Raw genomic sequence first — 72089 nt, forward strand, 5'->3', positions numbered from 1 at the left:
GAGGGAGAAATTCTATCTGTATATTTAAAGTCAAGAATCTGGGTTGTTTCCAGGTTTAATATTATTCCACTTGTTCCATATTGGATAAGTCACTCTAGCCTCAATATTCTCATTCTCATTAACAAAAAGGTCTTAATGTTTTAGTTATTTACCTCACAGGCAGGATGGGAAAAAAAAAACAAAAACATCTTTTCAAAGTAGTTAAGGGATAAATAAATGTGTCCTTAATAATTTTAAAATCAGAAAGTACTACAACCTTGCTATTGCTTCTGCTGTTTTCCTTTAAAAGGAAATAAGATACAAAATGAAGATATCAGAAATCTCCTTAGGTCAATGGCATAATGAAAGAAACCAAGAAAAAACACAGAATTGCTCAATTATCATTTTTCTTTTTCTTTCTCTGACAAAAAGAATATACAGTAGAAAGGAAAGGACAAACCAAATATAACCTATAGGAATCTATAACCTAAAACAAGGAGAGAGATAATAAGAAAGAAAACTACTATCTACTTTTGTGAGTTGAAATCACTATATCCTCAAAAAAGTACATCACAGAAAACTAGAAGAAGTGATAGATATGATTGCTGAGTTCCAGTTAATGATCTGTGAATGCCAATAAATTAGTTGCTTCAAGATTTGAAAGAATTTAAAAGGCTTTAGGTGAAAGAAAAATTTAGATTATTTCAGAATCAATTAAGTTAGCCCATTACCCATAACACATATTCATGTGTTAAAGGTATTAGTATAATTTTATTGAGCAAAGATTATTACGCCTCTTTTTTGGATCCTTTGAAAATCTATAAATTCTGATTAGGCTTTTCAAGTTAGAAATTGACAAAGTAGTAAAAAGTTCACAGCAATGAGTAGGTGAAAAATTAGGGATGTCATACTTTTTAGAAATAAATTCATCCATATAAGTCACTTATTGATAAATAGAATAAAGTGAAAAGATAGCATAAAATTACGAATAACTTACCTAATGAAGACAAGATTTTGGTTCCAAATTGAAATACAAAAGTTATATCACTATTGATGAATATAAAGAAATTAAAGTCAGTATGAAATACTTATTTGAGTTTATATATTATTTATTAAAGTGCTCTAGATTTGCTCTTACTTTTATTTATGTTACTTAGTTATGTGGGGAAATTAATCACTTAAAAGGATTATCCTCATCACCATACATATACCCATTTTATACCTTATATATGCTGCATTATATGGTGATACTATTCATCAGATCTCTGGTCAATTGTTCATATTGTTTGTTCTAATAGACTAATCTCCTTTAAGACAGGGGTTATTTTTGTTTTATTTTGTTAATCTTTCTTTTAATTTCAACAATATAGCCTTTTCTTAATTTATAAATAACAAGGGAAATACATTTGGAAAAGCTGGTGTCCATTCATCTTTTGGAAAATTGTTGAAAATTCATACTGCTCAAAATGGTTTCTCACAATGATATTTTGCAAATAGCTACCATTCCTTTCTCCTAAAATAAGGGCTCCTCTGCCAGATGGAGTATTATAACTTTAATATTACAATTCAAATCAAATATGTTTAATAATGACATTACAGAATTCAATTTAAGAATTAGCTGACTTACAGGTCAAAATGGGTTCATGACCTAGGAATAAAGAATAAGATTATAAATAAATTAAAGGAACATAGGATAGTTTACTTCTCATACCTGTGGAAGAGGAATGAATTTATGATTAAAGAAGAATTAGAGATCATTATTGAACATAAAGTAGAAAACTTTGATTATATCAAATTGAAAAGTTTTTGTACAAACAAAACTAATGCAGATAAGATTAGAAGGGAAACAATAAACTGGGAAACATTTTCACAGTAAAAGGTTCTGATAAAGGCCTCATTTCCAAAATTTATAGAGAATTGATTCTAATTTATAAGAAATCAAGCCAATCTCTAATTGATAAATGGTCAAAGGATATGAACAGACAATTTTCACATGAAGAAATTGAAACTATTTCTCATCATATGAAAAGATGCTCCAAGTCATTATTAATCAGCGAAATGCAAATCAAGACAACTTTGAGATACCACTACACACCTGTCAGATTAGCTAGAATGACAGGGAAAGATAATGCAGAATGTTGGAGAGGATGTGGGAAAATAGGGACACTGATACATTGTTGGTGGAATTGTGAATACATCCCGCCATTCTGGAGAGCAATTTGGAACTATGTTCAAAAAGTAATCAAACTGTGCATACCCTTTGACCCAGTAGTGTTACTACTGGGCTTATATCCCAAAGAGATCTTAAAGAAGGGAAAGAGACTAGTATATGCAAGAATGCATGTGGCAGCCCTCTTTGTGGTAGCCAGAAACTGGAAACTATGTGGATGCCCATCAATTGGAGATTGGCTGAATAAATTGTGGTATATGAATATTATGGAATATTATTTTTCTGTAAAAAATGACCAACAGGATGATTTCAGAAAGACCTGGAGAGACTTACATGAACTGATGCTGAGTGAGATGAGCAGGACCAAGAGATCGTTGTATACTTAACAACAATACTATATGATGATCAATTCTGATGGATGTGGCCATTTTCAACAATGAGATAAACCAAATCAGTTCCAATAGAGCAGTAATGAACTGAACTAGCTATACCCAGCAAAAAGAACTCTAGGAGATGATTATGAACCACTACATAGAGTTCCCAATCCCTCTAATTTTGTCTGCCTGCATTTTGGATTTCCTTCACAGGCTAATTGTACACTATTTCAAAATCCGATTCTTTTTGTACAGCAAAACAACTGTTTGGACATGTATACATATATTGTATTTAATTTATACTTTAACATATTTAACATGTATTGGTCAACCTGCCATCTGGGAGGGGGGGAAGGAGAGGAAAAATTAGAACAAAAGGTTTGGCAATTGTCAATGTTGTAAAATTACCCATGCATATATCTGATAAATAAAAACTATTAAAATATAAATTTAAAAAGAGAGAGAGAAAAAAAAAGAAAAGCTGTATAAACAAGTTGTAGCAAATGGGATGGATACAATTTTTATATTTGCATAAAGGAGAGAAATACATATTTCAGATCAAAAGAAACAGCAAAAACATAGAAAATTATATTAAAATGTACACATATATGCATGTACATATGTATGTAAACACAATCATTAGTATTGTATAAAAAGAACAATAAGAAATATTTACCAATTACCATAAAAAAATAATTAGCTGACTTAAATAAAATTAAAAGATCCTCAAATGTTGCCTGCTAAAGCTTATGATATCATTACTTCTCATGACATGGCAAGAATACCCCATTCAGTGTGGGCAGCTCAGATGTGTGAATGTGAAGCATTAAAGAAGAAGCATGAAATGAAGTATGTAAAAGCTGAGAAAACATACCAGGCTATCACATCGGGTAAGTTTCTAAGTGAATGAAAGATCAGTCTTGGCAGCTATTTTTTTTTTTTTTTTTTGAGGATTGATGTATATTTGCTTTAGGAAGAAAAATAACTTTGAGCATAAACTTGCAAAACAAAGACATCCCTGGAGTAAAAGGTGACTAAAGCCCTAATCCAAAAAGCTCTTTGCAAAAGCACTTATCTTTTATTCAGTGTTTGGATGTACATTTCTGTTTTAGGAACATTCATTTTGCTATTTATGAATAAGATTTTTCATTGGAACACTCACAGTAATGAATACTAGACACAGTATTAGAATGCATCTATTCTTTCAAGGGAAATTCTCTTAGAGAATAGGAACAGATGTTATGGAGAGAGTGTTTATGATAGTAGAAATGTAATGTAAAGGGGCTGAGGACAACTATTGTTTCTGTGAGCAAGGGAATTGGGGTGGGAAGAAAAAACTCCTGAGCTCTGCTCCTAGCCTTGACTCCAAGTTCCTCTCTAGCTTTAGGCAAGTCACTTAACCCCCCAGCTAATCTATCAGAAGGGAAAACAGTGTTTAACTTACAGAGATTTGCCTGGCTTAATTAGTTAATATGTTTACAAAGCATTTTATAGATGAAAATAGCTGTATAATTTAGAAATAGGAGAATTAATAATATTAACTGTAACAGTAACTTAAAAGATAGTTAACTTTGGCAAAACTTGAATTATAGCAATGATATCAATGATAATATACAAAGTAGGTATATGAATAATTTACTGAAAGTATTTGCCTACAAGAATTACATCCTCAGAATGTATATAATGCTTAGGTACTCAGCCTAAGAAAGTTACAGTATAAGTTCATTCATATCTAATACAAATCTAGCCATAAGAACGAATATTTGGAAAAAAATCTAATTTAAATCTACATAAAAGTCAGGAAAAAGAGGGACAGAAAAAGGCATCATCTTTTAAATCAGAGTAATTTCCTTTGATTTGTAATATTATATTGGGATTCATTCCAATTCAGCAAGCATTTATTAAATATATGTTATTTATTGGGTTGTTAGAAATAAACAAAGGAAAACAAAATAAACAAAAAAATAAGCCCCTGCCTTTAAGCAGATTATATCCAATAGAATAAAAAATATGAGCAATTGACAAGAGATGTGATGAATAGTATCAACATATAATAAACAATATAGAAGACATAGAATATGTACATGTGTAGTGATGATGATAATGATTCTTCTAAGTGATTAAAAGTTACTTAATGTATAACTGAAAAACAAATGAGACTCTTTTCACAGGATCTATGCACTTAGTAAACCAACCTAAAATTAGGGTCTCTATTGCACTTTTTCTGAGCAACTTATTTTATTTTACCTTATATTATTGGATAAGTTATGTGCACTCAATTGAAATCAATTCAACAAGCTTTTATTAAGTACCTACTATATTCAAGTTATTCTCCATGTGCTTAAAAATAAAGACAAAAGAAAAAAAATAAGCCTTACTCCTGACTTCCTAAAGAGCTTATATTTACTGGAGGAACAGTGAGAAACAATATAATTGAAGAGGTAAGAAATGAACCATTAGGGCAGGAGGAAAGGTTTTCTATTAAAAGTGTTATTTGAGCTAAATTTTGAAAGAAATTTAAAGATTCAATCTCTGGTAAGAAAGTTTAATCTAAGATAAAATTACAATTATAATAATTTATGTAGGGTTCCAAGCACATAAAAAGCTAGATTAGTGGATACAACAATAGTGCCAATAGAAATAGTGAAACTAAGAAGAAACAATTTATAGAGAGTGGATGTAAGAGGTAAAAGTAAAAAATGTAAGAGAAAGAGGGATGTTTGACATTCATGGAGTACTTTCCTCTTTGACGTGCTTTATATAAATTATCTTATTTGATCAGGCTGAAAATATGCTTTGGGTACAGATCTGCTCAAATCATTTTACTAGCAAGTAAACCTCTATGACTCCCTATTAAATGCAAAGATGAAAGTTTTTGGGACAAGAACTCAGTATTTGATTAAAAACCACTTTGAAAACTTAAGACGACAACTAAATGGTGCAGTGAATAGAGCACTGGCACTAAAGTCAGGAGGACATGAGTTTAAATCCAGCCTCAAGAGACCTAACATTTACTAACTATGTGACACTAGGCAAGTCACTTAACCACAATTGCCTCTCCAAAAACACAACACAACAAAACAAAAACAAACTGGATAACAGACTAGTAGAATATAGATACAAATCAAAATCTTACATTATATAGAAATATAAAGTAATTGGAAAAAATTATAACATTTTGTTTCTCCCTACAGCACAAAATTATCCAATTTACTTCCATATTCAAAATTGTTTATGGCTCCTTTCCCCTCAAAAGAAAAATGTACAACATTTTATTCCACATAGCATTTAAAACTCACCATAATTTGATTTCTAGCTACCTTTCCAGACCTATATACTAATGATTTCTTTAAGTACTTTATTTCTAATTCAGTTAAGGTGGACAATTTATATGTATGCAAACACCCATTCATTTTATTTATATTGTTATCTTTATTGGCATAAAGTTGAGTGAAATAGCTCCTAATAATTGCTTTTACTTCTTCATTAGTTATCAAATTCACTTTTTTCCCTTTTCAATGCTTGGCCTTTATTTTTCTTCTTTTTAAAAAAGCCAAATATTTCCTTCATTAGTTGTTCTTTTGAGCATTTTCATACAGGTGTTTTTGTTTTCCATTTTGCTAATCTCTTTAATGATTTTTTAGAATTCACAATTTGATGTTTAATTGAGGGAGATAATTTAGTTGCATGCTCAATTCAGATATGCTCTTTTTCTTTTGTATTAAAAAGAAAATTTAAAGATATAAAGTGCCACTTTGGCTAAATGCTAAAAATGTTAATATATTGTCTCATTATTGCTATTATCTTTAATGATATTATTTATTTGTATATTTGATCTACCCTTTTATGATTAATGCTGTACTTTTCAGCTAATTTAAAATTTCGCTTCAAAAGCCATAACCAAGCAAACTGCAAAGATGACAAAATATGACAATAGTCAATATTGCAGCAGATGTGGAAAAGACAGGTAAGTACATTGTTGATAGAGTAACTCATTTAACAATTCTAGAAAACAATTCATAATTAAGTAAATGAAATGATGAAATGGCCATATTCTTTGATTCAAACACCTCAAAGGAAGTTATATACTCCAAGGAAGTCTATGACAAAAGAAGAATCACAATACACCAAAATGTTACAGTACCCCTGTATGTACAGTAGAGACAAGAGGAAGTGTAGTCCATCAACTAGTAGATAAATGTCTTAACCAATTGTCCATGAGTATAATTGAATATTATTGTTCAATTACAAATGGTAAACAAAATAAATGCAGAAAAGCATAGAATGATAAACATGAGAAATATAATATGAAGTAAGCAGTGATAGTACAACAATATACACGGTGACTACAACAATTGAAATGGAAATAATGATAACAAAACAATCAAAGCTGAATTTTGTAAAATTATAAACAAAAATCTTAACCCCAAAGAAATATAAGAATATATTTCCCCCATTATTTTGCAGAGATCAAAATCCATAAATGTCAAATATTATATAATAATTCCATATCTTTTTAATATGTTCATCAATTTTGTTGGGAGTTTTTCCTCTTTCTTTTGTTTTTTTTTTATTATTATCATTTTAGTCATTATTCTACAAGATGGCTCTTTGATTGGAAGAAGGGAGAGAGACAGGGATAATCTTAGTAATAAAAGAACCCAAAAAATCTTAAAATTAAGGTGAAGGAAACATTATATGATAGTAGTTTGAAAAAGTCCTGAGGGTTTTAATATACTCTAAATTCAATATACGGTAGCATTGTGATGAGATGAGAGTCAAAAAAATCCAAGCAAACAAAACTCAAAGCTCTCTTGGGTACATAAATAGAAATCTTAAATTAGATTGGAGTAATAGGTTCTACTTCCTTGCAGGTCTTTTTGAAAGGAGATGACCATCTGCCAGGTATATGTCATATTTAAGATTCCTTTTGTAAACAGTGTTGACTGGATGAATACTGAATCTCTTTATCTTCTAAGGTATATGAGTAGGAGGAGAGAGAACCAGTATACAAAGTTATTTGCTTTGTCTAAAAAGTGTTTGAATACTTCTATTCAGGATAATGCATTATCTATTGTCAGCAAGACCTCAAAAACCTGGGAAATAATAAGTGACTGTTTATAAAAGTTATTATTTATCTAATATGGACTAGTGTTTTGTTTTGTTTTGTTTTATTTTGTTTTCCTGGATGGGAAAGGATCCAGAAATCTGTTGCTTATAACAACAATTAATATTTACAAATTATTTATCTGACAAAAGCCATGCTAAGTGATTTATAAATATGATCTCATTTGATCTTCAAAACAATCTTAAGAGGGTAGATGCTATTATCATTCCCATTTTACAATTGAAGAAACTGAAGCAGACAAATATGTCTTGCCTAGAGTTACATAGCTAGTAAGTGTCTGTGATTATGTTTGAATTTGGGCTTTCCTGACTGTAAAGCCAAGGCTCAATTCACTGCACCACTTAAACATTAAAAGAATTACTTTTCAAGTGGAGATTATAGAATTATAAAACTAAAGCTGAAATAAACTTAGAGGCTATCTAGTTTATATATAGTTCCTCATGTATGTACAATACTTTGGTATGTATTGGTGATGAATCAAAGATAAGGAAAGGCATGTCCCCAACTTTCATGGAACTTCTGTAAAACTGTCTTTGAATAGTATATAAGTGAGGTTTCAAATAAAATGATAGATAAGATCCTAAATAAGGAAAAAATAGCAGGTATTATATATGTGTTGTGAAGACAAGGTCAAGAAAGAATCACACTGGGTTTTAAAGAATAAAAATAATGAATTCTTAAAAGATGGAGAATGGGAGAACATACTAGCATGAGGAGATGCAATTGTGAAATTTAAATAGTGGCAAAGTGTGGTGGCATCCCAAGGCTTGGCATATCCTAGATCCTTTACAAATGCATAACCAATTAAACTGAATGAAACAGATAAATAAAAGCAAAAATCAGGAGGCAGTTTTATTTTCCATTATTCATTACATGATCCTTTAAAATTCTACTTGATTCACAAAAATATAAAGAAATGAAGAAGAAAAAGAAGAATGTGATATTTCTATGATGGAATTTTTTAAAGAAATTCAATCCCATCCTTTAAATGAATGTATAATGAGGAATTTTCCATAATGTCATCATGGTTGCCATTTTTTTTTACATTGCCCATATGCCACAAATATCATGAAGAGCTAGGGACAAGTAAAGATAGTTAATTATAAAGCCTAGAGCAGGAGTTCTCAAACTATGACCAGCAGGCCAGATGTGGCCTGCTGAGGACTTTTATGTGCCCCACCAGGCTATGGCAAATGGGCTGAGGGGCGAAGACAGAGTGTGAGGTTTTGTTTTTACTACAGTCTGGCCCTTCAACAGTCTGAAGGACAGTGAACTGGCCCCCTATTTAAAAAGTTTGAGGACCACTGCTAGAGTATGCTAACAGATTAAACAGACATCTACACTATTGTTAGGACCCTGGATCTCTTAGAATCAGCTTGAGTCAGGATAATTAAAAGTCTTTATTCTTGATCTTTTGTGGTCCAGGTCAGGGCATTAGATCTATCAATCTCCACACCTCCTTCCTCTCTCTCCACCTCCAGGAGAATGCCTCAATTTCCTCCTCCTACTCCATCCACTCATGTCACTTCCCCTTCTTTGTCCACACCCACCGATCTAGCCAGCACAGAATAGTTGGGGAGGATCATCCTTCAAACATGTTAATAGAGAATTATCCAATTAGCAATTAGTCTCACATGTTCCATTATCCAAGTGCATTTGCTCAGTTCTAGCCCTTTACATCTCTCGTTTCTTTTGTTTTAGAACACAGGTAGTCATGCCATCCCTGACTTCTCAGGGAGGTGAGAACCCGAAAAAAGAGATGATCATGTCCCCCCTGACTTCTCAGGAAGGGAGATGAAAGCACTAAAAAGGAGATAATCATGTCCTCCCTGACATCTCAGGAAGGGCGATGAAAAGCACCAAAGGGAAATGAGGATTGCTAGTGGGTTTCTGGGCTGAAGGGTCTTATTAGAGACAAGTATGCACAAACCCATCAGCATGGGAGGTATTACACAAGCACATAGCAATAATGCAGAGGCTATTAGTGATGACTCTCCCCATAGTCAGTGTAGGCTCGATGTGCTGTAACAAACATGAATTGTACATGCAAGTTGTGATATAACAAATAATATAAATCAACACGGTCTTATAAAAGATTTCCAGAAGTCCTAGAAGGAGGGTACGTAAACATCAGTCACACATACGCCTTCTTCAGCAACCAAGAGATAGTCCAAAAACAATCTATTGTCCATTGCTTCTCATGTCAGGGAATGCAATGATCCCCAAAGTTTTTGCCTGCAACAGTCATTTTATATGTTAGGGAATCCAATGATTCCTACAGGTTTTTAAGTCCAGCAACAGACTTATGATGCCTCAGAGAATCCAATGATTCCTGAGGACTTTCAAGTCCTACAATAGTCTTATGATGTCTCAAAGAATCCAATGATTCATGAGGGTTTTCAAGTCCAACAATTTTTTTGATGTCTATGAGTCAAACGCCATAACTGCCAGGCTCTTTCAGTGGTGGGCACAGTCAGCAATGGAATCACCCAATGTTTCTTGGGTTTTCTCCTTTGTTTCAAGGGTCTCCTCTGATGGACAAGGTGACTACAGCTCGTTGGCACCCATCTGATTCCTTCTCCATCTGTATAGATACAAGCAAACCCTCTCCCCAAATCAGTTAACCTATCTGGTCCTTTCCATTCACCACTTTCTGGGTCTCTCCACATGACCTGGTGATTATCTAAAGACAGTGAAGCTGCTTGCACTGGACACTGTCCTTCCAGTGGGATATAAAACCTGTCTGCCAGAGCCAGTGCATCTTTGTCAAAAATTTAAAAATTAATGGTATAGAGAACTAAATTTAGAAGTTCTCTAGGCTTACCCATGGCTCCCCTTTCTTTTGTTTTTGGAGGAGTATATTAATATCTCAGTTTCTTCTCTCTACTATTGCCTTCCCTTGAGGATTAAAAGGTATACCAGTGGTATGTAGGATCTTATACTGTGCACAAAAGTGTGCAAAATGTTTAGAAGTAGATGCAGGTCCATTGTCTGTTTTTATTGCTTGTGGCACACCCATAATTGCAAATGCTTGTATAAGGAATTCAGTGACCACTTGGGCTGTCTGTTTTGCTGCTGGCATTGCAAAAGTGAATCCTGAAAATATGTCTACCATATCATGGATAAAAGATAGATGAACAAAAGATTTATAATGGGTCACATCTATTTGCCAAATTTCATTAGGTCTCAAACCACAAGGATTCTTCCCTGGAGGGAGTGTGGGAACATGGAAAAGAAGGCAAGCTGTACAGGCTTTTACTATGCTCCTAGCTTCTTCTCTTGTTATTCCAAATTGTAAATGTAAAGTTCAGGAAGCCTGATGATATTTAGAATGAGATTCTTGTGCTTTTTGAAATAAAGGAGTATTGGCCAACATGGTTAGAAGCCTATCTGCCTTTGAATTATCATCAAAAATAGGACCTGGAAGTCCACTATGGTAGTGGACATGCAAAATATAAATCTTACCTGGATGCTTTCTGACTCACTCTTGAAGTTCCTTAAAGAGCTGATATATATTGGAGGCCACAAATTTTATTTGGCCTGTGGCAATTCTTTGTTCCACACCTACTGAATAGTCTGAATCAGATAATATATGTCTCCTGGATAATAAGCAAGAGCTAGAATGATTGCATAAAATTCATTCTGCTGAGTGGACAGAAAAGGAGTTCTGATTACTCTCTTTATGGTTAAGTCACGAGAGTATACAGCACAAATATTATGTTTGGATGCATCTGTAAAGATAGTTGGTCCTTTAAGAGGAACTTTAGAAACCTTTTCTTAAAGAACCCATCACCAATTATGTAACAGTCTGGTTATCTTTAATGGAGACGCGTGTGTAAAATTTGCAGCCATGGCTAATAAAATTTGCCACTTTGGGATGGTTTCACAGCACACATTAACTTGTGCATTAGTATAAAATGTGTATATCTTGTCAGGTCTTATCCCAGATAATTGTACTGCTCACTTAATGGCCTTTAATAAAATTCTAGCCACAAGTACTGGGTAAGGAGTAAGGCTTTGTTCTGGTTGTGCTGGGAGGTTCACCCACTCTATCACACTGTCTCCTTGATGAAGGACTTCTGTGGGTGGCTCTTCTGTAGCAAAAACTGATATTTCCAAGAGTTTTTGAGAGACTCTTTCAACCACATTGGATAAAGCCCCTTGAGCTTCTTTTGTAAGTTGGGGTGGTGAATTTAAAGCACTGTCTCCCCTTTAAGTGCCATATAATGGTTGCAACTGACAGGTAGTCAAGCCTAACACGGGACACATCCTTTGAATATCTCCTATCAATTTCTGGAAGTCATTTAAGTTGTTTAGCTTCTCTGTTCTTAAAGAGAGTTTTTGTACTCTAAGCACCTCAGGATATACTTCATATCCTAAAAATTGAAAAGGAGCATGTCTTTGAATCTTTTCTGAAGCTATGTGCAATTTATAATTCCTTAGTGTTTCCATGTTTTTTTTTTGTTTGTTTGTTTGTTTTGTTTTGTTTTTTAAGACATGCTGCTAACATTTGTTCCTCAGGTGCACATCCCAATATATCATCCATGTAATGTAATAACATTACTTTTGGAAATGCTTTTCTTACTGGAGTAAAAGCAGCAGCAACATACATTTGACACATAGTAGGGCCGTTTTTCATTCCCTGTGGCAAAACTGTCCATTCATATCTTTTATAAGGCTCAGCTAAGTTAATGCTGGGCACTGAAAAGGCAAATCTTTTCATATCCTTCTTATCCAGAGGGATAGAATAGAAACAATCCTTAATGTCTATAACCCACAGAGGCCATTCTCTAGGTAATTGAGTAGGAGATGGAAGTCCAGGTTGAAGAGTTCCCATAGTTTCCATCTGTTCATTTACCTTTCTTAAATCAGTCAACATCCTCCATTTTCCAGATTTCTTTTTTACAACAAATACTGGGGAATTCCAAGGACTTAGAGAAGGCTGCAAGTGTCCTTGGTCAAGTTGCTCCTGTACTATGTCTAGTAAGGCCTGAATTTTATTGCTACCTAAGGGCCACTGTTCTATCCACACTGGTGTATCAGTTTTCCATCGGATAGGAACAGGTAAAAGTGGTGGCAGGCCTTCAACAGCAGCCCTGCCTAAAAAACTGAAATACTCATTTTTAATCCTAATTGTTGTAAAATGTCTCTTCCCCACAGATTGATGGGGATTTTTTTCAACTATAAAAGGAGTAAAAACTCCTGTTTCACCTTCAAATATCCATCTTAAAGGGGTAGCACTAACTTTAGCTGCTATTGATCCTCCTACCCCAGACATGTAGGTGTCTGCCTTAGTCTTTGGCCAGTGACTAGGCCAATTGGCATCTCTAATGACTGTGAGATCTGTACCTATGTCCACCAGTCCTTCTAATGGTATGCCATTTATATACATGGTGAGCATAGGTCGGTCAGCTGTCATAGGTGCTGTCCAGTATATTCCTGAGTTTTGCTGCTTGGAGTCAGACTGTGGTGACTATCACCAGGATGCTTATTAGGGATCTATATCAATAAACCCGATGCTACTACTTCCCCTGGTTGATAAGTCACACATTGTCTACCTGTGTTAGTGACTGGGATATTATCTACACATTCCCCAGTTTCCCACATCAGTGTATGAATGAACACTGTCTTGTAAGTACTCTCAGAAAGTGAAATGGTCAAGCCTACTGTGGCTGGAGTCAAGGGATCCATAGGCTGGAGAGGAACAGATTTCACCTCTCCAAGGGGTATCTCAGTTGTCCCAACTGCATATAACTCTATCCTCCCTAATTATAGTCCCTTTCTCCCATCAGATGGCTTCCTGGCTGATTGGTCATGTCTGGGTATTGGACTTCTAGACACTCTCTGGGTTTGGCATAGGCTGCCATCATGCCCCAAGTGTTTTTTTTTTGCTTGGGGCCTGGAGCTGGGCCCATCCCATTTCCCTGAATTAGTCTATACTCTGTTGCCCAATGGAGTCCTCTGTTGCATTTTGGACATAGGGTATTGGGTCTTGTTCTCCCACCTTGTTTTCTCATTCTGTCTCTATGCCAACATTGAGCTTTCAGATGGCCTACTTTACCTCATTGAAAGCATTGACAAGTCTCTCTGGAAGTCCCTTGCCAAAAGGGACCCTGTCTTCCCATGTTGGGATCTTGGGAAGTCTGCAGCATAGCCTGGCTATAAAAGGTATTTGTGCCCACTGTGGCACAGCGTCTTATGATCTCCTCTAAAGGAGCATCCTTGTGTAGTCCTAGTATAATCCTTCTACAAACGTCATTGGCATTTTTTTTTTTAGCAAGTTGCCTTACCAAAGTGTCTATTACTGTATTTTCATCATTAGTCTGTATGACAGATGTCTGAAAACGTCCCACAAAATCAGCAAAGGGCTTATTTGATCCTTGTACAATTTTTGTGAAGGTCTCCCCTTGTCATTTTTATTGGGGAGAGAAGCCCATGCTTTGATAGCAGCAGCAGCAATTTGCTCAAATGCTGTATGGAGTAATTAATCTGTACTGAAGCTTCTGCATAAGAAGCAACACCTGTTGTTAGTAGGTCTCAGGTGATTAAAGTACTATCTCCACTTTGACTATTTTGTTGGGCTTGTATCCTACAGATCACATTATATTCAGAAAGCCACAACAAGTTTTGTCCATTTTGCAATGGATTTCCAATCACTAGAGGTTAAAACTTCATAAGCCAAATTCTGTAATAACATCTTAACATAAGCTGATGTAGGCCCATAGAGAGTGCAAGCTTTTTTCAGATCTATGTCTACATCAAAAGGAACTGAAGAGTTAAATTGTTGAATCACGGGACAAATTTGAAGTCTCAGATCACTACCTATCTCCTTTCCTTCTTCTGCTGCTTTAAAAATTGTTTTCTGTAATCTAGTTATAGGAGTTGGTGATTTCTGGGGGGGATGCTGATGATATCACCGCCCCTCCCACTACTCCTCCTCCCTTCATCCCTGAAGGTGGAGTTCATGTGGGCCTGTCAATAATCAGCAGTCTAGGGGAGGTTGAAGCTGCTTCAAGAGAACCAGAATCACCATGCCCTGGATCCTCATGTTGCCCTCGTGCAAGATTTTGAGATTGCTTATCTTCTATCCTTTTTTCCTCACACTTCCTCCTCTGGCCATTTAATAAACTTTTCCTTCTTCTACAATTTGCACGATAGTTTAAGGCTAATTGAATCACACTGTATATAGAAACTACCTCTGTGGAAATTGAGCGATGCCTGTTTTTGTGTGGAATTCTTTCAGTTGGTCTCCTACAAGTTTCCAATTGTCTACACTTATTTTTTCTTCCTCTAAGAACCAAGAGGACATGAGTTTTAAGGTGCCCAAGAATGAACATAGTAACAACAAGATTATGTGGTGATCAATTGTGATGACTCTTCAACATTGTGGTGATTTAAGGCAATTCTAATCGACTTGTGATGGAAAATGACATCTGCATCCAGAGAGAGAACTATAGAGATTAAATATGGATCAAAGCACAGTATTTTCACCTTTTTTTTCTTTGCTGTTGTCCTTTTTTTGCTTGCATTTTTTTCTTTCTTATGTTTTTTTTTTTCCTGTTTTGATCTTTCTTGACCAACATAATACATAAATATTTTTAAAGGGATTGCACATATTTAACCTATATTAGAAATCTAGCAAGCATTTTATTTTCAGGATTTTTTGAGAGGTTATCAGGTTCCTGGGAATTCTTTATAACAATGACATGATAAAGCCAATCCTTAACTCTCTTCTTTGAGAAATAATTTACTATAACCAAGACTGAAACTTTCTAATGTGAAGAATAGGAACAAGAATAAGAAAGAAGCTTGGAATTTTCGAACAAAGCTATTACATAAAATGTGAAATTCCTTTGTTTTTCCTTAGAGTTATTCCATTAATAACTTTATATCAAAAGATCAAAAACAAATACAAGCTAATGATTAACTTGTCATAAAATAAGTAGAAAATGTTACATGAAAGAAGAAATGAAATGAGAATGAGTGAAGTAATTGCTTTCTGAAATGTAAGTAGTTCCCTGTCAGATTTTTAAAACTTCTTTTTCTATCTACAAATTCTTTCCTCTTCAGTTTTCACACAGCTTATGGTCTGTAAAGTCGTCCATTTGGTATTATATTACTGTAACTTTGGAAATTCTCATGGCTTTCCCTATACCTAAAATGTTCTTTCCTCTCAACTGTAGCTTTTGTCTTTCTGACTTCCTTCACAACTCAGATTAAATAATCACTTTCTTTTCCACACTCACTTTAACTCCCATTGCTAGTCACATGTATCTAATATGTACCATAGTTATTTGCATGTCTTTTTTTCTTAAATGGGAGCTCCTTAAGAGCGATGTTTTTACTTGTCAAACATCTTAAGTCTAATTCTTCTTGTTTTTTTTGTTTTGTTTTGTTTTGTTTTGTTTTGTTTTTGTTTTTGGTGAGTCCTAGATGCTTTGCCTTTTCCTTCTCTAGTTTATTTTTCAAAGGAGGAACCTGAAGTAAATAGGATTAAGTGACTTGGCTAGGGTTATAAGCTAATAAGTGTTTAAGGCTGGCTTTGAACTCAAGTCTTCTTGTCTCCAGATATAGCACCCTATTCCCTGGGCAAAGGTTATTTTTTTATTATTATTATTTTATTTTATATTATTTTATTTATTTATTTCTAACTCCAGCACTCAGCATAGTAGTTGACATGGAGTAAACTGATAATAAATGCATTTTCCTGAATAAAAAGAAAAAATGCTTGGAACCAGCAGAATAGTAATAATGATAAATCAATAAAATGAGGTTAAAGGAGACATGTCCTATCAAAGTGATACAAATGACTGGATTTAGATGATTTGCAACTTAAAAGGGAATCAAAGGACCTTGAAATCATAGAATCATAGATGTAGAACTGAAGAGGAGGCCAGAAATGATCTAATCTAATACTGCCATTTATTACACGGGAAAACTGAGATCCAAAGAAACTAAGCGTTTTATGCAAGGTGCTGTGGTTCATGTTACATATATGATTTGAATCCAGGTCATTCAACTGTTCTACTAGCTATTGTAAAGGAAGAATACAAAAATTAGTTGTTATATTCAGATAGAAATTTACAGTAATAGGTATTGAATAATCTCTTTATGCCTTGTTTCATTATGTTGTTTACACCATGACTTGTTTTGCAGGAGGAAAGAGATGAAAGACTAAATTCTTTCATATTGTTAATTGAATTGAGACATTTTGCTTTGTTATATTTTATCTGAAAAATTTTACTTCATATGGCCTGGATTAGAAGCCACATTATTGTTCAAAATGTTGACTAAAGTTCCAAAAGGATGAAGTAGTATTTTAGCTATTGTTCATGATTATTATTTATAATTTTCAATGTGATATATAGCAAATGAGTTAAATTCATAACTAAATTCATAAACTCATAACTAGTAAAAAATTCAGAGTTGTAACAAGATCCTTATTAAGGAAGATGAATGATAAGGAAGAAATCATGATTATAACTTTAAATAAAACAAACAAAAAGAGATTAAAAAGGAACAAAAGATTAAAATTAATTATAAATGATGAGAAGCTAATGAATAACTACAAACAGTGGAAGTTCATAAATGAGAATGTCTGTTCAAAATGCTTTGAATTTCAATATTTATTTGTCTTTGAATAGATTATTTTAAATACATGAGACATTCTTTAAAGTTTAATTTTCTAAGAATTGTATCAAATATAATTCTCTTGTAAATTAGAACAAAAGATCCAAGAAAACAGTGACCATATCATTTGCTGTTGGGATAGCTAGATAGAACAGTGGACAAAACACTGGCCCAGAATAGTCATGTCTTGTACTGAATTACTACAATTACAGTTGTCTGCAAAAAAAAAAAAAAAAAAAAAAAAAAAAAAAAAGCATATTATTTATTATTCTGTCCTTAGATCCATAATGTGGTTAGGAAATTCATATATCTTGTGTGTACTCAAGAGAATGGTATGGGATGAGATGATAGTTTCTGGTTAGGATTTAGAAATAAATAAAATAATAAGTCAAGGTTTCAAGCCCCATTGGTCTGAATGATTATATTTTATTTCCCTCTTGTCAATTTACCTCACCTCTAAAATTCTGGCCTCTACTACGATCATGCTTCCACAGACAAGGCTCTTGAAAGAGGAATTTTCCTTCTACACTGAAGAAATAAAAATATAGTATGAAGATCTTTTGCTACCAAAAAGATAATCTTTTTGCAGCCTTAAAAAACAAATATTACCTGTATTGCAATTGTAGTAATTCTGTATAGGGCAAGACTACTATTATTTAATGGGGACTAGAGAAGGATATCAGGCCTTTAAGTGAAAAAAAATCTCCTTATTTCTAATCCATACCTTTTTGAAGATACTAAATACTCTTCATGGCACCTAGATAATGCCTATGTATGCCAGTGATTGAAACTTAATTTTCCTCCTTAGCTTCAGGAACCTTCCATTTCCTTCCATATTCAAAGAAGTTGAAAGGTAGAGATGACTGTTCTTTAAAACATTTTATTCAAAGCACAAAAGTGAGAAAGAAGAAGCAAAGAAACTAGGAAAGAATAGAGAAGAATGCTTCAAAAATAAATCATTAAGGAAGCAGCAGCAATAAAACACATGTTATACATTAGAGATCATTTATTGTATGAACTTTATGGAATTTTATTGTCCTATAAGAAACAATTAGAAGTATTTTGGAGAGGCCTGGAGAGATTTACATGAACTGATGCTAAGTGAAGAGAGCAGAACCAGGAGAACAGTGTACATAGCAATAGCAAGATTATATGATGATCAATTCTGTTGGATGTGGCTCTTTTCAATTGTGAGGTGATTCAGGCCAATTCCAGTGGTCAGTGAAGACAGTCATCTGCACCCAGAGAGAAGACTGTGGGGACTAAGTGTGAATCACCACATACTATTTTTACTTTTATTATTATTGTTTACTTTCATTTTGTTTTCTTTCTAATATTTTTTCCTTTTTGATATAATTTTTCTTGTGAAGCATAATAATTATTGAAGTATGTATAGAAGAACTGCACATGTTTAACATATATTGGATTACTTGCTTTCTAGGGAAGGAAGTGAGGGGAAGGAAGGGAAATTTTTTTCAAACACAAGATTTTTCAAAGCTGTATGTTGAAAGTTATCTATGTATATATCATTTGAAAATAAAAAGTGTTAACAAAAAAGAATCACGTATTGGTATATCTATGGTAAAAATGGAAAGTACTTCTAGTCAGAAAATATCTGATCCAATGACATCATTTGGGAGCAGAGACATTATTATAGAAGATTTGTGGTTTCATGACTGCTTTGACACTAGCTTTTTGTTTAAATTTTCTGAATTTCTATTTCTTCATCTGTAAAATGGGAGTGATGCTTACCTCTCAGAGTTATTTTAATGAAATTATTCTATAAATAATAAAATACTGAGAAATTTGTACTTTTTATTTTTGTTATTGTTGGGGTATGACCCCTGATCTTTTGGATTCTTTGGCTAAAGGGCTGTTAGAAAAAGAAAGCTGCTCTTGTTTCCCCTCCAACATTGTTGCTGTAGTATTTTCATTTAGGCACAGACAGGAAGAGAGGAAATGAAGGCAAGTTGCCAAAGTCTGATTCTCGGCAAGTCCTTGAAGTCAAGCTACAAAACTAAAATAAATACAAAACAAGCATGCCTACAAATTAAAAGATAGTAACACTGCATTATAATTAATTGTCTCAGGAAGTAAAGATAGTTTCAGTTAACTGAATGGATAACAATTACATGGATTATTGTCATACTTAAAATGTCAGTGTTCAACAATTGCCTTAAGCACATAATAATAAATTCTACACTCTTAAGTGGCAAATATAATAAAGCCAGATATAGAGAATGTTTTTACTGGAAGTGAAATTAAATAGCAACAGAAATTATAATATGTTTTCTTAAAATCACATAATACTAAACAAGAATAGCTAAGCAACCACAACTCTGGCACTTGGATTTTTCTTTGAAAGTCAAGAATAATTTAGCTTCTTAAAAAGAAAACTTGTTTTTGGATGTGGGAGTATAGTCAACTTTCAAAAGAAAAAAATAAGAAAGACCCAAAACCAAAAATTATGAAATACTAAGAATAATTCACCAGGATAATGATAGCATGTATGCAAAAGAGACATACTAGTTTCATATGTAGCATGAAAACTTACATGATTTTCTGTGATGTACTGTGCTTTTTTTTGGTTGTGATGAATACTCAATCATTTCAAAGGATAAGTGTCAGTAGATTTGAACACCATGAAAATGCCATTCACTCATCACTAAATGTAACATGTCTCCAAATGTCTATATATGTCAAATGGACTATAGCATGGTTCATTATGGCCATAATCTGAAAGATCTTGAAAACTCTTATATGTACAAGAAAGGGTTAGAGAAGGAGTAAAGTCAAGTATGAAGCATTCTCACATCCTATTTCTCTCTGAAGCAGTGAACCTTGTAGCTGTCTGATAATAAGGCTAGAAGGAGAAAAAATGTCAAATACATGATAAAGGCTAGCCAAGAAGAAGCCTTTCATTACATACTAAAAGTAATCTCAGCATCCTATATTTATACTCTCAGAGGAAAGACTGGAAAGGGAACCAGTTTTCCCTTTGCTAATTTCCCTCCTGGTAAAACCAGGAGGATAAATAGGTATATTAACTGCACTACTGCTGCCTCAGGAAAGAAACTGTGGGATGACATCTCCTTAACACATATTGCTCAACTTCATGGTGTGTATTCCCTATTTCTCTTTGAAATCTATAGATTTTCTATGAGTTCCTTTTTCATTTTCTTCACTTAGCGTCTTAGGTTTGATTATTCAGTGTCTATCTCTAGCTCCTTGAGTATCCTCCTTTCCTAGGAGCATTCTTTCTTTCAAAGACTAATCACAAATACAGATTAAACCTATCTCCTCCCTCCACTAAACAAGAAATGGCATTTGAAAGTCTTATCTTTTACAAGAGACCGCCACAAAAACCTCAGGTCTTCCACTCCATGGTTGTTACCTACTAGATCTAGCACTTTTAACTAAATGTCCAAAGACTATGATCTAACGTTCCACAAATCTAGCTGTGCTGCAGAGAACTTTATGAAGCCACATCAAAAATGAACAAGTGACTCCAGGATTAGGTAGAGTTAACTATCTTACCAAACAACAAGAGTACAGATTTTGTCAAAAGAGCAGGGCAGAAGGTTCTTCCCAGGTTCCAGATAATTTGTAGACTTTTGTATTCCTTTAACATCAGGGGTAAGAACATATAGCATCTGTCATTATTTCCTACAATCTAGGACCAAGTGGCATTTATTTATGTAATATCCTCTGCCTTGGTGGGACAGGTTGTCCACTGAAATAGCTTTCACCTCACACTATATAATGAGAAAAGGTCTATCCATGGGAATCAAAAAGAAACTTTTACTTCCAGACTTTGAGAAAGTCAGAGGTCAGAGTTCAGGAAAACTGAGTGAACCTCAGCTGATTAGGAATGTCTAGGTCAGCTGCAAAGACTAGGCCCTGTGGAAAAAAGGAAGCTGTAATCTGCTGAATGGATGCTGCTGACTTCAGGCACTTGCAGAAGGGCAAAGTTTTTGGTTTGGAATTCCAGTCAGAGGGGAGAGCTGATGTAAAGCTAGAGGCGCCATCTCCCCATCCCACAATTAGAGGTACTTATACTTGTACTTCTCATTTTAAAATAAATGAATTTGCAAAGAAGAAAGAGCTCAACTATAAAAACTTACTATGGGAATAGGCAAGACTGTGTTTCATTTTCAGAAGAGAATACTGAAATAAAAAAATATATATATTCTTCTACTTCAAAGAATAACGTTAAATGGCTCCCAGCCCAGAGAGAATTTATGGAACTTAAAAAGAGATTTTAAGAATCAAATGAGAGACATTGAAGAAAACAAACAAACAAACAAAAAAAGAAGAAGAAACATCCAAGTAAAAGTAATAGACTATGAGAAAAATATATGCAACTAGATAAGAAAATACAGAGAATTAAAGATGAAAGTACATCTTTGAAAATTAGAATTGGGCAAGGGGAATCCAGTAAAGTTATATAGGATCAAGAATTAACAAAACAAAGTATAAAGAATGAAAAAATAGAACAAAATATGAAACATCTTATAAGGGAAAAATGGATTTGGAAAACAGATCAAAAAAAAAAAGAAAATATAAGGATAATGGGAGAAGAAAGGAAAAGTAATGACAAGGCAAATTAAGGAGCAGTATTAAAGTAGAAGAGTTATCAGGGATAGGAAAGAAGTGATATACATAAATACCACATAACAAAGATCAGGAATCAAATTTAGAAAAGTATGACTAGTAATCATACATTGTAGACAAAGTTAAACTTAATATTCAATCAAGAGAGAAATCTACATTGTATGTCAGCCATACTAATATTGTTTTAGATGCATGTTTGCATATGGTTAAATGCTGGTGTGTCTGTGTGTGTATGTGTGTGTGGGCGTGTGTGTATATGTATATAGATATAGATATATATGTATACAAATATATTTATACAGACATACACATATGTGTCTAAATATATGAAGACAAGTATGCATGCAGTTATGTGTGTATATAGATATATGTAGATATGTGTTTGTGAACGGGAGTAAATATGAATATATATGTATCTATATGTGTGTGGTTAGGAGTTGTAGTTCTGTGTGTGTATATATGTACATATCTAATTAATATATCTATTCTTATCTATAGCCCGCTTGTGGGAGGTGGGGGGGGCATGAAAGGGAAGAAAAAGAATAAAATATAAAAAGCATGAAGTAGAGAAGAAAAGAACAACCTACAAGGAAATAAATAAAAGATGGACACTCCTGAATATAATTTCTTCTACTTTATATATATATTTTATTGAGCTGGAAATTTATTGTTATATATTTTGAATCCTCCTTGATGTTCTGCTGGGCACATGACAATGTTCTATTTTGTTTTGTTTTCCCTTCCTTCCTCCCTTCTTTCCTTCCTTCCTTTCTTTCTTCCTTCCTTCCTTCCTTCCTTCCTTCCTTCCTTCCTTCCTTCCTTCCTTCCTTCCTTCCTTTCTTTCTTTTTTCTTCCTTCCTTTCTTCCTTCCTTCCTTCCTTCCTTTCTTTCTTTCTTTCTTTCTTTCTTTCTTTCTTTCTTTCTTTCTTTCTTTCTTTCTTTCTTTCTTTCTTTCTTTCTTTCTTTCTTTCTTTCTTTCTTTCTTTCTTTCTATTATCTTTGAAATAAACATAAAATTTAAAAAAGATTATAAAGAAAGCAGAAAGCTGTGGAAAACATTTACAACCAGAGTTTCTGATAAAAGCCTCATTTCTAAAATATAGAGAGAATTGACTCAAATGTATAAGAATAAAAATCATTTCCCAAATGATAAGTGGTCAAAGAATATGAGTAAACAATTTTTAGATGAAGAACTTAAAGCCATTTCTAGTCATATGGAAAATACTCTAAATCACTATTGATTAGAGAAATGTAAATTAAGACAAATCTGAAGTATGACTTCATATCTCTCAGATTGGCTAAGATAACAGGCAAATATATTGCTATATACTGGAGGGGATATGGGAAAACTGGGATCCTAATGTATTATGGGTTGAGTTGTGAAATGAACCAACTATTCTGGAGAGCAAAATCATAAAAGAGGGGAAAAGACCTACAAGTGTCAGCTTTTTTGCAGAGGCAAAGAATTGGAAAATGATTAGATTTTCATCAATTGGATATTGGCTGAATAAGTTGTGGTATATGAAATTAATTGAATATTATTGTTCCATAAAAATGATAAACAGGCTTATTTTAGAAAAGCCTAGTAAGTTTTGCATTATACATGGTAACAGTCGTATTGTGTGAAAACCAACTATGATTTATTTAACTTTTCTCAGCAATACAATGATCCAAGACAATTGCAAAAGACTCATGATAGGAAATGCTATTCACATCAAGAGAAATAACTATGACTTCTGAATACTAATTGTCATATACTATTTTCAATTTTTTGTTTGTTTTTATTCTTTCTATTGTTTTTTTTTTCATTTTTCTGACTTTTTCTTTCATAATGTTACTAATGTGAATATTATGTTTAACATGACTGTACATGTACAACCTATATGAGATTGCTTACTCTCTTGGATAGAGGGATAAGGATAGAGAGAGAGAGAAAAAAAGTTGGAACTAAAAATCTTATAAAAATAAGTGTTAGAAATTATCTTTCTAGGTAATTGAGGGCAAAAATTAAAAAATCAAAGCCAAAAGAAAAAAGAGCAAGAAATACATAATAGCTTTCCTGTGAGTCTTTACAAATATCAGGAGAAAGAAGGAAAGCAAAAGATAAAAAAGAAAGACAGAGTTGTGTCCAACTAAATGAAGCATGCCCAAAAATAGCAAGGAGAGATATGATTTTTTTCTTAAATGACCAATACAAAGAATTGGAAGAAAATATTGAAATGGGGAAAATGGGATTACAAGAAGTTTATAGATATTAAGGGGATATTTCATACAAAAAAAAAAAAACAGGTATGAAAGAAGACAAAAATACTGGAGGCTTAACAGCAAGAGAAAAGAGCAAAACTAAAAATTATATAAGAAACATTCACCAATATTGTGGTTACTAATCTAAATTCAAATATCTTGGAGAATGACATCAAAGTGGCCTTAGAAAGGATGGTTAACAATAAGATTAGTAGAGGTGATGAAATGCTAACTAACCTAATTTAAATTCTAAAAAGTGTTGCTTTCAATATGCCAACAAATTTGAGAGACTTAATAGTTGGCCACTGGACTGGAAAAGCTCAGTGTATGTCCCAATCCTAAAAAAGGACAACATCAAGGAGTTTTCAAATTACTCAATAATTTCACTTATTTTACATGCCAGCAAGGTTTTTAAGATTCTCCAAGAAAGGTTCAGCTGTATGTGAACTGAGAATTACCAGAAAAACATTGGGTTTTGAAGAGGCAGAGGAGCTAGAGATCAAATTGTCAACATTTGTTGTAATATGGAGAAAGCAAAAAAAAAAAAAAACAGAATTAAAAATAAATTTACTTTTTCACTGACTGCACTAAAGTTTTTGATTTTGTGGATCACAACAAAATGTGGCAAGGATTTAAATAGATGGGAGTGCCAAATCATCTCTCCTATGGAGTCTATATCAAGAAGCAGTAATTAGAATCCAACCTAGAATAAATGTCAGTTTAAGATTAGAAAAAAGAACAACAAAGTTGTATATTGTCACCTTATTCATTTAATATATATGCAAAGAATAACATGTAATGACAGACTGGAAAAAAAAAGAAGCTGGAATTAAGATCACCAAGAGAAATATCAAGATTCTCAAATACCACTAAGAAGTATCAAATATAACACTCTAATAACTGAAAATGAAAAGAAATTAAAAATAAACCTCTTGATGAGAATAAAGAAGAAAGTATAAAAACTGTCGAAGTGTAACATTAAAAAAAAAAAAAAAAACTAAAACTAAAACCTTGGCAACTAGTTCTCTCACTTTCTAGGAAATAGAGAAGAAATGGAAGTAGTATCAGCATTCTGGGATATTTCTTGAGATAACACATGTCTGTAGATGGTGACTATAGTCATATAATTAAAAGATATTTTCTCCTTAGAAGGAAAACTATGACTAATATGGACATTATACTAAAAAACTGAGATCTTGCTAACAAAGATCCAAACAGTAAAACCTATGATTTTTCCAAGTAGCAATATATGGTTGTGAGAATTGGACTATAAAGAAAGCGGGTCACTGTAGAACTAACACTTTCAAGTTGTGTTATTTAAAAAAGACTTTCATGAGTCCCTTAGAGAGCAAGTACATCAAATCAGTCAATATTTAAAGAAATTAATTCACCGTATTCATTGGAATTTCAAATACTGAAACTGAAATTTAACTATTTTTTGACACATAAGGAGAAAATAGGACTAATTAGAAAAGATACTGACATTTGGAAAAACTGAAATAAAAAGTAAAAAGGGATGAGAGAGGGTAAGATGAATAGATAATATCATGGAAACAGTCAACATGAACTTGAGTACACTTTGAGAGACAGGTATGCTATGGTCTATAAGATCATGAGAATTCAGAACATACTGAATGACTAAACATCATCAACAACAACAACAAAACCAATAGTGATGAATGCAAAAAACCAAAACCTTGTGGCTACATAAAAATATGTGAGAATGTGTGTATATGCAAACACACATAAACATACATATGGAATATATATATATATACATACATAGAATATGTATATAAACATATACATATACATACATATCATGAAGTATACACACATACACACACACACACACACACACACACACACACACATATATATATATATATATATATATATATATATATATATATATATATATATATATATATATATATATATATAAAATAAACTTGCTCTTAGAAAATGTTGGATCGAACAGGTAACATGTAGCATTACAAAGAGCAATTAATTGTACATTAATAGACTAGAAGTGATAGGAAATTGATATGGGAAATATTTCTAAATCAAATGTGTATAGTCAGATAATCCATTAAAGTAAAAATACATGCCATGAGAAGATATGATATTCAATTGAAGCTATTACAACTTTACATGTTGCAATAAGTTACAAAGGAAAATAAATATGAAATCTAATTAAATACTTAATTAAAAATAGCATATTAGATCCTATTGTGTTTATTTCTTAAATTTCACAATAACTTGATTAGGCAGATAAAATGTTAATTAAAAACTTTCAGCAAGATATCTTTCAAACACTAACATTTTACATCATACCTACAAAAATGGGACAACAGGAAAAACACTACAGTATAGCAATTTAATGCAACAATATTTATTAATCACCAAATATTTTGGAGGCACTTGTAAAAACACTCTTCCAGAGCTAATTTTCTGCTGGGCATTACATTCTTAAGGTTTATTGCTATATTTGTTTATGCATTAGGAGACTTTACAGTGAAAAACTTAGTTTACTCAATAAACTCTCTCAATAGAAATCCCTTATTTTGCTATTATACAATACTTTACAAATGAGAGATTAGAAAGGCTACTTAAATAAAGGATATAAACACAGAAATGTGTTATAGTATCTCCACAATGATATGTACAAATAGATCTGAACCCTAAGGAGTATTACTTCTTTGTGTGTGTGTGTGTGTGTGTGTGTGTGTGTGTGTGTGTGTGTGTGTGAGAGAGAGAGAGAGAGAGAGAGAGAGAGAGAGAGAGAGAGAACTATGTGTGGGATGTGTACAGAATATATTTAGAGTACCCTATACATCTGTAAGATCCCACTAGGGAAATATTCTTATGTGCTCTTTACCATTTCTTTTGAGACTACCACAGGACACCAGGGACCGGAGATTTATTTCTCCCAAACTGTAATTTTTCTTGTTTTCATTTTTATAAATCACAGTTCCAGAATACTACAGCAGAAGAGACACTGAACAACACCAATTTGTCTTGTAGTGAAACTGAAAGTTGGATGAGTACCCAAAAGGATGTACAACACTCATCAGGTAGAATGGCAAGTGAGCAAAAAGAAAGGCATGATAGTTAAGATTTAAGCATTGGAGAAAGCTAGGTTAAAGGAACATAGCTAAGAGATCCACCCAGGACATGCCTTGCACCCAGGGACCGCCACGAGAGAAAACCACAAGAGGGCATTATGCCCCTGAAGTGCAAGATTTGTTAACTGCTTTTGTCACATGGATGTCTAAAATCTGTGACTGTTTAAAAACAGTATAAATATATGTTGAATTTCCCCACTAATATTGCTTGTAGTATTTGATTATAAAGATGAGTTCTGATATAGCTTAATGGAGAGTTGGAGAAAGATTCTGTATTCTTATTGTTCTCATGATATCATCTAGATAAAAGATTTTGTTTTGACTAAAATGTCTCATGACTGACTACTAAAAGTACATATATATATATATATATATATATATATATATATATATATATATATATATATATATATACATGTATATTAAGGAAAAATACTTCAAGCTTCCAGAAAAAAGCAATCCAATTATTAAGAAGCAACATTCATGATTACCCAGGATCTGGCAACTTCTACAATAAAGGGTCACAGGGCCTGGAATACCATATTCCAGAAAATAAAGGACTTGCGTTTACTACCAAGAATATAGAAGACTATCATCTTTCAGGGGAGACTATGATCTTCAATCATTTCTATTGAAAAAAATAGAACTAAACAGAAAATTTAATCTGCAAACACAGGACTCAAGAGAAGCATAGAAAGGTAAACAGGGAAAAATATATATTATTTAAAGGTTAAACAGTTTATATCTCAAGATAGGAAAATACTATCAGTAACTCTTGGGATCTGTTTCTAGTATTGGGGCAGGCAGAGGGAGGGCATCACATGGAAAAAGGGTGTAATTGTGATTGAATTCTGCTGTGATGATATCAAAGAAAAAGACATTAAGTGATAGAAAAATGTATGTAATAGAAGAAAAGGGGAATAATGAATATATAAGAAGAAGAAGAAGAATAATGGGACAAATTGAATCACATGAAGCAACACGAAAGACCTATTAGAATGGAGGGAAGAAAGGAGGGATGTGATTGTCTGAAGCTTGACCTCATTAGTTTTGGATCAAAGCAGGAATAAATATACAGTTGGGTATAGAAATTTAACCCAATAAAGAAGTAGGTGGAGAAAGAAAAAAAAATAGATATGCTGGATAGAACAGAGGACAGAAACACTAGGAGAAAAGGTAAAAGAAGGGAGAGGATGATAGAAGATTAGGTAGTAGGCAGGATGGTTTTAAAAATATAATCAAGACAAAGGGGAGGGGTGGTATGAGATAAGATAGTGAGTAATGGATCAAAAAAAAAACACTAGTAAGAACAGGATGGAGAGAACAAAAGTATATAATGGGAGGAAAATAGGATGGAGGGAAATACAGAGCTGATAATCATAATTGTGAACATGAATGGGATGAACTCTCCCATAAAACTAAAGTGAATAGAAGAGTAGATTTAAAAAGAATCCTACACTATGTTGTTTATAAGAAACACATTTGACACAAGAGAGACACATCCTGAGTAAAAGTCTGGAACAGAATATATTATGCTTCAGTTGAAGAAAAAAAAAAAAAAAAAAGCAGGGATTGCAATTTTGATCTCTGATAAAACAAAAGTAAAAACAGATGTAGTGAAAAGAGATAAGGAAGGAAAGTATATTTTGATAAAGGGTGTTATAAACAATGAAGTAATAAAGATATTAAATGTATATGCACTAAATGGTAGAGCATACAAATTTCTACAGAATACATTATGCCAGTTACAGGAAGAAATTGACAGCAAAACTATATTAGTGGAGCATCTAAAAGTTCCCTTCTAAGAATCAGACAAATCTAACTATAAAATAAACAAGAAAGAAAGGAGGTAAATAGGATCCTAGAAAACTTTCTAGAGAAAACCGAAAAGAAACAGAAAGTAATACACCTTTTTTTCCTCAGGAGTTTATGGAATCTACACAAAAATTGACCATCTATTAGAGCATAAAAATCTCACAAAGGCAGAAATAGAAAATCCTTCTTTTTTGGGCCACAACACAAAAAAAAAATTAGATTCAATAAAGGGACAAGAAAAGATGAACTAAAACAAATTGGAAGTTAAATAATCTAATTTATTTAAAAAAATAAGGAGGTTAAACAACAAATTACAGAAGCAATCCATAATTTCATCCAAGAGAATGATAATTAGACAACATACCAAAACCTATGTAAGTAGCCAAAGAAGTTCTTAGGGGAAATATTATCTCTAAATAGTTGCGTGAATAAAATAAAGAGGAGATCAATGAATTAGGTATGCAATTAAAAAGCTAGAAAAAGCATAAATTAAAAATCTTCAATTAAATACCTAATTAGAAATTCTGAAGTTCAAGGGAGAGAATAATATAATTGAAACTAAGGAAAATATTGAACTAATTAATAAAACTAAGAATTATACCAGTGCTGGAGTCAAGAAGACCTGAGTTCAAATCTGGCCTCAGACACTTAATACTTGCTATGGTTTTATGAAAAAAACCAACAAAATAAGTAAACCTGTGGTTAATTTATAAAAAAAAAAAAAAATGAAAAAAGCAAATCACCAGCATCAAGAAAGAAAAGGATAAATTTATCATTAATGGAAAAAAATTAAAGCAACAAGTAGGAGCTATTTTAACCAAATGTATGGCAGAAATCTAACTGAAATACATGAATATTTATGAAAATAAATTGCCCAGAATAATAAAAAGGAAAATAAATTATTTAAATTGTCCCAATTTAGAAAAGGAAATTGAACAAATCATTAATGAAGTCCATAAATGAATCCAGAGCCAGATGATTCACAAATAAATTCTACCAAACATTTAAAGAACAATTAATTGCAATACTTTGTAAACTATTTGGGAAAATAGCCAAAGAAGGAATACTGCCAAATTCCTTCTATGACACAAAAATGTTATTTTTATTTAAACCAGGAAGAGCCAAAACAGAGAAAGAAAATTACAGACCATTTCACTAATGAATATTGTTGCAAAAATTTTACATAAAATATTAACAAAGATATTACAGCAACTTATAAGAGGATAATACACTATGACCAACTGGGGTTTATACCAGGAATGCAAAGCTAGTACCATATCAGGAATACTATTACCATTACCGACCATATCAATAATAAAACCAATAGAAATCACACAATAACATCAATAGATGCAGAAAAAGCTTTGGAAAAAATACAGCAATTAAGAACACTAGAGAGAATAGGGGTAAATTAAGTTTTCATTAAAGTAATAAGCAGTATCTATTTAAAACCAACAGCAAGCATTATCTGTAATGGAGAAAAACTGGGTGCATTCCCAATAAAACTGGGATGAAACATGGATGTCCATTATCACCACTATTATTCAACTTTGTAATAGGAATGTTGTCTTTAGCAATAGAAAAAGAAAAAGAAATTAAAGGAATTAGAATAGGCAATGAGGAAACAAAACTACACTTTTAAAAGATAATATACCTAAAGAATCATAAAAATATTATCCAAAAACTGACTGGAAAAAATTAGCAGCTTTAGCAAAGTTGTAGGGTGTAAAATAAACCAATAAAATCATCAGCATTTCTATACATTACTGACGAATCTCATCAGCAAGATATAGACAGAAATTCCATCCAAATTAACTACAGACAAAACAAAATATTTGGGTGAATATCTGCAAAGATAAATCTAATAACTATCTGAACACAATTACAAAACACTTTCCACACATATAAAGTCAGATCAAAACAATTGGAAAAATATCACTTGCTCATGTCTTACACTGAGCTAATATAATAAAAATTGAAAATTCTGCCTAAATTGATTTACTTGTTCAGTGCAATACAAAATTTCCAAAAATTATTTTGTAGAACTAGAAAAAAATAATAACAAATTCATCTGGAAGTAAAAAAGGTCAACAATATCAAGAGAATTATTGAAAAATAAATACAAATGATGGCAGCTTAGCAGTAGCAAACCTAAAACTATATTATAAAGCTCCAGTCATCAAAACAATTTGTTACTGGCTAAGAAATAGAGTGATGGATCAGTGGAATAGATTAGATATACATGACACAATAATCAAGAGTTATACTAATCTAGTACTTAATAAACCTCCCAGACTACAGCTTCTGGAATAAGAACTCACTATTTCATAACAACTGCTGAGAAACTGGAAAATAATACGTCAGAAACTCATTACAAACTTACATCTCACACTTCATACCATAATAAGGTCAAAGTGGGTACTTGTTTTGGTTATGAAGGGTGATACCACAACTAAATTAAGGAAACAAGGGATAATTGATCTATCAGATCTCTGGAGAAAGGAAGAATTTATGACCAAACAAGAACTAGAGAACATAATGAAAGGCAAAATAAACAACTTTGATTACATTAAATTAAAAAGGTTTACATAAACAAAGTCAACAGAAACAAGATTAAAATGGAAGTATAAGGCTGGGGGAAAATCTTTAAAAATCAGTATTTCTGATAAAGGTTTCATTTCTAAAACATGAAGAACTGAGTCAAATTTATAAGAATATAAGTCATTCCATAATTGATAAATGCCCAAAGGATACAAATAGAGATTTTCATATGACAAAATTCAAACCCTCTATAGTCATATGAAAAGATGCTCTAAATCACTCTTGATTAGAGAAATGCAAATAAAAATAACTCTGAGGTTCCACCTCACACCTCTCAGATTGACTAAGTGGCAGGAAAATATAATGATAAATGTTGGAGGGTATGTGGGAAACTTGGGACACTAAAGCATTATTGGTAGATTTGTGAAATGATCCAACCATTCTGGAGAGCAAGTGGAACTACGCCCAAAGACCTATAAAGCTGTGCATACCCTTTCACCCAGCAGTGACACTATTTGGTTTGTTTTCCAAGGAAGTCATAAGGATAGCAAAAGAACCACATGTGTAAAAATGTATGTAGCAGCTTATTTTGTGGTAAAAACAAAACAAAACAAACAAACAAAAAAAAACAACAAATTGGAAAATAAGTAGATTCCTTTAAATTGTGGAATGGCTGAATAAGCTGTGGTATATGAATGTAGTGGAATATTATTGTTCTATAAAAATGATGAACAAGCTGGTTTTAGAAAGGACTGAAATATTTACAGAAACTGATGCTGACTGAAACAAGCAGTACACAATAATAGCAAGAATGTGCCATGATCAACTATGAAAGACTTGGTTCTGCTCAATAATTCAGTGATTCTACCAATGCCAGTATACTTTGGACAGAAAATGCCATCTGCATCCTGAAAAAGAACATGGAATTTGAATGTAAAACAATACATAGTATGTTCATATTTTTCTGTGTTTTTTTTTCTCTCCATGGTTTTTCCCTTTTGTTCTGATTTTTCTCTCCCAACATGTGTTATAAAGGACTGTGTATTAAAATGAATAAATATTTTTATTAAAAAGTTTATAGGCTCATAAGCTATAGTTTTAGGAATGTATCTTGCACTTTGCAATAGCAGTCCCCTTCGGTAGATAACTGATATGTATGATTGTGGTAATTACAATGCATAATGAAAAGAATATATATATATATATATATATATATATATATATATATATATATTTATATATATGTGTGTGTGTGTGGGTGTGTGTGTGTGTGGGTGGGTGTGTGGGTGTGTGGGTGTGTGGGTGTGGTGCTTGTATGTGTATGTACACAAATATATATATGTATATATACATTCACACACATATACATAATGGCAGCTAAGTGGCACATTGGACCATTAGAGTATCAGGACTGAAGTCAAGAAAACATATTCCTAAATTCAAATCCAGTCTCAGATATTTACTAGCTGTGTGACCCTGGGCAAGTCACCTAACTTTGTTTAGCTCAGTTTCCTCATTTGTAAAATGAGCCAGAAAAGACAATAGTAAACCATTTCAGTATATTTCCCAAGAAAACTCCAAATGGGATCAGGAAGATTCAAATGTAACTGAAAAGATCAATGAATAACAAAAATATCACTATAAATGTATATTTGGATATGTGTATATGTGTATATATACACATAAAATATGTATATATGTATATATACATACATATATACAAACATTCCTACAATTATAGATTACTTTGAGTAGTTTGCATTACAGAAATTTTTATGAGAATTTCAAGTGTTCTCCTTTAAGTGCAACACAATTTCAAACAAATGTATATATCTTCCCTTGCACTCTCACCCCTACCCCAGCCAGGTGTTCCACCCTAGATGATTCTGTAGTACTGTATTTATTGGAAGAGTATACAAAAGAACTTCATAAACAACTATTAATTTTATATTTTTCATATAGGAAAATTAATTGTAAGGTAATTTTAAATATATAATTTTTCTAAAACAAATATTTTCCATAAAAATTACTGTATTATTTTCCTCATGTCTTTCTTCAATGAATGTAGAGCAGGATGCCAAATGGCATGATGTGCCAATGTAGTTATCCAAAGTCCAGCATGATCAATCTTGTGGTTACCAAGATGTAAGCTTTCAAAACTGGCATTTGCATTCATAGCTAAAATAATCTTACTAAAGTGACTACAGTCACTGTATCTCTCTACAAGGGGAATGAATAAATCAACAATAATTGAAATACTAGGTATCTAATTTCTAACCTAGTGCTTCCAGCAACAGCTGAAATTAAAAAAAAAAAAAAAAAAAAAAAAAGCTGTTACAGCATAGTTCCATAGCCACACAATTTTCTCATGAGTGCACTGAAGCAAAGGTTAACAAATAAAGAGAATAAATATGCATTTGTAGCTAGGATATAGTGTTGCTTAATATACCAGAGTGATGAAGTATATAAATGTCAAATCCAATCAAAAGCCTATAGAAATCTTCATCTTAAATGCACAGAAATTTTGTCTCATTTATCTAGTGTGACTCCTTTAGGAAAAATTAAATTTTCATACCTGTTAGATACTTTTTAGAACTTTCTTTAGTTACTTAAAGATATTTGTTGTCCCAAGTTTCACAATTAGAATAATTTTGCACTCTGAGAAATGCTTTGGGAATATAGCCCAACAAAAATCAACATTCATCCTTTTTATTCATTAGAAATATAGAAGGCCTTCCCTAACTACATGTGACCAAAGTAGATTTGAAAGCATTTCCTATCTTTTTATAAAATGACAACATTTCAAAGGTGGATGTGACCTCTGAGGCATTCTATTCTAACTTCCCCTGTGTTCTAGATAAAGTAAATAAAGTCAGGATATAATGAATGAGTTTTCAAAAACTATTCAGCTAACAAAAGCAGGACTAGATCTCATATCTCCTTATTCCAACCAATTCTTCTGCTCTAGCATTTTGGAAATATAATTTATAAAAATCTAAAAATATATACCTATTAGGCTGTGATCTTTAAAACTATAAAAATGATTTTAAGTTTATGAAAGTATTTGAAGAAATTACTTTTAAATAGCAAATTACCTAGAGAATGTGATTTGATCCCATAAATCTTCTATTTTTACCATTTTCATGAACATAGATGTTTTTATAATGTATCATTCACTTGTGTACTTTGGGTTATATTCTTAAGTTCTCTAGATCTTTGATAGATGCCAACTGCTACATACCCACACATATTAACTCATCTCAGAGGCACCTTTATTAGAAGCTGCTGCAGAGACAGTATCCAGACCAATAAAACATTACCACATAGTTCTGAGAACTTTGCCCATATTCAAGAAAATCCAAACATTAAACATCTATATTTATGTATGTATGTATATATACATATACATATATGTATATATACATATATGTTATATGTATACTTTATATGTAATTGTTATCTCCCCCATTAGAATGTAAGCTCTCCCTAACAGTAGTGATTATTTCATATTGTACTGGTTTCCCCTTCACCTATCATAGTACTTAGAGAATTTTGTCTAGAAATACTTATTTATTGATTTGAGTTTCAGCAAATAGTATTTAATAGCATGCCCAATATGGGAATTGATTTACATGGATTAGTGGTGGGATAAGATAATATTATCTTCTAGGTTCAATAAAAATGTGAAATTTTTATCATTTTTTTCTGGAGGGAAGCTATTTTGTATGACATCCATTATTACATGGGTAGTAGAAAACTACAGCAGATATTTGAAGTCATATCTTTTTTTCCAGCACCAGTGCTTTATTCACTGTATCACCTAGCTACTCTTTAAATATGGCATTTCTTAAAAAGAACTTGGCTCTTCCTTTTATGAATCTGGGATCCTAGGATTCTTGCTCTGGTTTGCAACAGGATTCAGAACCCAGAGCAATGGATAAAAGTTTCTGAGAAGCAGATTTAAATTTAAACATAAGAAGCTTCCCAATAATTTTATTTTATTCTTTTATAAATTCAATGGACTACTGGATAAGATAGGATACCTATTGCTGAAGATCTTCAATCACAGAATAGATGGCCACTTGTTGAGAATGCTATAGGAAGAATTTCTTAAAAGGTAGAGGTTGAACTAGGTGTCTTCTGAGGCTTTTTCCAATTTCAAAACTTAGTGATCTGGGATCGAGAAGGTTGGATCTTACAGCATGGGAAATTTGTGGCAGGTGGTTAAGCTGTACCAGGGTGAGAACAGTGGAAGCAGGTGACAGCTGGATTAATATGGGGTGCAGAAAGGAGTGCTTAATGAATGTTTGTTGACTTGGAAAAATGTTATTTTGCCCTGAGGCAACTGGGTGTATGCTTGCAACCTGTTCTCATTTGGAGTAAAGGAAATATACACCTGACTGGCTCTGAATTCTGAAGTTTCAGGGGGTTAATAGAAGCTCACCAGGTTTCTCCTTAAAGATAATGTAACTGATGAAGTGCACATTGAATATCTTTTGGGCCTTCAATGTCTGTATTCCAGAGCCATGCTTTCTGGAACGTGCCTTGGTTTGAAAGGGGATAGTGTTTTCTACTTGATTTTTCTATTATACATGATTTCCACATTCTGACCCATCTTTATTCTCTTTTTTTAGTATTCTCATGCACACCTATGACATTACTTCTTAGCTTTATGCATATGACTTCCAAGTCTATTTCTCCATTCTTGGGGCTTCCCTCCATCGAGTTTCACTCTTGATTTTCTAACTACATGATATATATCATGTAGTTAGTGTATACACACACACACACACACACACACACACACACATATATATATATATATATATAATGCTTCATTTAAATTTCCCAAATGTATATCAAATTCAACATCTCTAAAACCAAATTCATCATCCTCCACACTCAATTTGTTTCCACTCCAAATTTTCTATTTTCCTTTGATAATTCTTTTATACTCAGTCACAGACTCAAAATCTTGGTCATCTTTTCCTCTTCATTTATATTCTACTTCTTCAAGCCTTGTTAATTCTGCATCTGAAATCTGTCTGAAAATTATTTCCTTCTTTTTCATTCGATAATACTAACTCAAGTTCTTATTATCATTTTCCTCTACATTCTTCCTTTTGCAATTTGCCCTTTATATTTTCCAAAATTTTAATGATACACAGGTCCCATTTGGTTCATGCTCTGCTCAAAGATCTTCTATGGCTTCCAACCCTCTTACGAACCAAATAAAATGTATTAACTTATATTCAAGGCCCTACACAATCTTTTTTCAATCTAAATTTTCAGCTTTATCTCATAGTGTTTCCTGTTGTTAATGCTCTATCCAATTCATAATGCATTACTGAAATGTGTGCTTCATTTTTTTTTTGCTTTTCTGATCTTTTTCTGACCATTTCCTATTCCTGAGCAATACTTCCTCTTTATTTGAACCTGTTGAAGTCTTTTTCCTCCCTCAGGACCAATTCAGGCTCCCTCATAAATGATTTGCTCAATTCCCCAACCAGAAACTGGCATTTTCCTTTTTCAATCTCTCATTCCTTTGTTCTTGAGCTCTAGGAATTCTACTTTAGTAACTACTTATCTATGATGTATGCCTCTCCTAAACTGTAAATTCTTTGATAAGTGTTGTTCCAGTATTTAATCTTTAGTGACTGTACAGTGACATCAATGCATAAGAGAATTGAATTGAATTTAACTTCAATGACAATTAAATATTGTTAGGATTGAAGGTATATTTAATGTAAGGATAGTAAAGTGCATTAGAAGTGATGAATACATAAGGACATAAAAACCTATTATTGAACTAAAGTGGAGAAATAAGGATGAACTTATGTTATAGGTATAAGTAACCTCACCCACAGCAATCAAATATAATTAAAATATAAACCATTCTAAGCAGTTTTGCAAATTGAGTTCTTTTTTGAAATTTTAGTCTCTCCATAGTTTAACTGCTGAGACCATGTAATAGATGAGAAGGGACAATTATAATTACTTATCCACATTTATTCTCACATATGATGCATTATCCCATTAAAATGAGATGGTAGCATGCCATAACCCCTCATATTTGTACTAAGCATTATTTTGACTAGATTTTCAAATACATATTTTTTTTGGAAATTATTTGTCAGTCTACTCTAATATTTTCTTCTCCCTCTGTCTCCAATGGTCAATACTTTTACCCTTAAGAAAAGAGTAAAACTGGGTCATCAAGGAATGCATGAAGATATTCCAGCAGATAGATGAACTTGAATAAAACAAACCAAAAAACCCCAACAAAACACTGCATCTTTATTTTCACTAAATTCTATGTAAAATTTAGCTTCTTCAATTATGAATGTTATCAACAAACAATAGTAAAATCTGTATATTATTATCAATATCTGTGATTTATGATTTAAAGACATTAGAGATAATTTACAACATATTAAAGGTACTATATAATATATATATATATATATATATATAATATCTAAAATATTATCATTTAGATATCTGGCCAGAAACATTAAGACAATTCCTTAAGATTCTTCTTTAATAAATTTGAATTTCAGTGTCAAGAATATATTTCAGACAGACTCCCTTTGGGGTTTTCTTGCAGTGGTTTGCCACTTCCCTCTCCACTTCATTTTACAGATGAGGAAATTGAGACAGAGTTAAATGACTTGCCCAGCTTTGTATATAGATGTGTATACATTGCTAAGCTTGTAAGTTTCCTGAAGGCAGAAATTGTTGTCATTTTTGTCTTCCCATCCCTAATACCCAGAATCAACAGCATCACAGCATTAAAAAGTGCTTCAAGATTCACAAAGAACTTTATATATAACTCCTCACAACATCATGAGGTAGATGTTGCTATTGACAATGGAGAAACAAACACAGAGAGGTTATATAACTTGTCTCTGGTCACACAGTTAATATGTGTCTGAGGCAGAATTGAATGTCAGATCTTCCTGGTTCCAAGTCCTGTGGTCTATTTACATATCAGATGCATGGCAGTCCGATAAGAAATGTGTTTTTGTTTGTTTGTTTTTATTTTGTAATTGATTGATACACTAAAGGATATAAAATCACATTCCTGATACATATGTTAAAACAAACAAACAAAAAAGACACCAAATGTAAATAAATTTCTGAAAAATGCGTTTGTAATCAATAAAATTCAGTTTCCCCACATTAAAAAAGAGGAGTGGGTCATAGTAGAAGCCATGGAAGAGGAGAGGGTGCCACATTTCGGAAGAGCCTGATTGCAGCCTTACTAGTTGTATGATCTTGGGCAGGTTGCCACCTCTCTGAATCTCCATTTTCTTATCTGCAAAATGAGGATAAGATTCGCCTTATCCATTTTACAGTGTTGTGAGAAAACTCTATAAATATTAATGCACGATATAAATATAAGCTACTATTTATAGAACCTCTAAAAGATAATTTCTAAAAAAATCTGGTTACACACACACACACACACACACACACACACACACACACACTACTCTATGGTACTGCTTCAGAAACTGAGCAAAGCCCCAGGAACAAGTAATAGTTTCAAGAATATTCAGTAGTCAAGCTAAAGCTTCCATGGATCTAAATGTGAAATGAAAAAGGTCATCTCACATGGAATAAAAAGTAAAAGCCACTAACATTATATAAGCTTTTGCCTTCCCCCTTGCCCATTAGAACCAGCTCATGAGAGCACTCAGATCAGAGAGGCATATACAGGAATTTGGGATCCATTGCTAAGATAGATAGATAGATAGATAGATAGATAGATAGATAGATAGATAGATAGATGATAGATAGATGAAAGACCTCTGTAAAATTGCTTACTCTGAAATCTCTAGATAATGGGATTGATCAAATAGTAAGACATTTGAATGCTTCATTAAAATAATGCTGAAACCTTCTTGCTTTGGTTGAAGGATTAAAGGTCAGCCAGGGCATTTCTGGAGTGCCAGTGGACGGCACTAAAGCAATTTAAGAAGGACTGATCCAGGACTTTCCTTGCTAAGAGATTTTGTGCACCTAAAAGTGACAAAGCAAACTATCTGGAGCATTTTAAATCATTGTTTCCTAATGGAGACTGAAAAATCAAAGGGGCCAAATTCTGCCCGTGGTTACTCAAGCAGGTAGCTCTCATTACCCTTAATGACAGTTGTGTGTGAGTGGGAGAGGAAGAAACTATCCCAGTGTCCAAAACAATTAGTAATCTACACTTCCATTTTAAGTAGTTGTCAGAACAATGGGCCCCATTCTTTGACCTTCTGCTTAGCTAGTCATTGAAATGGACTGTGGGGGTGGGGAATCCTGACATTTTAGGTAGGAAAGAAGGATGTTAAAAAGCAACTGAAGGATCACAAGGAAAACATAATGTTCTGGCAATATCTTGGGGTGTGGAGCTGGGTGAGGATGTGGATCCAACACTAGAGGAATCTGGCATCTCACCCATTTGAGATTTTGGCCTCATTACATTTGCTATTCCTCCTGTAAAGTTCTTTAAACCTCTACTTGTTGAAAACTCCATCCCAGGTAATGATGGAATATATTCTTCCTAGCTAGTTAATTCAATAAGAATTTACTGAAAACTCATTAAATTCCTGACATATGTGCTATTGCTATGAGGAAAAGGGATATAGATGCTCTAATCCTGGAATTTACAGTTTCTTTAAGGAGACAAGATGGAATTAACTATTACAGACGAAGGCTGATTCTACTTAGGTCCCATAAAAGATAGCAAAGACAACAGTGATATTAAGAAAACAAAGATTAATATGGGCAAGAAAAAATATAAAGGAAGTAGATTTTGGTCCCTAAAGGCTGTTGATTAGGATGGGGAGTGATGGAGGAAAGGGTAAAGAGTTTCATTCTCTATATATCAAAAGTTACTAAGCTTGAAAGAGAGAATGAAAAATAATATATCTGAAGCTGTCATTTGAAAACTTGTCACACTTGTACACATAAGCATCAATATTTGATATATGATTGGCTATTTAAGCTGAACTCAGCAAGTTCTGGGATATAATTAAGACTAGTACTGAGTAGCTCCAGCCATACTTTCTAGGGAAAGCCTTCACATTCTCTGATCCAGATATTTTCATGTTCTCAATTTGCAAATAAAGATGAGTAAACAAGGTGATATAGAACACCTTTCTGGAAGCCTAATTCCTGACTAGGCTAACTATGGTCAAACTGGACCACTCTCAATGTTTGTGATTATTTTGATGCGGGCATAGCTCCCTTTAAGGTTCCTTGTTTGATCTTCAACTTCCTTTGGGACTGACCTTTGATTTACAAGATCTCGTCAAAACCACTCTTGTATTCCTAGGGGAAAAGATCTTTATCTTCGCCAGTTTGGGGCTTGTACCCAGCCCCCACCATGGAATCTGAGCCCCCATTCTAATGCTGCTCAGATAACCCAACCCCCAACTATCTGCTCAGTTTTCCCTAAAATAGTTTCTCCCTTATCTGAAAAGCCCACCAAAAATCTGGCCTTCCAGGAATTAACTTGAGCTCCGCCCATATGCCCCTTCAAGCACATAAAAACAGCAAAGGTAGAATCATTCTTTGTCAGAGAGTTGAAAGATACCAGCAAAGATGCTTTGCATCAGAGATTCTCTGTCCCGCCGCTTTCTACAATAGAAATAGAAATATAGCTTGCCTCCTCTGAGGCCTTCAAAGGTCTCTGGCCACAATCTCTTGAATCTATAGCTTAATAACCAGTAGCGCACTCAAGAACAGCCACGTGTAATCTTAAATGCCTTTATTATACCTACTCACATAATGCCCTGACTGATGCCCTGACTTGTTGGTTCCCTAGTGAACACCTGGTCAGAAGACCCACGTGTTCACTACCAAAACCCTTACCTCTTTTGGCTATCCATCTCGGCTTGGCCACCCAGGCTGGGAAGCCAGGGTGAAGAACACCAGGTTAAAGAGAGCTACTGCTGCCTGCAGTGGGCTTACATAGGGCCTGTGAGGTCACACACACAGCCAATCAGCGAGAGAGTCACCCATTACGAAGCTATCTCAAAATGGACAGGATCCCACCTACAAGGCAGTGCTAATATCCATAGAAATTACTTCCGGACCACTCAATCTCCCAGTGCACTGTGGCGCCCATTTAAAGGGCTCTTACAGATGTGGATTACATTTTCCATAACAAATCTATTGAAATTGTTTTGAATCACCAAGTTGCTGAGAAGAGTCAAATCCATCACAGTTAATCATCATATAATCTTGTTGTTAATGTCTATAATGTTCTCTGTTTTCACTTTAATCAGCATCATTTTGTGGCTTTCCAATATTTTCTGAAATCAGCCTGCTCATCATTTCTCATAGAACAATGATATAGCATTACATTAATATACCATAATCTATTCGGTCATTCCCCAACTGATAGACATCCACTCAAATTCCAGTTCTTTGCCTTTACAAAAAATAAATAAATAAATAAATAAATAAATAAATAAATAAATAAATAAATAAATAGATAAATAGATAAATAAATAAATAAATGCACGAACAAATAAATAAATAAATAAATAAATAAGATTAAAAAAAAAAGGCTTCTATAAACATTTTTCTCTTTTTATGATCTTTTTTGGATACAGACCCAGTAGTGAGATTGCTGGATCAAGGGTATGCACAGTTTTATAATCTTTTGGGCACAGATCCAAATTACTCTACAGTATGTTGGATTATTTCACATCTCTACCAACAATTTATTCATGTCCAAATTTTCCCACATCACCATCATCATCTTTTCCTGTCATCTTAGCCAATCTGAGAAATATAAAGTGATACTTTAGAGCTGTCTTAATTTATATTTATCTAATAAATAATTATTTAGATAATTTATTCATATGACTAGAAATGGTTTTAATTTCTTCATTTGAAAACTGCTCTCATCTTCATTTATCAATTGGTGAATAACTTGTATTCTTATAAATTTGAGTCATGTTTAATATATTTTAGAAGTGAAAAAACTTAACCATGGTCTTTATCAGAAACAATAATATATAAAAAAAAAAAAAAAAAATACCAGTTTTCTGACTTCCTCTAAACTTGGCTTCATTAGTTTTATTTTTACAAAAGTTTTTTTTTTTTTTAATTTAATGTATACAAAACTATTTATTTTGTTTTTCATCATGTTCTCTAGTTCTTCTTTGGCCATAAATTCCTTCCTTCTCCAAAGGTCTGACAGGTAAACTATCCTTGTTCTCCTGATTTGTTTATAGTATCATCCTTTATGTCTAAATAATAAACCCATTTCAAACTTATCTTAGTATAGGGTGTGAGATGTTGATTTATATCTAATTTCTGCCATGTTCTTCTAATTTTCCCAGAAATTTTCATCAGATAGTGAGCTCTTATCCCCAAAGCTGTAATGTTAAAGTTTATCAAGATGTCACAATAGTCAGTGACTATTTTGTCTTGGTTACCTTAACTATTTCACTGATCCACTATTCTATTTCTCAGCTAGGACCAAATGGTTCTGATGACTCCATAAAGTAAAGCTTCTTAAACTGTGGGTTGCAACTTTATATGGGCTGTGTAACCAAATGTGAAGATCAGGAACAATTGCAACAGGTATCAAATATTCTGCTGAGATTTAATTTTTTATGGAAAAATAAACAAGTACATCCATTTCATTAGGTAATAGATTTCTTTCATCTTTAATAAATAGTCAAATTTCACATATATCAAACATTTTTAAATAATAAATTTTGTGATTATTTATTAAAAGTAATACTTGATATGTATTCTTATTTTATATAGCTATATACCAGTGATGGTATAAAAGTTTCTCTGGCAAAAAGGGGTCGCAAGTGGAAAAAGTTTAAAAAGCCTTGGTATAAAGGATAGAGCACTACTTGGACTGGAGGACATGAGCTCAAATATTGCTATGGATACCAATTGTTTATCCTTAGGCAAGTTATCTAACCTGCTTTAAGTTCAGTTTCTTTATTTTTCAAATTGAAGTGATAACAACACCTAACTTGCAGTGTTTCTATGAATTCAAATGAAAGAGCATATGTAGAAAGCATTTCATAAATCTTGAGCAACTATAAAAATATTAGCTATCATTGTTTTAAGGAAGCAATTAAGTAGCTTAGTAGACAGAGCCCTGCATCTGGATTCAAAAAACCCTAGCTATGCCACTGTGAGTAAGTAACTTGACTTCTGTTTGCCTTAATTCATTAAAGAGGGAAATGCCAAACTACTTCAGTGTCTTTGGAGAACATAATGTTTATGGGGTTTTCTTAACATCATGAAGTTTTGCACATGACTGAAGCAACAAGAAGAGATATTTATTTTAAGAGATACACAATGACTTAATAGAGACTGGCAAGAATGATTTTGAAAAATATTATCTAAAAGATTCTTGAACAAATGACTTAATCCAGGGGTCCTCAAACTATGGCCCATCGGCCAGATGCAGCCCCCTGAGGACATTTATGCGGCCCACTGGGTTATGGCAAAGTCAAACCGGAAGTGACTTTCAACCTAAACTCATGTTAGCAACGCACACTTCCCGCACTGGGCTGAGGGGGCTGAGGTGGCTGAGACAGAGTGTGAGGTGCTTCAACAGTCTGAGGGAATGTGATCTGTCCTCCTATTTAAAAAGTTTGAGGACCACTGACTTAATCTTTATGGTCTCTAGGTAACACTCTAAGATGTAACAATAGTGCTAACCTTTATTGGTAAGGGAATTTTCCTCAACAAGGAGTTCTATCATGATTATGTCATTCTAGGAAAATCAGTTTTCAATATCATACATGAAAGAATAAAAGGAGGACAGACTACAGGTGGAACCATAAAAAAAAAAAAATCTGTCAGTTTGAAAAAAGACATGAAAATGATGGTATACTTAGAGAACCCCAAAGACTCTGCTAAAAAGACTCTGCTAGAAAAAATTCAGAATTTTAGCAAAGTTGCAGGGTACAAAATAAATCCACATAAATCCTCAGCATTTTTATATACCACCAACAAAATGCAACAGCAAGAGATACAAAGAGAAATTACATTACCAACAAATGTTGAGAGTATAAAATATTTGGAAATCCATCTACCAAAGAATAGTCAGGAATTATATGAGCAAAATTACAAAACATTTGCCACAAAAATAAAGTCAGATTTAAATAATTGGAAAGACATTCAGTGCTCTTGGATAGGCCAAGCGAATATAATAAAGATGACAATACTCCCCAAACTAATCTATTTATTTAGTGCTATACCAATCAGACTCCCAAGAAACTATTTTAATGACCTAGAAAAAATAACAACAAAATTCATATGGAAGAATAAAAGGTCAAGAATTGCAAGGGAACTAATGAAAAAAAAGTCAGATGAAGGTGGTCTGGGTGTACCTGACATAAAGCTATATCATATAGCAGCAGTCACCAAAACCATTCTGTATTGGCTAAGAAATAGACCAGTCGATCAGTGGAACAGATTAGGTACAAAGGACAAAAAAGGGTACATCTATAGCAATCTAGTCTTTGACAAACCCAAAGATACCAACATTAGGGATAAAAATTCATTATTTGAAAAAAACTGTTGGGAAAACTGGAAATTAGTATGGCAGAAATTAGATATGGATCCACACTTAAGACCATATACCAAGATAAGATGGGTCCATGATTTAGGCATAAAGAATGAGATCATAAATAGATTAGAGTAACAGAGAATAGTCTACCTCTCAGACCTGTGGAGGAGGAAGGAATTTATGACCAGAGGAGAACTAGAGGTCATTATTGATCACAAAATAGAAGATTTTAATTACATCAAACTAAAAAGTTTCTGTACAAACAATACTAATGCAAACAAGATTAGAAGGGAAGTAACACATTGGGAAAATATTTTTACAGTTAAAAGTTCTGATAAAGGTCTCATTTCCAAAATATATAGAGAACTGACCCTAATTTATAAGAAATCAAACCATTCTCCAATTGCTAAATGGTCAAATGATATGAACAGACAATTCTCAGATGATGAAATTGAAATTATATCCACTCATATGAAAGAGTGTTCCAAATCACTACTGATCAGAGAAATGAAAATTAAGACAACTCTGAGATACCACTCAGAGAGACTCAGATTGACAAACCTGTCAGATTGGCTAAGATGACAGGAACAAATAATGATGAATGTTGGAGGGGATGTGGGAAAACTGGGACACTAATACATTGTTGGTGGAGTTATGAAAGAATCCAACCATTCTGGAGAGCAATTTGGAACTATGCCCAAAAAGTTATCAAACTGTGCATACTCTTTGATCCAGTATTGCTGCTATTGGGCTTATATCCCAAAGAAATACTGAGGAGGGTAGAGGGACCTGTATGTGCCAAAATATTTGTGGCAGCTCTTTTCGTTGTGGCTAGAAACTGGAAGATGAATGGATATCCATCAATTGGAGAATGGTTGGGTAATTTGGGTATATGAAGGTTATGGAATATTATTGCTCTGTAAGAAATGACCAGCAGGAGGAATACAGAGAGGCTTGGAGAGACTTACATCAACTGATGCTAAGTGAAATGAATAGAACCAGAAGACTGCTGTACACTTCAATGTTGTATGAAGATGTATTCTGATGGAAGTGGATATCTTCAACATAAAGAAGATCCAACTCACTTCCAGTTGATCAATGATGGACAGAAACAACTACACCCAGAGAAGGAACACTGGGAAGTGAATGTAAATTGTTAGCACTACTGTCTATCTACCCAGGTTACTTACACTTTCGGGAATCTAATACTTAACGTGCAACAAGAAAATAGGATTTATACACATTTATTTTATTTAGGTTATATTGTAACACATGTAAAATGTATGGGATTGCCTGTCATCTAGGGGAGGGAGTAGAGGGAGAGAGGGGATAATTTGGAAAATTGAATACAAGGGATAATGTTATAAAAAATTACTCATGCATATATACTGTCAAAAAAATTATAATTATAAAATAAAAATAAATAAATAAAATAAATTGTTTCTTTACAATCAAAAAAAAAAAAAAAGAAAAAAGAAAAGAAAAGAAAAAAGACATGAAAAGATCCTGGACAAGAATGGTAGCATTGAAAATTAAGCAAAACGGGAAAAATTCTAGGAATCTACTGGACTAGTTGAGGTGTGAGATAGAATTGGAATGGAGATTATTATGGTAATAGGGACAGAAGTAGAAGTGACAGAAATGAAAATGTAATCATTTTAATGCTAGATGTCTTGAGTTTGAGATGATTAAGAGAACTGTTCTCTTTAGAGCCAACATAAAGTCCCATTATAATTCAAATATAACTTTAAATTATGCAGAAATAATAGGATCTATACTATTACATTTTGAAAAATAAAGAATGCTACTGATGTACTGAAACCTCTTTGTCTACACAAGAAAAGTATTTTTACATTCAATAGATCCTACTCATAATCACAGATCATTAGTCTACACATACATATATCTCATGTTGTATTAAGTTCCTTCTCCCATACCTCATGATGATTTATCAATTGCCATGAGATGTCATGGGCTATATGAATAGATTAAAACCTATGGAGGATCCTACCAAGTTATAAATACTTTGAGTACAAACTGTAATGGACTTCATATAGCTGCAGTCTGAAGACCAGCCTACCCAATTTAGGGGATGCTCATCACCATAAACTGGCAAGATTGGGATTATTATTTTTTTTTTAGCTACAGCAACTCAAAAAAATTCTCTTTTAAGACTGTGAAAGTCTGTCCTCAAATTAAGTAATAAATTCTGAAATTAGGACTATGTATACTTATAAGTTCCTTCTCAAAACATTTGTTTACTATGAGATAGGCAATGCATTGTGTGAGTATAAATAAAATACTTTCATAGTGAACTGATCTCACCTCTTTGGCTAGGGGAAATTTTTATCTGTCAAAAAAAAAAATCACATAAAAACATATATGACCTTATATCAGGTGTCTCTGAAAAATTCAATTCACACTTTTCATTTTTATTTCTTTTTTTGAGACTTCAGCTGGGCTGAAAGTACATTAATTACTCATAGATGATCCCAATGATTAGTCTAGCAATTTTTACCTGCTTAATTTTTTTTAACCTAGGGTAGTTTGTCCCTCCTTAGGCATCCTAGCACGAATTCTTCCAAGGGGTTCACCATATTAGTACCACAGCACAAACACCCAATTTTCATGAACTCTACTGGGACTCAGAACACCTGATCTCAAGCAAACCTCAATCCTAAGTATCTTGCAGTAGTAAAGATTACAGACTCATGCTAATATGCATAATTCATGCATGCAATTTTGCACAAACTCTCCATTCTCCCCACTCAACCTCTACCCAAACATTAGTATTTGTTTTGGAATCAAAAATACAAATTTCATTGCAAAGACCTATCTTTGAAATGATTTGAAAATAAATCTACTCCCTCTAATTATGAATTTTTTTTCTTTTATTTATTTGTTGGTTTGTTTATATCTACCTATCTATTATTTATTGAAGCTCTTTATTTTCAAAAACAAATGCACAGATAATTTTTCAACACTGACCCTGGCATAGTCTTGTGTTTCAGATTTTCCTCTCTTTCCCCATCCCCTCCCCTATATGGCAAACAATCCAATGTATATTATACATGTTAAAATATATGTTAAATCCAATATGTGTAAACATATTTATACAATTCTTTTGCTGAAGTAGAAAATCAGATTAAAAAGGACATAAAATGAGTAAAAACAAAATGTAACATCATTGCAACAACATCAAACAGAGTAAGAATGTTATATTATGATCCATATTTAGCTCCCACAGTCCTCCCTTTGGTTGTAGATGGCTCTCTTCATCACAAGATCATTTGAACTGGCATCAATCATCTCATTGTTGGAAATGTCATATTCATCATAATTGATTGTCGTATAATATTGATGTTGCTAAATCACTAAATCATGAAAATTTTTATAATCAACAAGAAAAGATTGTTATTTATACCCAAACAGGGAATCATTAGCTGATATAGAAAGAATTCTAATATGTCAGATTCTCTTTCTAAGGCTCTTCTTATTTCCAAAGCAGTGCTGTATCTTTTTTTTTTTTTTTTTAATGGTGAGGATAACAGGACACTGTATAAAAATGTTTCCTTTAACTTGAAGAAATATTTCAGAGTTGGGCATCTTTCTCATAAGATGTTAAGTTGTGATAGTTTAACAACTCACTGATATATAGCCAAAGGAATCCTATATATTATTAACATATTTGAAATCCTTGTGGCTTCCTGTCAGGTTGTATTCATCTCTAGAAGACTAAAGGCAAACCTCAAGATTCTACAATGCCCTGTGGAATCAATGATTCTAACCATGTATTAGTCTATTTGATAATATGGTTTGGTGATTCCAAGACAAAAAGCAGTCTCAGGTAGCATGAAATGCTGAATAATCATGAAAATTAGTGGATTGTGAAATGAATGACCATTTACCATTGCAGATGATGCCTGCTGTGACTTTCCAGTTTATTAAAGAAAGCATAAAATGTATGAGAAGGAAAGAATTTTACAATGCCTGAAGCTCAAAGCATACTTATTGAATTGTTTTCTTGGTGCTGTTTGCTAGCAAATATTACTCAACATTATCTATTTTGCTGGCCATTTGAATTTTTGTATCAAATAAAACTCCACATAGCCTTATTCTCAGGTTTACATCCTCTCAGCATTTAAATTATGTAGCTTGAATCTATATTGACTGCTGATACAGAAGAGCCTGGATATTTAAATCTTATCACTTCTGTCATGTTACGTTTCCAGACAGTTAGCTAAATTAATTTCATACACCTCATTCTCCATTTCCCCAACTGCATCCATCTGATATCCAGTGAGAAATCATTTGTACCATACTGTGCCCATTTTCTGAATTGTACTAAACTTAACTGGTTTTAGACTTTGCTTTAAAGGATCCTGAGTCTGTATAAAGATTTTTATTACCTTATGCATATGATCATTAGTCTATAGTACTGAATGGTCTATAAACCTAAACAGTATTGGGTGAATTTATTAGAATTTTTTAATCTCAAAAGTAAAAAAAAAAATAAAATAAAATTACAATCTTAAAGCTATCTCTACTCACGTTAATTTTAGTGGCAGTTTGATGCAATTAGTCATATAATTCAATTTTTAAAATGATGCTGCTGATCTTAAGGAAAATAGGATGGAGAATTTAAATTATCCAGACTTGTCATTTATATTAAGCTTCCTATTTATATTTTAAATTATCTTCATTATTTGCTTGTACAAAACAGATGAAAAAGAGATTGATATCAACTTTTTAATAAAGAAAGTTTACATACTAAGTTTGTTACACCCCTATGGACTACTCTAACCTGGTAGCTCCCCTTTGAGCTACTCTTAATGCCCGTCGGTCTATGGCACGGCTAGGCCACACTTACCTGTCTTCAGGCACCAACCTGGGTCCCATAGAGACAGACCACCATTTAATGATCATTAGTCTATAGTACTGAATGGTCTATAAACCTAAACAGTATTGGGTGAATTTATTAGAATTTTTTAATCTCGAAAGTAAAAAAAATAAAATAAAATTACAATCTTAAAGCTATCTCTACTCACGTTAATTTTAGTGGCAGTTTGATGCAATTAGTCATATAATTCAATTTTTAAAATGAACTCTCTCTCTCTCTCTCTCTCTCTCTCTCTCTCTCTCTCACACACACACACACACACACACACACACACACACACACACACACACACAGAATTCCAATAATTAACTGTAAAATCCTCCATTTTTGAAAACTTTTAATAAACTTATTTCTTTATATCTTTCCAGTCTTCTTACACTTCCTTCTTCTAAATGTTCTCCTTGATCCAGTAACTTTGACCCCCATTCTAGTTCTCACAAAGAGCACTCCATCTCTTAACTTTGGTCATTTTCCCTGGCTGTCACTTTATCCTGGAATTCCCTTCCTTGACATTTTTTCATTTCACCTTCCCTAAATTCCTTTAAGTTCTAACTAAAATCCCACCTTCTGAAAGAAATCTTTCCTGATTTATATTAATTTCAATGTCTTGTCTCTGAGTTGACCCCCAATATATTCCATATCTTTTTGGTATATTACCTCTCCATTAGTCTGTGAACTCCTTGAGAATAGAAACAATCTTTTTCTTTCATTGTTATCCCTATTTCAGGATCTGGCACACAGTGGTATTTATAAATGCTTGTTAAATTTGATTCACTTTTGATTTCCAAATGATGAAATGTTAACACAGTGAGTCTAAATGATTTGCTCAATTCATATAGGTAATAAATAACAGAGCTGTCATTTGAACCTGTGAATTTTGGGTTTACATCCAGAGCTCTTAATATTCCACTGTGATTATTCTTTTATTCTTTGTAAACTCATAGAGTATGGCTATCTATGTAAATTCAAAGAGATAGAACAAAAAAAAAAAAAAAGAAAAGAAAAAAAAAGAAATGGAAGAAACATAGATATGTATAAGTTAATTCATTTTAACTGGTGTTTATTGAGCACTTATGTTAGTTACTATGCTAAGTTCTAACTATGTGAAGAGAAAAGCAAAACCAATTCTGAACTTAGGGAGCTTACCAACTATTGGGGGAAATGTCAGGTACATATATGAGGGTGTTGGAATGAGCTGGTATTGGTTTCCATGAACCAATTATGGGAAAATAGGAAGTGCTGCATATTACAATTAATGATGTTAATTTTTAGACATGAGAAATTAATGGGGAAGATGAAAATGGTGCACACTAAGTTTAAATTTTTCATGAGTTTTAGAGAACTGGTTACAAATTTTTTTTTTTTTTTGTTCACTCATTTTCACTCATGTTGGACTCTTTGTGATCCAATTTAGGATTTTCTTAGCAAGCATACTAGAATGCTTTGGTGTTTTTTTTTTTTGTTTGTTTTGTTTTGTTTTTTCCTCCAGCTCATTTTATAGATGAGGAAACTGAGATAAACAGGGTTAAGTAACTTCCCCAAGATCATTCAATTAGTAAGTGTGTGAAGCCAGATTTGAACTGGCCTCATGTCATCTTCAATCTATCTAACAACCAGTTATGATTTGAAATCAACTTGTGATTTCCTGTCTCTGTGCATGATCACCAACTGTCTGTTTCACCTATAATAGATTCTTTCTGAGATCTATCTTTCTAAATTCTTATCTGCCTTAAAGGCTCAAGGTCAATGTCCATTTCCTTCAGGAAGATATCCTTCATCCCACCAGCTTTTATCATTTTGACTCTTCACAAAGTACCTTGGGTATTTATTCATTGGTTACCTTTGGCAAGCTTTTTAAGGCAGGAACTGGTTCATTAATGTCTATATGTCCAATGTCCAGAAAATTGCCAAGAGTATAATGGGCACCTAATTATCCCTTTGTTCAACCTTTGAATTGAATTGAATAGAACTTTTTTAAAGCATTTATTATGCACAAAGCTCTAGGCAAGTCCTTGTGAAAAGAACTTCTAAAAGTTTTTCTGTTTGGTTTTTTTTTACTTTTGAAAAAGCCTATAGCCTAATAGAAAGATAAGTCATGGACACAGATGATTCTAATATAAAAATAAATTAAGTCCATATGAGATTCATGAAGCATAGTGAAAGATATAAAAAAAGAAAGATTTATTCTGAGACATAGATAAATTATTTGAATCTCTAATGATAGTTGGTGCTTTGGGGATAGTTATAACAATGAGGCCACCATGGTGCTACCAATAGTGCTTGAATGGCACATACTCAAAATTTTTTTCTAAATCTATGAAAATGAAATTTATCTTGTTATTTTTGTAACTAAACCCTTAAACAGTGATCATGAAAGAAAGGGATCTTGGGAGTACCACAAGAAACTTTTCCAAAAGGCAACATTTATTTTCAAATGTTTGGATCACTCAGATAAGGATTTTTCTCCAAAGTATAATTCATCATCCTCCTTACTCACTGTAAAATCAATCTGTTCTCTTTGTGTGATATAAACAACAAGCCATTTCACAAGAATGAGGCAGACCAGATGTGAAGGTGTTTTAGAAAAGCACAACAGGGAATACACCAAGCAAAGAAGCATCTGCATTTATTTCAATGTCAAATCACATGTGTGATATAAAAGGAAAGTTTATCGCTTTTATTAAAGAATAACTCTCCTGTTATGATGTTTACAGTTAACTGGTACCTTCCTTAAGCTTTGAATTCAAGTCAGCTGCACAAATCCCTGAAATCATGTGTGGATGGCAATTTATGTCAACAAACTTATTTAGATTCCATCTACAACAATGTAGTAAACATACTATTCTGCCATCCCATCCCATCAGCCAAAAAGGATAATTTTCTAAATAATTATGTTAGACCTAATATAAATAACATATCTCATTAGAATGTAAATTCCTTGAAGGCAAGTGATGTTTAGCTTTTATACCCAGATACCCAGCCTCTAGCCCAGTGCATTGCACAGAGCAGATACTTAATAAATGCTGAACTGAAATTATTGAATAGCATGAATTTTATGGACACAGACATAATTAAAGATGAAAGTTGCCAAAGAAGTATCAGGATCTCAAAATAAGATAATATTTTATAACAACCTAGCTAAAATCATGCCATTTACTCATATAATAGGTTTTATAATAGAGTATTTGTGAACCTGAACTACACTTTAACTATGAGTAAAGTATTTTGGAAATTGCATTAACTCTTCAAGAAAAATGAATTCTGCCAAGAGCATTTCAAAGACATTTAATTCACTGTATACTTCAATGTCACGATTGATATGATTTGGGTCCTCTGCCAAGGTTTTCTCATGGGTCATTGAGCAAATATTTCTGATTTAGAATATCTATAGCCAAATCAAAATTATAAAATAACTCAAGAAAGTATAACCTTTGCCCTCTTCTCTGCTTCTCTGCCACCATCACTGAAAAAAAAGGAAGCATACCTTTTTTTTTTTTTTAGATTTTCATTATTTCATGTGTTACCATGGCTTACAACATCTTCATTTTCATCCAGGTGGTCAGCTTACAAATGAAATGTCTCAGGATACTTAGTTAGATTTGTCTTTTCAAACATACTCGGACTGCCTCCACAGCCATGATCAAAACTTATCCAGTGTCAAAATTGTACAGAGTATATACTTGCTGAAGTAGCCTTCAAGAATTATCATCTCGGACGTCCAACCAAGATGGCGGCATGGAGGCAGACAGCTGCTTGAGCTCCATGTTTTCTATCAGGACTTACTTCATGACAAGCCTCAGAGTTAATGCTTGACTGGAAAAGAAATCCACAAATAATCACCAAGAGAAGACATCCTTGAAATTCCCCAGAGAAGGTCTGTGTTTGCTCGGGGGAGGGTCAAACAGACTGGGCACAGACTGAGGGCAGGCAAGCAAGAGCAAGATAGACAGCTCAAACAGCTCAGACTGGTGGGGAGAGGGGTATGATCTCTGCTGTTTCTGCAAAAAGACTTTTACCCCAGTGTGGATATTCTGTCTTGGCAGCAAGCCAGGAGCAGAGCAGAGGGTGTAAACACCAGAGGTGAAGAATAAAACCCCAGAAAGCTAGTGTCTCTCAGAACTGGCCACCCCCAAACCCCACCTGGAATGACTCCGAGTTCTCAGAGCCTCAGAGCGCAGACTCAGCACAGCCATCACTGTCCTGTTAGTGGCTCTCTGCTACCCTACCCCCAGTCTGTAGAGGAAGCCCATGAACACCATCCAGCCCCAACCCCCCCAAAACAGACCAATTGTTTCTCTTATCAATTTGTTTTCTTTGATTCCACTCTGACAAAATGAACAAAAAATTCAAAAGGGCTCTAACCATTGACAGCTTCTGTAGGGAGAGAGAGCAGACTTCAAATACTGAGGAGACTAAAAACAGACTGTCCCCAGAGGAATCCCCTAAGGGGGATATGATCTGCTCCTCAATACAAAATAATGTCATAGAGGAAATCAAAAAGGCTCTCTCAAGAAAGCTAGAAGAGAAATGGGAAAAGGAAAGGGAAGCTTGGCAAGAGAGCCTGGAGAAGTCATTCCACCCATTTAAAGACAGAGTGGATAAAAAAAACAAATCATTGAGAAACAAAATTAGTGAATTGGAAAAGGTAAACAACTCCAAGGAAAACAGGATTAGTGAGCTGGAAAAAGAAAACAGCTCTCTAAAAAATAAAAAGGATAAAATGGAAAAAAATTCCATAGAAGAAAAAAACTCACTTAAAAACACAATTGGAAAATTACAAAAAGATATAAAAAAAGTGAGTGAAGAAAATACATCATTGAAAATTAGATTCGAACAAGTAGAAATGAATGAATCAAGGAGAAACCAAGAAGTAATCAAGCAAAACCAGAGAAATGAAACAATTGAAAAGAATGTCAAGTACCTTATTAGAAAGACAACAGATTGGAAAACAGATCCAGGTGAGACAATTTAAGAATAATTGGACTCCCTGAAAAATGTGAGGAAAAAAAGAGCTTGGACACTATTTTCCAGGAAATTATTAAAGAGAACTGCCCAGACGTTTTGGAAACAGAGGGTAAAATAGACACTGAAAAAACTCATCGATCACCTACTACAAGGGTCCCTAAAATCAAAACGTCAAGAAATATAGTGGCCAAGTTCAAGAACCATCAGACAAAGGAAAAAATACTGGAAGCTGCTAGAAAAAAGCAATTCAGATATGGAGGAGCCACAATAAGGATAACTCAGGACCTAGCAGTGTCCACATTAAAAGAACGAAGGGCCTGGAACATGATATTCCAAAAGGCTAAGGAACTTGGTATGCAGCCAAGAATAACCTACCCAGCAAAAATGAGCATCGTTTTCCAGGGAAAAAGATGGATATTTAATGAAATAAATGAATTTCATCTATTCTTGATGAAAAATCCAGATCTACATAAAATGTTTGATCTTCAAATACAGAACTCAAGAGATTTCTAAAAAGGTAAAAAGAAATCTTGAGAACTATACTTCTGCCATAAAAATATGTAAAGAACATATGTATAATTTCTCTATATCATGAAAAAGTGTAAAGTGGTGGTACTACATCTCATGCAAAGGTAAAGGTAACCTATTATATCTGAGAGAAAGAAAGGAGGGAGATGAACATAGTGTGTATCAATAGACATATTTGATTTATGGTGAAACTTCTTCCATTTCATTGAAAAGTGAGAGAGAAAGAGTAAGCTAAGGGGAAGGGAATACAGAAATTGTGAGGAAAGGGGGTAAAATAGGGGAGGAATTTAAGGTGGGAGAGGGATACTAAAAAGGGAGGGCTGTGAAAAGAAAGTGGTTCACAAGTTTAATACTGGGTAGGGGGGTAAGAGGGAAGGAAAGGAGAAAAGCATAACCAGGGGTTAACAAGATGGCAAGAAATATAGAATTAGTCATTCTAACAATAAATGTGAATGGGGTAAACTCGTTCATAAAGAGGAAGCAGTTAGCAGACTAGATTAAAAGTCAGAATCCTGCTATATGTTATTTATAGAAAATACACCTGAAACAGGGTGATTGATACATTCAAACTAAAAGTAAAAGGGTGGAGCAAAATCTAGCAGACTGGATCAAAAGTCAGAACCTACAATATGTTGCTTACAGGAAACACACTTAAAGCAGGGAGATACATACAGAGTAAAGGAAAAAGGTTGGAGCAGAATCTATTATGCTTCAGGTAAAGCCAAAAAAGCAGGGGTTGCCATCCTTGTCTCAGATCAAGCAAAAACAAAAATTGATCTAATTAAAAGAGATAAGGAAGGGCATTATATCCTGCTAAAAGGGTAGCATCAATAATGAAGTAGTATCAATATTAAACATATATGCACCAAGTGTTGCAGCATCTAAATTCTTAAAAGAGAAATTAAGAGAGCTGCAAGAAGAAATAGACAGCAAAACTATAATAGTGGGAGATCTCAACCTTGCACTTTCAGAATTAGACAAATCAAACCACAAAATAAATAAGAAAGAAGTCAAAGAGGTAAAGAGAATACTAGAAAAGTTTGATATGATAGATCTTTGGCAAAAGCTAAATGGAGACAGAAAGGAATATACTTTCTTCTCAGCAGTTCATGGAACCCATACAAAAATTGATCATATACTAGGGCATAAAAACCTCAAAATCAAATGCAGTAAGGCAGAAATAGTAAATGCATCCTTTTCAGACCACAATGCAATGAAAATTACATTTAATAAAAAGCTACGGGAAAATAGACCAAAAAATAATTGGAAACTAAATAATCTTATACTAAATAATGATTGGGTAAAACAGCAAATCATAGACATAATTAATAACTTCACCCAAGAAAATGACAATAATGAGACATCATACCAAAATGTGTGGGATACAGCCAAAGTAGTAATAAGGGGAAGTTTTATATCTCTACAAGCCTACTTGAATAAAATAGAGAAAGAGAGGGCCAACGAATTGGGCTTACAACTAAAATTGCTAGAAAAGGAACAAATTAAAAAACCCCAGACAAACACGAAACTTGAAATTCTAAAAATAAAAGGTGATATTAATAAAATTGAAAGTAAAAAAAACTATTGAATTAATTAATAAAACTAAGAGTTGGTTCTATGAAAAAAACAACAAAATAGACAAACCTTTAGTAAACCTGATTTAAAAAAGGAAAGAGAAAAAGCAAATTGTTAGTCTTGAAAATGAAAAGGGAAAACACCACTAATGAAGAGGAAATTAGAACAATAATTAGGAGCTACTTTGCTCACCTTTATGCCGATAAATTCGATAACTTAAATGAAATGGAAGAATACCTTCAAAAATATAGCTTGCCCAGATTAACAGAGGAAGAAGTAAATAGTCTAAATAGTCCCATCTCAGAAAAAGAAATAGAACAAGATATTAACCAACTCCCTAAGAAAATAATCCCCAGGACCAGATGGATTTACATGTGAATTCTACCAAACATTTAAAGAACAACTAACTCCAATGGTATATAAACTATTTGAAAAAGTAGGGATTGAAGGAGTCCTACGAAATTCCTTTTATGACACAGACATGGTACTGATACCTAAACCAGATAGATTGAAAATTGAGAAAGAAAACTATAGACCAATCTCCTTAATGAATATTGATGCTAAAATCTTAAATAAAATATTAGCAAAAAGACTTCAGAAAATCATCCCCAGAATAATACACTATGACCAAGTAGGGTTTATACCAGGAATGTAGGGCTGGTTTAATATTAGGAAAACTATTAGTATGATTGGCCATATTAATGACCAAATTAATAAAAACCATATGATCATCTCAATAGATGCAGAAAAAGCATTTGATAAAATCCAACAGCCATTCCTACCAAAAATGCTTGAGAGTATAGGAGTAAATGGACTATTCCTTAAAATAACAACGAGCACATATTTAAAACTGTCAGTAAACATCATATGTAATGGCTATAAACTAGAACCTTTCCCATTAAGATCAGGAGTGAAACAAGGTTGCCCACTATCACCATTACTATTCAATATAATTCTAGAAACACTAGCCTCGGCAATAAGAACCGAGAAAGAGATTCAAGGAATTAGAGTAGGAAATGAGGAAATCAAACTATCACTCTTTGCAGATGACACGATGGTATACTTAGAGAACCCTAAAGACTCTGATAACAAGCTATTAGAAATAATTCAGTATTTTAGCAAAGTTGCAGGATACAAAATAAATCCACATAAATCCTCTGTATTTTTATACATTACCAACACAATCCAACAGCAAGAGATACAAAGAGAAATTCCATTCGAAATAATGGTCGATAGTGTAAAATATTTAGGAATATATCTACCAAAGGAAAATCAGGAATTATATGAGCAAAATTACAAAACACTTGCCACAAAAATAAGGTCAGATTTAAATAATTGGAAAGACATTCAGTCCTCTTGGATAGGCCGAGCGAATATAATTAAGATGACAATACTCCCTAAACTAATCTATTTATTTAGTGCTAGAAACTGGAAAATGAGTGGATGTCCATCAATTAGAGAATGGTTGGGTAAATTATGGTATATGAATGTTATGGAATATTATTGTTCTGTAAGAAATGACCAACAGGAGGAATACAGAGAGGCTTGGAGAGACTTATATCATCTGATGCTGAGTGAAATGAGCAGAAATAGGGGATCATTATACACTTACTTCAACAATGATACTGTATGAGGATGTATTCTGATGGAAGTGGATATCTTCAACATAGGGAAGAGCTAATCCAATTCCAATTGATCAATGATGGACAGAATCAGCTACATCCAGAAAAGGAACACTGGGAAATGAGTGTAAATTGTGAGCATTGGTTATTGTTTTTTGTTAGGATTACTAGGTGAGAACTCAGGTTGTCTGGATAGTGACAAGGTGAGAATTCAGGTTGGACAATTACAAGGTGAGAACTCAGGTTGACTTGATAGAAGGAGCAAGCTCATTGGCTGAAGTGGTTCTTCCCAGAAGCCCTTGCATTATCCCATGCCCATTCTCTGGGAGGATAAAAGAGACAGCATTGGGCCCAGAGAGCAGATCGGCCTGGAGAAGGATAAGAGCTGGAGGAGATTCAGAGCCAGGATTCAAGAAGAAGACTCTGCATTGCATCAGGCTTGACGGGGCTCTCTGCAGGAAGGGAAGTCACTTCTCTGGACAAGAGTTAACAGCAACTGCCTGGAGACAACGGTTCGTTACAGGAAGAAGAATCTGTGGGAGAGATTTGAGTAGAAGACACAGCAGATCTCTTCCCAGAGAGCGATCTGGCAGCTTCCAGAGACCCTGATAACCATCTAGCGGGCAGCCACCCAACCTTTTCGGGTTCAGATCCCATGAAAACAAATGCCTAAGATCCAGGGACTTCCCAAGTGGGAAGCTTGGAGTGGTCCGGCATGGGTTAATGGTAAGAATCTTGGGTCTGGAGGTCTGGGTGTGAGTCCGGGTCCTGCTGCTGACCTCCTGTGCAACTCCAGACCTCAGTTTCCATCTCTTTAAAATGATAGTGTTGAGTTAGGGGCTCACCTAGGGGCTCGCTCTTCCAGCTCAGTCATGTAGTTTTTCTGAAAACAGGATTTAAAAAGCAATTACTGCCCCTCTCAGGAAAATCTTCCATGTTTGCTGCTGTTGTGTGGCCCCCGTTCCTCTCATTTCCCTTCAATTCAATTTTCCCTGATGTAGCGAGCTGTCGTCTCTAGAAGCTGCCGGATCACTCTCTGGGAAGAGATCTGCTGTGTCTTCTACTCAAATCTCTCCCACAGATTCTTCTTCCTGTAACGAACCGTTGTCTCCAGGCAGTTGCTGTTAACTCTTGTCCAGAGAAGTGACTTCCCTTCCTGCAGAGAGCCCTGTCAAGCCTGATGCAATGCAGAGTCTTCTTCTTGAATCCTGGCTCTGAATTCTCTCCATACTGACCTTCACCAGCTAAGTGCTCAAAAGTGAATTGTGTGTTAACTCCTATTTCCAAATTGCATCTGACTTGAATTTTACATAATTCATGAAATTCTGCAAGCCATAATAAATTTTCTCCAGGTTCCAGACATGTCCTTGCTATGGATTTCCAATCATTCGGGGTTAGGACTTCATAAGACAAACCATCTAGTAACATTTTGACATAAGCTTTTGTTTTTTTGACATAAGTTTTGTTTTGTTTTGTTTTTCTTCCCAGATTATTTTTACCTTCTGAATACAATCCTTACTTTGCAACAACAACAACAACAAAATTCAGTTCTGCACATATATATTGTACCTAGGGTATACTATAAGATATTTAATATGTATGGGAATGCCTGCCATCTAGGGGAGGGGGTGGAGGGAAGAAGGGGAAAAATTCAGAACAGAAGGGAGTATAAGGCATAATGTTGTAAAAAAAAATTACCTATGCATATGTACTGTGAAAGATAATGGTATAATTATAAAAATTAATTTAATAAAAGGAATTAAATAAATATGATGCATAAAATGTTTAAAAAAAAAGAATTATCATCTCCATATACTGATGAGGCAGCTGAGTTAGCTTTTGTGGAAGACACTTTATCATATGAAAACTAAATGGCTTGTCATATAAGAAAGATGAAGAATAAGTGCAAAGCAAGCATCATTCATCCCCTGGCAATATCAGGAGAAAGAGAAAGATTTTGTCCACTTTTCTATCCTACAATTATTGCTAATGAAATAGAGTTCAAAAATACTCTTGCCTTCATTTGAAAAAAAAAAATGAAGATATATCTGAGTACAATCTGAAAATCAAATTTTACAAACTTCTAAGAGCAAACAAAATGCATTTAGAATATTTATTTTTTCCAAATCACCATCTTGTGGTGATGTACATGGTGTGGGAGCAGAACTGACATAGTGAAAATAGTTTAATTTAAGAGTTAGAGGATTTGACCCAAATGCTGACACTGTCATTTCCTACCTGTATGTCTGAGCAAATTATTTAAACTCTTAAGAACAATACTTAAATGAAGAGGAAGGTCAATTCTCTTAGAGCCTCTGTTATGGGCCAGAATTCTGAACTTGAAATAAGGATGTTTCCAAAGTACTAAGTGGAATTTAGGAGACAATGGTTATCTAGTTTAGCATGGTTCAGTATGATTGATTTAATCCTACAACAAATAATGGTTTCCTAGTGATATTGATGGGGGTTGAGGTCCCTTTAAAATTCCTCTCTGACTGCCCAACCCCCATGGCTGACCTTGACTCACAAATCCCCGTGAAAAGCACCCTTTTGACTATCTGGACCCAGCCCCTACCATCAGCTCAGCTTCCCCCAGCTCCCACTAGATCTGAGCTATCTGAAAAGCCCTCCAAGAACTTGGGAGTACCGTCCATCTCCTTTTAGGTATAAAAGGGCCAAATCAGAGCCCTCTCTTTTCAGGAGCCCTCCCCACCAACACATGGTATCCTTCTGACCATGTAAGGGTTCCTGCCCGCCCAGCGGCCAACTTCGGCCATGGAGTCTTTCTAACTGAACTTTACTTCCAAATCCCTACAATAAACCTTTTATTTATCAATCTAGGTTTTCAGGCCTATAAATTAATTTACAAGGGACATTGCACCTCATGGGATTATCTTTGCACCAAGAAATGGGGTTCCCCCTTTCCTTTCCCTCATTAATATAATGATTGGTTTATACTCAGTCTGGAGTATATAAACTGGGACTCAGAAAGCCCTCAGAGGCAGAGGCAAAGAATACAAAGGACTGGCGGCAAGAGCTTAAGCTCACAGAACCAATGGGAGGAATTCAATTCAATCTTCCATCTTCCTAGTGGCTGGCCTGGCCTCCTGCACTTCCCCTACTGAGACCAAGGCCAGACTAAAAGCATCAGGCAAAGAGATAATAAAGGATTTAGACTTTAACACCTGGCTACTCTTGTGGTGATTGCTCTGCTGAAACTTGGTGATTACTGAACTGAAATGAAGGCTGCCCAGAGACCCCCAAGGAAATCAAATCAGAGAACATTATAAGCCTTCACAACTGAATCATAACACTTGAAGGAAATGCAAAGCAGCCTTTACTTACGCAGATGTTTCTTGTGAATCAGGAATGAAATAAATTGGAGGTTAAAGGGAAGAGGAGAGAGGTCAGAGAATGCAATTGCTTCTCAGTCTCCTTGTATCATCACCATCCTCTCACATTAAGAGATCCATTCTACAGGTTTGAGTTAGACCTCCAGCACCCACAGGCAGATGGCTTCCACATCACAACATCTTTTCTTATTACCAAAATAAGGGAATTGAACAAGATGAACCATAAGATTTCTCCCATCTCTATATGAGATGATCCTATGATGAATCCTATGATTAATCAGACCTGAACAAGGTTTCCCTCTCTGAAACATAGGCAGTAAGTGATCAGTTTTTCCTTGAAGAGTTTCAGTGAGGGGAACCTACCACCAATCGAGGCATAAATTTTAATTTTAATAGCCATAATAACTAATAATGCCCCCCATCAAACTTAAATTTGTGTTTTTGCAGCATCCATTCAAAGTTCTAAGCTCCAGTCTTTAAAGCCAGGTAGTACAAATATAATTCCCTACTGAATAGTCTTCAAATATATAAAGATAGTTATTTTGTGAATCCTAAATTTTCTTTTTTTCCTTAATAAGCATTCTTAATTCTACAACCAAAACTCATGTCATGATTGACAGACTATCAGCACTCCTCTGAATCTAATAAAGAGCTATGATTTCTTATGGCAAACATCAATATTTTTGCTACTATATCATTGATGATTCATGCTAAATAAATTAGTTTAAAAAGTATTTGTTAAGGACTTAATCTGTGAAAATCACTTTCTTAAATACCAAAGATAAAAAGAGAAAAGAAAGGTACTACCAGTTTTCAAGGACTGTACATTCTAGTAATGGGAGATAACATTAGATGTTTCAGATTCAAGTGGAAAGTTCCCATGTTCCTTGGAGTTACTTGGCGAGATAAATGTAAAATGCATCCTTATAAAATGTCATATCCACTGATAAAACCAACATAATTAAGCCATTTGAGTGCCCAGGGCTTTGGTATTTACAATGTTATTTTCTAGATTTCCAGTACATATGACTTCTGAGAAGTCAAAAAGTAAATACCACCTATGTAAGCAGTTACAACATTGTATTTCCACAAAGGTTGTTTTTCAATGAGGACTTCTAGGATTGGCCTAGAAGCAGGGTTCTGATGAAAGGAGAGGGGGAGGCAAAAGGGGTATAGGGATGCTGCTAATCCTGAGCTTATGGGTTTTCCTGACTGATATTGGAAGTTGATCAGCAATGATGGCAGGAGAGATAAAAGTCTCCTTCTCCATGGGAGTTACTCTGCCTTGTGATGGCAAAGAAACAAGCTGGAAACGAGTAAAATGATCTGTGGAGCTATTCCAGGAACTAGGGTTCAAGGTCTTAAACTTTCTTCCTTAGCATGAGATAGTCTATGCATACTATTTTATGCTGTATGCTAAACTATACTATGCATTGCATCTCACATGAGCATATATCTACCTCTTCACCCTTTGAGCCAGCTCACTAAATCTAATTTGCTCTTATACTAGCAAATCAAGATTTCAAGGGAAAACCTTGATTATGCTCAGTTATTTTTAGGGTTCCAGAGAGAAAGGGTTCTCCTTTGAGAGGAAATATATACTCCCTACTCACTACTTTAACTCTTGAACATCTGCTATGTTTTTATTCACAGAACCAATTACATACAAAAATGATGCTTTCAGATTTTAAAATAGCCATAACCATAACAAAAGAAAAAATGTATATAGTCCAATAGTATAGCAAATGCACAATAATAAGCACATCATAATTTATACTTAAGCTTGAATCACATTCTCTCATTAATATATTCAAACTGTGGAGATTTGAAAGACAAATACATGGCAAGAAGAACGAGTATAGAGAAATCCCTATACATTTTAAAGACAAATGGTTATCTAATCATACCTACTTCATTTTATACTTGTGAATATAAACATTAGAATTTGGATTTTTTTTTAATATTTCAACACTTTATACTTAGATAAATACTTTAATTTGGCAAGATTTGGGCGAGATCCTGATTTTGTTGTTCAATATATTGTCTATTTTTTCTACTTTGTGTCATCTATAAGATTTGTTCTTGTGTATTTTTAATCATCTGATTTTTTTTTTTGTGTGTGATCCCATTTGGAAATTTGTTGGCAAAGATACTGAAGTGTTTTGTCATTTCCTTCTCCAGTTTATCTCAAAGTAGGAGAGCCTGAGCCAAATAGGATTAAATAACTTTCTCAGGATCACAAAGCTTAGTAACACTTTGAAGCTATATTGACCTCTGGAAAATGAGTTTTCTTAACTCCAGGGCCAGCCCTCTCTCTACTGTGCCACCAAATTTCCCCAAAATGTTCCCTTAAATCCACATTCTTTCTCTACCTCTATATTTGTACCAGTTGTCCACCATGCTTTGGAATGCTGTCATTGTTGCTGTAATTCAGTCATGTCTGAATCTTTATGATCCTATGAATCATATTAATTATGAGATTTATTTGACAAAAATATAGGAGGACTTTAATATCTTGCTCAGGATCACACAGGTAGTGTCTGAGGTCAAATTTGAATTCAGATCTTTCCAACTTCAGACACAGAATTCCATCCATCGAATTACTTAGCTTTCTCCTTTGTAAGCATAATATCTATCTATTTGTAAAGTGTTAAACAGTACAGGGTTAAGGATTAAGACTTTATTTTAAGTTTACATATTTAATAATTTAACCATTTTCAATTTTTTCTAATTATGCTATTTTCTCATTTTTTTTTTCTTTTTCTCTCCCTTTTATACACCATAATATCAAGAGATATTCTGTCAAATGGTTCCTTAAAATGTGGGTAAGATTTATTTATGGCATTTTGGTGATCTACTAACCTACCAACCCTTTTAAAAAAGAAATCAATTTATCTGGTATGACCTGTTCTTGAGGAAGCCATGATGATTCTATATGATCACTCCTTTCTTTGCTAGATTCTTATAAGTCATCTTTCTGGTAGTGTACTAAAGTTTTATCAGAATTTGATTGAATCTCACCAGCTTGTAATTTTCATGCTTTTTAAAACTGTATTGCTTTTTTAAAAAAGTAAGTCAGGGTGGAGCCAAAGTGGTGAGAGATCACACATTTCCTTCTGACCTTCTCCTACAATCCTCAGACTAATTAGCCATATGAATGTCAGCCATTATTTTTTTACATTGATAGACAATTATACAAATATCTAATTATTTATTTAATTACAATTAACAGTACTCAAATTCTCCCCTATTTTGAAGACCACATCAATTTAGATTCATGAGTTTATATGAGAGAGGTGTTTTAAAACAGAATGTGGTAGGAATATGTTTTATGTTAAAGCTCTATACCATGTAATCTATTGGAAGTGCAGCAAATTACCAGCAGAAGATAATTTTGAAGATCACCAGAAAAGGTCTGGTTCAATCAGGCATGGAGGAAGGTGAGCCAAGAGCAAGCAGGCCAAGCACAAATGCTAGCGCAGATAGCTCAGACCCCGGGAAGGTATGGACTCTGTGGGCCAGTGCAGACTCCATGATGGAGAATCTACAGGGAATAATCTACAGCAGTGCTGGCTACTCTGCCTTAGCTGCAACAAGTAGATCAGCAGAGAAATTATAAAACATCCAACACAAACACAATAGGTAAATAGTGAACCCCAAAATGCCAGAATCTAATGGGATCTGGCCACATCCAATCAGCACTGAAAATGAGTCAGCACAGACTCAGCACAGCAGCTGCTGCTTGTACAGGAAGCTTAGAAAACCTCCCTTGTCCTAAAAACAGACTAACATTAAAGAGAGAGGGGGGGGAGAGAGAGAGACAGAGACAGAGACAGAGACAGAGAGAGAGAGAGAGAGACAGAGACAGAGACAGAGAGAGAGAGAGAGACAGAGATAGAAAGACAGAGAGACAGAGAGAGACAGAGACAGAGAGACAGAGAGAGCACAAAAAGAGCTCTGACCATAGATAGATTTTATGGTGAAAGAGAAAACATTTTAAACTCTGAGGAGACTAAAAGCAGATGTCTTCAGATGAAGCCCCAAAAGGTGACATGACCTAGTAGTGATCAAAAGACTGTCCTAGAAGAAATTAAAAAGGATCTTTAAAGAGATGTAAAAGAAAAATAGGGAAAGAAAATGAAAACTTTGCAAGAGGATTTGGAAAAGACATATAACTATTAAAAGATAAATTTGATTAAATGGAAAAAGAAAATAACTTTCAGAAAAACAGAATTTATGAAACAGAAAAAGAAAATAACTCTTTAAAAACAGAATTTGTGAAATGGGAAAAAAATTTCATAGAACAAAACAACTCATTTAAAAATTCAATTGGACAAATATAAAAAGACATAAGTCAATGAAGAAAATAATTCATTAAAATTTAGAACTGAACAAATGGAAATGAATGACTCAATGGGACAAGAATCAGTCAAACAAAACCAAAAAAAAAAAAAAAAAAAAAAGAAAAAAGAAGAAATAATTAAAAAAAAAAAAAAAGTAAAATACCTAATTGGGAAAACAAATGACCTGGAAAATAGATCTAGGAGAGACAATAGACAATCTAAAGATTATGGATTCCCTGAAAATCATGACAAAAAAAAAAAAAAAAAAAAAGTCTAGACACTATTTTTCAGGAAATCATCAAAGAGAACTGCCCAGATGTCATAGAATAGAATCAGAAGGTAATATAACCATTGAAAGAATTCACCGAATATCTACTGAAAAAAGACCCCAAAAGTAAAACTCCAAGGAATATCAGGGCTAAATTTCAGAACTATCAGACCAAGGAAAAAATTCAGAAACAATTCAAATACCAAGGAGCCACAATAAGGATAGCCCAGGACCTAGCAGCTTCCACCTTAAAGTATACTTTGTGGAGAAGGGAGGATTTTGTGGCCAAAGAAGAACTGAAATTCATTATTGAACACAAAAATAGATAACTTTGATTATAGTAAGTTAAAAGGTTTTTGTACAAAAAAAAAAATAATGCAGACAAGATCAGAAAAAAAGCAATAAACTGGGAAAACATTTCTACATTCACATCTTCTGATAAAGGCCTCCTTTCTAAAATATTCAAGCCATTCTCCAATTGATAGTGGTCAAAGGATATGAATAGACAATTTTCAGATGAAGAAATTTAAGCTATCTGTAATCATATGAAAAGGTGCTCCAAATCACTATTGATCAGAGAAATGAAAATTAAGACTACTATGAGATACCACTCTACACCTCTCAGATTGGCTAAGACAACAGGAAAAGATAAGAGCAAATGTTGGAGGGGATGTGGGAAAACTGGGACACTGATACATTATTGGTGGAACTGTGAATGGATCTGTCCATTCTGGAGAGCAATTTGGAACTATGCTCAAAAAGTTATCAAACTGTACATACCCTTTCACCCAGCAGTATTTCTACTGGGCTTATATCCCAAAGAGATCTTAAAGGAGGGAAAGGGATCCACATGTACAAAAATATTTGTGGCAGCCCCTTTTATAGTGGCAAGAAACTGGAAACTGAATGGATGCCCATCAATTGGAGAATGGCTGAAAAATTTGTGGCATATAAATGTTATGGAATATTATTTTTCTGTAAGAAAAGATCAGCAAGATGATTTCAGAAAGGCTTAAAGAGACTTACATGAACTGATGCTAAGGAGATCATCATACTCAGCAACAATAAGACTATATGATAATCAATTCTGATGGTTGTGGCTTGTAAGGGGCCTTTAAATGGGTGCCACAGCACATCGGGAGATTGAGGCCTGGAAGTAATTTCTGTGGATATTAGGACTGCCCTTGGGCGGGATCCTGGCCATATTGAGATAGCGTCGTAATGGGTGACTCTCTTGCTGATTGGCTGTGTGTGTGACCTCACAGGCCCTATATAAGCCCACTGCAGGCAGCAGTAGCTCTCTTTAACCTGGCGTTCTTCACCTTGGCTTCCTAGCCTCGGTGGCCAAGCCAAGATGGATAGCCAAAAGAGGTAAGGGTTTTGGTAGTGAACACGTGGGTCTTCTGACCAGGTGTTCACTCGGGAACCAATAAGTCAGGGCATCAGTTAGGGCATTATGTGAGTAGGTATAATAAAGGCTTTTAAGATTACACGTGGTTGTTCTTGAGTGCGCTACCGGTTATTAAGCTATAGATTCAAGAGATTGTGGCCAGAGACCTTAGAAGGCCTCAGAGGAGGCAAGCCGGGTAGAGTTCACACTGCAGAGGACAGTGTTTGTCAAAGGTACTCTGGTGGGTCTAGGACAGACTAGTAATTGTAACTGCCAAGAGAGCACGTTACAAATGGCGCTCAACGTGGACGCATCAGAAATTATCAGGTTTTGAAAATATTTAATATTCAGAATTAAGATTCTGAAAGATCCGGTAGAAATGCCACTTAGGAGGGAAGACAGAGAAGCAATATGGACCCAGGTAAATCTGGGATCAGGCTCAAGGACACAGCTGAACATAATGCTTATATAAAGAGGTTAAAGAGCCAGATGGAAGATCTTTTAACAAAGATCACCACTGAAGAACAGCAGGAAGCTTGTAATCAAGCTCCCAGAAGGCTATCCCCACACCCATTAAATATAGATCGGAGAGGGAGCAACCTAGAACTAATGCGATTGTATGACAGTAGAGAGTATAAAATGCCACAGCAAGAGTTGCTGGAATTGCAGGTTAAACTACAGATTGAGATAGAGAAAGAAGAAAAAGCCAGGTTACTACAGACAGAACAGGAAGAGTTCAAACCAGTGGCTGAAACTAAGGAAGGAAATAGACCAACCACATGGACTTCAGTTGTAGAAATTCTTCTTAGCGTTTTGTTGGTTTTTCTCCTGCATTGTTGTTTTAAGGAATTTATCAATTACTCTTCCATTGAGAAGTTTAGTTCTTTTTATGTGCAAAGCTCAGGTTTGATTTTAAATCAGCCTTTGGGGGATTTTCCAATTCTTCTTCCCTCTGCCTCACCTTCTTGGGCCAAGGGAGAAGGGGGAGGAGGAAAAGGAAGGGAGATAATATCATCAGCACTGCCCATTAATCCATTTAAAACTCCTGTGTCTTCATTTCAAAAGACAGGAGTAGGCTTTATGCCCCAAGGCAAAAAGGAATTGTGGGGTATTGAGTATAATCAGAAAAGTTTTAAAAATACAGTTCAGTTAATTTCTAAGAAACCTTACAGGGATAAGACCTTGCAGTTAGAGAGTGGAGTTTTATACTTGTAAAACTGCTAGGATAGTCTTTGGAGAGTTGGAACTCCTCTTTTCTTACCTTGTGGATTTTCCACTTCCACAGGTGAGCTTGATTTCCCAACCCCCTACGGGTACTTATAAAACAGTGTTTATGTCTAGAATGGGTTGGAAAATTGCTGTTTTAATCACTAGAATAAATAGACAGTGTGTGATCTTTGACCCAGGAGGAAAAGTAATATCAGATTTATTGATTCACACTCCTGGAGTACAATTCGGTATCAGAAACTCAAACTTTGATTTTTAGGCAAAAGAATTCAGGGATATAGCCGAGTGTTCTTTTTTCATTAACTGTATGAGTGGATGTTTTAGGACCAATGGACATTATGGCTTCATTCCAATCTGGAGAAGCAGCTAGACATGTGATCAACCATTTTTCTATTGTAGAAATTTCACATGCATTGAAGACAGTTTATGGATTGGCTTACAAATATTTTGCCTTTAGGTGTTTTTGCATTGAATTTGACTTTGCCCATTCCATTGGCATTTCTTATAATCCTATTAGTAAAGTCATTACTGCACAGACTATCCCCAAGATCTTCTCTTCTAAACAAGAGAAGGGAATTTTGGGATATGTGATTGCTTACTATTTTTAAATTTTGATTTTACATCTTCAAAGTATTTTGATTTTACATTTTAAAGTTATTTTGGTTTTACATTTTTAATCTATTTCGGTTTTACACTTTTAAATTATTTTGGTTTTACATTTTTAAATTCTTTGCCTTTTACCTTAGCAATGCACTTCGGGCATACACAGAAAGTGCAGCTAAGTGACAGACTGACTAACTTTTGTCTGACTTTTGTTAATCTTTTTGACAACAACTTTGTTTCCACTGTGATGTGGAAAGGCCTGGATGGCATTTGGAAAGGCCCAAGTTGGGCCCCGGGGACATTCCTTCCTAGGTGCAGATCCAGCAGCAGAGTTCATCCCCACCAGAGACATTTGTAACCTGGGGATCCAAGAGAAGGACCAGACAACAGTCCAGAGAGACCAGCCAGATGTCCGCAGCTCTGATGGCAGCGATGCCCCTCCTGACCGTGACACCAGAGACACCAGACACAGTTCCAGTGTTGCAGCTGAAATGGACTGTTTTGGGTGATATGCAATATAAAGACTGTAAATGGACAATGGGCCTGCTTGCTCCTCCCATGGCTACTTGCCATATGGTGGCCTGGGGAGAGGCTTTGCCCTATGCTTTCTATCGAAGGACTCTGCTTTTAAATTAGTGGGTGAAAAATCAACGCACCCACCTGCCGTTGTTATTGAGACAATGTTATTGGACATGACTTTGCTTATGTGCACCTGTGAAACTAGAATTGCTCTAGGATTGTGAAAAGTGCAATTGAGAATTGTATTAAGCTAGAATTGCTCTAGAATTGTGAAAAGTGCAATAGAGAATTATGATAAGCTAGAATTGCTCTAGAATTGTGAAAAGTGCAATAGAAAATTGTGATAAGCTAGAATTGTTCTAGGATTGTGACAAGTGCAACAGAAAATTGTAAGAAACTAGAATTGGTCTAGAACTGTGATAAATGTAACTAGAATTGTGACAACCTACCTACTGATATTTGTTAACTAGAATTGTGATGTTTTACCTTGTTGACTTCCCACCTCAGTGTTGACATCCTACCTCATTGACATCCAACCTCTTTGGCATATTATCTCGAGTATGACTTTGATGAATGGGTTGAACACTTGGGCCACTGTTGAGCCTGGTTCTTATTGTCATACTTCTGTTTACTGATCTGCTGCTTTGTACCTCCTTGGGCATAACACTGTCATGTCATGGATCAAGTGAACTATAGCTGGTGCTAAAAGTTTAGCTTGGTGAGATGTGCGGTTCCTGCAAAACAAGAGAAAGGGAATTGTAAGGGGCCTTTAAATGGGTGCCACAGCGCATCGGGAGATTGAGGCCTGGAAGTAATTTCTGTGGATATTAGGACTGCCCTTGGGCGGGATCCTGGCCATATTGAGATAGCGTCGTAATGGGTGACTCTCTTGCTGATTGGCTGTGTGTGTGACCTCACAGGCCCTATATAAGCCCACTGCAGGCAGCAGTAGCTCTCTTTAACCTGGCGTTCTTCACCTTGGCTTCCTAGCCTCGGTGGCCAAGCCAAGATGGATAGCCAAAAGAGGTAAGGGTTTTGGTAGTGAACACGTGGGTCTTCTGACCAGGTGTTCACTCGGGAACCAACAAGTCAGGGCATCAGTTAGGGCATTATGTGAGTAGGTATAATAAAGGCTTTTAAGGTTACACGTGGTTGTTCTTGAGTGCGCTACCGGTTATTAAGCTATAGATTCAAGAGATTGTGGCCAGAGACCTTAGAAGGCCTCAGAGGAGGCAAGCCGGGTAGAGTTCACACTGCAGAGGACAGTGTTTGTCAAAGGTACTCTGGTGGGTCTAGGACAGACTAGTAATTGTAACTGCCAAGAGAGCACATTACAGTGGCTCTCTTCAACGATGAGATGATTCAAACCAATTACAATTGTTCAGTGATGAAGAGAACCATCTATACCCAAAGAAAGATGATGTGATCTGAGTGTGGACCACAACATAGTATTCTCACTCTTTCTGTTGTTTGCTTGCATTTTGTTTTCTTTCCCAGTTTTTTTTCCCTTCTTGATCTGATTTTTGTTGTGCAGCAAGATAACTGTATAAAGACATCTACATATGTTGGATTTAACATATAATTTAACATAATTAACATGTATCAGACTACCTTCCATCTAGGG

This window comes from Sminthopsis crassicaudata, chromosome 1 (genome assembly GCF_048593235.1).
Source record: "Sminthopsis crassicaudata isolate SCR6 chromosome 1, ASM4859323v1, whole genome shotgun sequence".
Lineage (NCBI taxonomy): Eukaryota > Metazoa > Chordata > Mammalia > Dasyuromorphia > Dasyuridae > Sminthopsis > Sminthopsis crassicaudata.